This window comes from Pinus tabuliformis, chromosome 8 (assembly GCF_031772625.1).
Source record: "Pinus tabuliformis cultivar Carrire ecotype Pingquan chromosome 8, CPIR1, whole genome shotgun sequence".
Lineage (NCBI taxonomy): Eukaryota > Viridiplantae > Streptophyta > Pinopsida > Pinales > Pinaceae > Pinus > Pinus tabuliformis.
Window position 1 is genome coordinate 1,093,399,552 of NC_142294.1, and position 67,787 is coordinate 1,093,467,338.

Sequence of the window (67,787 nt, forward strand, 5' to 3'; positions counted from 1 at the left end):
GTTGAAGACATCAGAACTTTAGAATGGTTAGAGATTGGAAAAGTTGCGATAAAGGAGGGCTTCTGATATTCGGATGGTACATGGTCATGAGAGGTCAAAACCAAGGGAACATAGAATTTAACAAAGGGAGAATGGCCCCTGATAAGAGCCTGAAGGCTTAAGCACGATAATGATAAGAGGCAGGTCACAAGTAGCAATCCTATGGTGAGACGTACGTTGTGAGGGCTAAGTAGAATGAGTTCCACAATTGAAGGATTAGGATATCTTAACTTCAAAACAGTTGGTTATTAAAAAAGTTTCAATAGGGGGAGATTCTGAGATTGGGTAGGCTCTTACTCATGTAAATCCATAGAGCCAAGCATGTAGAGAATTAAAAAAAGAAGATTGGAACTGGTAAGAACATTGCATTACTCTGAAGATGTGATGTGGAGTTTCTTCGATATCGCAGTACATAGAGTTAAAGGTTTATGGATCAGTAGCTACGAGTTGAATGCAGAAAGATAGGATTTGGTCTCAGAAGCAATGGAAATTGTGAGAAATCATTGGGTCAAGGAAGAAAGGACCAAGATCATTGGGAAGGAGTGTTGGGTCTCCCTTAAGGTCATTTGAGAACTAATTTTTGAGGATGGAGCTCCATGTAGTCAAGTGATGAAGGAATGCAAGGTCAATCAATAATTTTGCATTGTGACAAGAAATAGACATGAGATGCAATAGGGGCAAGTATTTCCATGCCTGAGTATAGGTGAGAAGCCACGCCGAAGGTCAACCAAGCCATGCAAAACCATGAATAAGCATGGAGAGACTCGGTGACGAGAATGCTGTTCATAGAGAGGATTTTTCCTAGTTAGAGTATGTAGGTGGACTAATAATTCATTATTAGTATGGAGAAAATCACAATTTCCCATTCTCATGGGTAATGCAATGGCAGAGACCAAGGTAGATGAAGAAGTGGAATGGAAGATCCATGTCGAGGTACACTCGCACCATGTGAATGTAGGACATAGTGGAAACATCGATCGAGGGGCATCAGATGAACAAAACCTGAGAGCTCAGATGAGCAATGTGGGAAAAGAAACATAGTGGCTAGAGAGTTAAGAGGAAAAGGTTCGAGTGTGTGCACTATTATGTGAGGATGAGTGAGATTATGTTTTGTAGAGAGAGGCCAAGGGTGCCTATATAGAGGTAAGAGGCCCCATGAGCTACACTACTGTGAGAAAGATAGAAGCTTCCTATGTGTTGTGTATTAGCTGAAAGTTGTATGTGTTGTGTGAGCAAGGCCGAAGTATCATATGCTATGTGAGAAAACAAGAAAGTGCCTCTGCTGTGAGAAATGTTGAAGGTTACCATGTAGAGAAAGATGACCGAGAGATGTGTGTGTGTTGTGGAGAGAAAGAGGCTAAGAGCTGAGTGCATGCTGATGAAGAAAATATATCAGAAAACAACATGGACAGTGATGAGTGACTATTGTTGAGTAGATTAGTGGGCTGCTGGAGAGTTAGTAGAGTGAGTAGAGAACAAATCTAAGATCAAACAGAGTGGCAATCCATTATAGAGAACATAGACTTCCTATTTGAGTGTGGGTTGCTGCCTCCATCTCTAATGGGTGCTTGAGAAGGCTTCCAAGTTGGTGCCTCCTTCGAGTTGGCTTGCACAAATCCAAGGAGGTGAAAGCTAGTTCTTGGACAACATCTGTGAGGTTGGTGCTTCACATCATGGTTTTGGTAATCTAGACAGGTGTCTACAAATAGAGGGAGTTTGTGCTTACTCCTAGTTGGTGGTAAAAAAAAAATCAAAGGGAGTTGGTGCTTCCTGGGAGTGGTTGCACACAAAATAGATTAATGTAATAGAGTAGGTGCTCTTATTTACATCAATAACAACAATAAGATTTGGTGGTTTTTTCCTGAAAGGGCTTCCATGTAAAACCTTGTGTACCATTTGTATGATGCTTATGGTGTGTGCTTATTTGTTGATTTCATATTACTGCTCATTATAGGGATGGTTTCCATGCTTGAATCAGAAAATTAAAATGGCATAAAATTCCTAAAATTACCATTAATACTGATTCACCCCCCTCTTAGTATTATCATTATTACCAACAAGATCCCTAACTTCATCATCAAAATTTACCCCTACAAAATTTAACTGGCTAGTACTATGTTAAATTCATTTAAATGATCAAAAATAAATATGCCTTCTGACATCTTCATACCAAATAGATCCTGGTAGGAAATGCCTTATTTGAGGTCGAGAGTTTTTCATATAGTTTGGCCAATTTCATTATTAAACCTTATGTTGTCATTTCCTTTGACATGTTAGAAGCCACTAACAGTGTGAGACACACTCATATTTCCCTAGTGACTTTCTGCTAAGAATATCCCATTTTGCGTTTGTGATACTCATCATTTTTTTTTTGGCTCAATGGTAGGTACATATTTTCTGATATAGATAATATTCCATCTCCAGTTTCCACAACTGGTACTTTTGTGTGTTAAATTTCCCGACCCTAAACCTACCATTTTCTTCCATTACACCCACTCGCACCAGGAACCCTTCTATCCTATGAGTTTATCATCCAAATAGACGTTCGAATTTGATACCATTTGTTAGAAATTAATTAATAGAGCAATGAAAGACAAAAAATGTTGCAGAAACACACAAAATAAGAGAGACAAATATATTTAGTTCACCCATTTTGGGCTATGTCCATGGAGAAATAGCTAGTCCTTTTTTTTATATTTTCCAATAAAATGAAGAGATACAGCCTACAACAAATTCTATGTAATTTCCCTTTCGCTCTCACACAGTTTCCTCTCTCTCCCTTATCCAGAATAATAATCCACAACCATAATACAATTCCCTCATATAGAGAGATGGGTGTCTTCTATGGGAAAAATGATAAATTAACATAACTTCTACAGTTATATAATCTCCCTAATGAATGACCCATATTCAATACAGAATTACAAAATTTTACATGGAAAATTTTCATCTATTTTTAGCTTCGGGGGCGCTTCCCCCCAAATCCCCACTATTGAGGAACTCATAAAATTCATCATTCCCCCTAGACCCCCATGGTGATGATTAAATTAGTGGTGTTTCTACCCCATTAGGAGTAGGGATCGAACACGACTGAAAGTCATCCCGATCTTCGTCATTCCTAGTCAAATTTAGTCATTAGACAATATTATAGCCATTGTATGTTCTAATCTAACTATTTAAGATGCTAAGTTAGATCTTATTCTTCAACCTGTCCTGACGATCAACCACACTGGTTGGTTTGAAATGCGTTGACAAATGAAATTTCTCGTGATTTACGCCAAAAAATCTCTCTTAAACTTGATGTGGACCACAGAAGCCTCAATTCAACAATCAAATCCCTGCACAGAAAAACCATTGCTACCAAAGCTCATCAATTTGATTGTGCACGCTTGGAGGTTTTAAAGTTGAAGATAGATCTGGCTTTCCTTAAATGATGCAGAGACTCCTTTTTCATCTCGGTCTTCGCCATTCCCGGTCAAATTTAGCCGTTAGACAATATTATAGCCGTTGGATGTTCTAATCTAACTATTTAAGATGCTAAGATAGATCTAATTCTTCAACTTGTCCTGACGATGAACCACACTGGTTGGTTCGAAACACATCGAAAAACGAAATTTCTTTTGATTTATGCCGAAAAATATCTCTTAAACTTGATATGGATCACAGAAGCCTCAATTCAACAATCAGGAAGATAATTGGGATCCACACTCAACAACATCTACATACATAGATATACATATATAGATACTTCATTTACAGAACATTATTATGTTTTTTCCATTATTTCTTTTGTAGCACATAAAACATTTTAAAATCATAATAACAATAAATTACTTTTGTCCTAAACTAAAACATCCATCAAAGAAATAATCAAACGTTCACACACACACACACACACACACACAGATATATATATATATATATATCTAAAGTATTTGAGGAAATTTTCTAAAGGATTCCATGTTCCTCCCAACCATGAACTAAGTTTCTTATTTAGTTACCGAGCTCTGCTCCTCCTTGTGAAGAAAGAAACACATGAATTCTTTTTCAATTTTACATCCTTAACCATTAAGTAGTGTTCTACTAGTTTTGTCTTGGTTTAGGTCTAGTATTTCTCTCCCACTGGCATTTCTTAAAAGAAAAATTCATTATCTCTCACACTTCCCTTTTCAGACGGTCCAATCCCATGAAATCTATCTCTAGTCATGCATTTTTTTGGTGGTTTATCTTTTCCAATAGTTTTCCTTGAATGGAAAAAATGAGTATTTTTTCTTCCTTTTTTTCCTACCCCTTCTTAGGCATAAATGATTCCAACTATTTTCCTATAAGTTAGGAGTATAATCTCACATGATAGCCTTTAACATATTTCTAAGAATAATAACACAAAAAATAGCTTGTCCTTTTATTTAATCAAAATAAATATTTACATTATCACATCATGTCACTTCTCCTACCTGAACTGTATTTCATAGGTTTAATATAATGTCATAAAAATAAATTTACCAAAGGTATTACAAAAGGTGTTGGTATATGATATCCCTTGTCATAACCACTTCCACAAATTCAAGGGGGTTAAAATGCTAGTGAGCAACGAAAGTGGAACTCAAATATTTTCCTAGAATGGAAATAAGTCAATGAATAAACATTCACCATCAAATAAAAGGATATTATAGTGATGTATTTCATCCATGGAGTCTAGTTCCCCTATCGTAATTATTTTTTGTCATAATTTATCATTTTATATTACTTTTAGATATTTAAATTAGAATATTGTCCATTGGTCTAAAACTAAATTTGGACATTCTTAATGACAAATGTAAGTATCATTATGTTATTATGAATAAAATATGTCTATTTGAAAATATACTAGAAGCTTACATGCGAGAAATTAGGATACCCTACTACTCTGTTAGGAGATTAGTGAAATCAGTAGGAGTCCAAGTAGTGGATATATTTTGAAGTGATAGTTGTCACAATTTCAACCTCCATAATTAACCAAAATTCCTAACCACGAAGGAATAAATTGAAGGGAGAAAATGGTCGTGCAAGGTGGAAGAAAAGGAATATTGCAAGATGTAAGCGAAAGTATTTAGGAATAGGGAAAAGGGGATTCTAGTGGAAAATTACTCGAGTGAAAGAAAATTAAGAAATTTAGACAGTAAGCTAGCAAGACATTGCTAGGCTCTAAGGAGAAACAATATTAAATATCAGTTATAATTTATGATAGAAGGGATGCCTTAGTCTTGTGTGGAATTATTGTAACAACAATTCATTTGGTTGGGAGGAACACGCTTTCTCTTGTTGTATTTTCTTTTATTCGGATAAGTGACTACATTGTTTTGTTTGAAATCATTTAAGTATTTTTTTTCAAATTATATGCTAGACATGAATTAGTAGAATATAATTGTATGCATGGGAAATAATAATAAGTACTTAAGAGTGTGATGTTAAAATTATTAAAAGGCTCTTGTAAATATCTTAATCTCTCATATGAATTTTTCTTATGTTTAATTTTTTTAAACAGGGTAAAGAGCTATCTCTGGATGATTTTCACTTGTAGACATTATATAACTATATGAAAGGAAGTGAGTAGCCTTAGCCTAGTTGTAGTTTAGTGAAAAAGGATAACTTATGTACTAACCTTTATCATATGCAATACCTATCCATTGTGTGAATGCCTTTTTAAAGAGTTGTTGCAGAAAGTTTTAGTATACGTATCTTATCGCTAACCCTTCTTCGCAAAAAATTACTCAGAAGAATCATGAGTTTAACTTGGCTAAGGGTTAATAAGAAGAAATTGAGAACAAAACTTGATGTAGGTTAGATAAACATAGGCTGATTGTAAATGTTGGGTAATACACCTTCATCTTGCAAAAGAGAACACGATTTGTTTCCTATGTAACCATTCAATGATATAAGAAAAAATATCATACAATGAAAATTATGACTAAGTGACTCACATGAGAGAAAGGATGAGAAGTTATATATGAATAAATAAATAACTAAACATGAGAATAGACCCAATTCTATGGTAGAAAGGTTAGAAATGAGTAAGTTTCATAAATTAGAAAGAATCGTTTAAGTAAAAAGAGTAGATAAAAAGAAGTATATATACATTGCTTGCAGGTAATTAAACAATTTTAATTACAGAATTGAAGAAGTAGAAAACAAACCAATCTAGTGTTTTTCTTTATCTACCTACAATCAAGTTCTCTTAACAGGGTGAAAAGTGAAATAAAGTATAGGTGGTCTTATGTATTAGTGTGAGGAAAACTAAACAAATACAAGTATATATATGTATGTCCAATCTAAGTATCAAAAACATAGCATAAGCATTGTTTCTTCCATAATTATAGCTTAGTGTCAAGAACTTAGTCTAAAGAATAAAATTTAACAAAATATAAAACTATGACAAAATATGGCTAGTGTCATAATAGGCTAGTGAACATATTTAGGCTAGACACACGCCCTGTAGTATAAAGACAAGAGTTCAATAGGCATCCTAGTACCTAGAATGCATTTGGATTATATACAAAAATATGTTCACTTCACATTAACTCGACAAGAGTAAGTCTAAACACAAAAAACAGGAGAAAGCCTCTATTAGTAGTCCATACCCAATCTTTAGAGACCCTAAAATTAAATAAGGAATTTATTCCAAATTATTACTTGATGAGAATTTTCTTGATTGCCAAGACTTCCAACACCTATTGGAATATATTTTCCATTAGTACTTTGGAAATGGTAAGGCTTCAAATATTTAATCCTAGTTTGTAAATAATAATTTATTGTTTTCTTTTTTCCTTTTTAAAACAACCTCTATTTCTATCTCTCGCTCAAGGCAACCCTAAGGGTAGTTTGTCGTAGAGCTAGCCATATGAAAACCTATAGGAAAGAAAGTGAAACTTAGTAAAAATTGAGGTGGGGTTTGGTGGCCCAAATGGAGATTAGTATCCTTCTAGCATAATAAGAAATAGAGATGGTTCAGTTGATAGTGCTAAGTAAATCAAGCAATATAGAAGAATAAAATCCTAGCACTAACTATTACCTAAAGGTCTTAGTAAACCCTCTCTCCCAAGACTCTTAATAGTAATTATGAAAAAGATATTGATAGTAAAACTCCACCTATATCTCTATAAGGAGAACTAGGGAAAAGTTAAAAATAAAATAAAACTAAATGAAGATCCCAGAAAGTAAATCATACAAAAGTTTAAATAAAATAAGGGGACAAGTAAAAACCTCATTGTATAACCTAGACTAACATTCTTGCACAACAAATATTTGTTCCAGACCACAAAGAATGAGTCAAATAGTTATCTCTAAATGGAATGAAACATTAAATTATTTGGAGCTTAGTACAAGATATGGCAAAACCTTGAATCAAAAGTTGGAAGGCTAAAGTTCCTTTAGAGTTCATAGTACCTTAATAGGAGATCTTAAACCCTATTGGTTCACAAATTTATTATATGTCCTAAGAAATTGAAATAAAAGGACAAGTATTCAACAATTTAGTGTAATTGGAAGGGATGGTTGTTACCTGTTATCGTGTCTGTAATTGTATCAAATGATTAATTGAGTAAGCCATTGAGAACCACTACATTATCTAACATAACCAACGTACCACACAATTAATAAGTAAAATAATATGGGGAGGGAAACATATATTGAATTCGAAGGGTATGAGAACTAAAGAGTAAAATGAATTGGTTTGCCTTGATGGTGAATTCCAATAGAGTGAATGACTAAGGAAATGGGGATGGAAGCCCTAACCAAATCCCAAAGAAATCTCTCCATTGCGAGATCATTTGGATTAATATAAACTATACTTTGTTAACACATCATGTGGGAAAGTCAGTGCCAAACATTGTAGGAGAAACCACATAGCCATAGTTGTGATGGCACACGAGAACATGATTAAGGCATGCTAGTGTCAAAACTTTAATATGAAGAAATAGTGTGATCGGAAGGTATAGATCAATTTCCAATGATAGGGTCATGGGTTCCAAATATTATTACAAACACTTATAATAAAGAAACCAATGGTTTAATATGATTTTAGAATAGATAAATATTCCCCAATAGCATAAAAACATCAGCCAAAAAATAACATAGGATGGCATGGCATGGTGTATCATGGTAAAGCCACCTTCTTACTCTTATGTATTATGCTTTTAGAAAAGAACAAGTATTTTCTTCAGCAAAATAAAAATATGGCATTCGGATAAATTCTCCTTTTATAAGGTGAAAGTAAAGATGATCATGGCATAGTAATATAAAGTTAGGTTAAACTAGAATGCTAGAAATTTAACTATATATGAAAAACAGAAGTATGTAAATACACACATTTGTAATAATAATTCATGTAAGAGTTTAAAGTAGCATACTATTTTTTTTTGTATAACTTTGGGATACATTACATGTGGTATCAAAGATGTAGGTTACAGCACTATAGTCTATGATGCATATTGTAGCCTTAAGTTAACAAAATAAATATTTTTTCTTCCATAATATGGAGTAAGAGTAAGATACATGATCGCAGAACCATTGGGAAGGTCTCCTTATGGAGAAGAACAAATCTAGTACAATTAAGAGGTGAAACATCACCTCATACAATGGAACAATTACATATGGTAAATGGGATGAAACAATAAATAACTAGTATTAGAGAAGACAATGAAAAGTTGTTGAAAGCTAGTGATGAGCATGAAAGTCTCATAAACAATTTAACTGATAGGTAAAATTTGAAAATAGTAGGACCAAATGCATAGTAGAAGGATAGGTAGGATTCCTATAAATAATAAAATATATACAACATGGATGAGAGTGACACTATTAGACCTAAGGATGAAGAGGAAAATAAACACAATTCAGTCAAACTATTCTCAACAATCCTAGTTAAGGGAAAAAAAAAAGTATATAATTGCAAGGGGTATTTAAAAGTATTGGACATTCAATATTTGGTGATGATTCAAAGGAAGTAGTAGAGGCATGGATACTAAACATAAAAAATATATTTAAGTGTATGAGTATCCTAGAAATATAAAAGTTAGAATAGAAACTTATTAGTTGTAAGGAAAGGCATCTTTGTGGTGGGAAGATAAAAATAATGTGTTTAATATAGAGGACAATATTGTGAACTGGGAAGCTTTTTAAAAATACTTTAAAAAGAAGTATCTGATAGAGAGAAATATTATGATGATAAATAAAAGTAATTTCATGAGAAAAATCTTTGTCATATGACCATGGATTAACTTCTTGGAAATTTACCAATTTCTTCTCATATGTATGCTACATATGATAGGTAAAACCTAAATTCTAGTGATTTATCAGTTGTGACAATCCACTTTCATTTAAATAAAAAATTGAGTATGACAATCAATCTTTGGATGAAGCAATCCAAAAAGTAAAAAATTGCTATCAACAATATAATCGAAGGAGTGAAAATTTAAAATCTTGTCCAAAGAGGAAAAACATATATATTTATGATAGGTAGCAAAGGGTTTAAATTGTATTCCTTTAAAAATTATTATAAAAATCACTAGAACTAAAATTTTAATAAGACTCGCAATAAATAGCAAAAGATTAAATCTTAATCACGATTTAGATGAATTGATTTGAATAGTAAAGGAGTTAATGGAAAATAAAGTGAACCAATAAATTTTTGGGGATGTTGAAAGTCTCATCTACTTTGGAATTGTTCATACAATGTAAAATAAGTTCAACCCCTGCATAATGTATAAGAACCATCCATACTGAATTACATGGACAAAAACATTCCTAAAATCAATGTATCCCTATATGAGCATCAAGCCAAGCATGACTCAACTATGATTTAAATAGAATGTAATGCAATAGCATTATACATTCGAAGTGTTGAAGGCCAGAACTTGACTGGCTCAACATAGGGGAACACCACCCAATTGGGAGCTTAAAGCAACTCTGTTTCCACTGGAATTGGTGGGTCCAACTTGGTATAAAGCGACTAGTTTCCCATTTTAAAGAGATTTAATATAGTAAGAGAATGAAAATTGATGAAATGATTTTATAGCTAATGATAAAATTACTAAACCAACATATTCCACTTAATTCCCAGGATATTACAACTTTTTATGTGATTCAAAGAAATATTTCACAAAGTATATAACAAATAGATCATTCAGTGCATTGATGAAAAGAAAGCATATCTGATAAACTAAATTAATTAAATAGTTAATTAATTTAGTTGGTCAAAACTCAATCACATAAAATATCTCTCTATCTCATACATAATCACAAATCATTCAATTGTCCACATTAATAGTGATAATGAATGATTATTTTCAAAGCATTTATATAACAAAGTAAAGCATAAGAGTTTAACTATCTAATTCAGTAATACATAATGATAACATAAAGATAATAGTTCCTGATGCATTACTGTTATGCTTATGAAAAAGATAGATTCCAAGCTTAGCTTCTCACTTAGATAACTTTGCATCAAACAATAGTGCAAGTTCAAAGTTGTCGTCTCAAAATTCTGGACCCCTTTCTAAATGCATGAAAGGTTTTTAAATAGCCTATTAAAATAATAAACTTAAAATAAATGTCTTCAAAAAATATTCAAAAAACTAAGCTAAGATAAAGGACAACTAAACTAGTGAAATGTTGTAACAAGAAACTATGATTGTGCCCCAGATTGATTCTTCGTCTTCTCTCTGAGATTGTATATGTCTGTGAGCGGCTTTAGCTCGAGGGGATGCACTAGTTGCATGTGCATTTGTCCCATAATCACTGCATAATTAAGTGTTCGAAGAAACTATACTGTTGCATTTGAGGGACACGTCAGCACAAACCACTGATTGTGGGGCTTCACAAGAAAATATCAATAACTTTCAAGGTTTTCTTGTGATAAACTTTGAATGTCTTGAACCTTCTTTTTTAGATGTTTAATACCAAGATTGTTTTAAAGCTTTTAAATCTTGTAAGGTTTCCTTTGGGCATTCATGAATTAGATTGGCTTGCAATAAGGTATCTATAATGTATTCGGTGAAATTTGAGGTAAGATTTCTGGCTTTGATAATAACCAGTTCTACCCACTTAATTTTGATGTCCCAGCCACCGAAAATGATATCCTTTTGTGATTCTTCAATTCAAGGAATCTCAGATGATCTTCTCCGATCACGTTCTTACCAATCTATATACTCAGAAATTTTCTCGTCAATATATTCATAAAACATTCTCAAATCGAACAGTGGGTTTACTAAATAATCGTTGGTATTTGACAACTCATGAATTAAAGCGAATTTGTGATAGAAGATTGCCTATTGCTTTGTTAGGTGTATGTTTAAATCTAATGCATCCTTATGGACTTCATTTATTTCTGGATTTTCCCTCACCTGGTTTATCCTTTGTTGAAATTGTAGTATCTATTCATCATTGTCCTTTACTTCAGATTAAAATTGTAGCTTTAAATCATTAAATTTTTTCTGTAACTCGGTAAGCTTGTCTTGCTATTGTTGCTCAATCACTTGCTTTTCAATATAGAAAATTTATTCTAATTGAACAATATTTTGATCTTCTTCTTTCATTAGTAGCTGTATTTCTGTAGCAATATCAATGGTAGCAGTAGCGTAAGCTCCTGAGAACTAAGATAATATGTTCAATTTCTTGTTACAGGTTGTTTGAGCTCCTTTCCAAAGAACCTGAAAAGTAGTCTCATTTGTAACTAGCACTTGCGATTGCTCTAACTTTCTTTTCTTCCTTGAACTTCTCATTACTGCTTTATGATTTGGACTGTAAAATACGTTCAAAAGTGATATTTCTTCTATCTTGAGGACTATCTCAGTAGTAGGGAATGCAGGAATTATTTCCATGTCATCGACAATAGTTGATTGATTGGAAATCTCTATATTAATCTTATTATTGGACATTTTAGGATTAGTATTCAATCAGGAAGCCTCAATAGTAAACGAGGTTGTTCGAACCTATTTTATCTCTCTGCTAACCGTAACCTGTTCTATCCGTATATCAGCCGAGATACCTCTAACCCGAGTTTCCTCTATTATGAAAACATGGTTGAAAGTCTCCCATACTTCATGCAATTTTTTCCTTCTTTAATTTCTCTTGTTTTCCCAGCAAGTATAGTAGTTGTTTCACATACTTGGGAAATAATTAGAGCTTTTGAAGAGGAATTTGATGCATTTGAATATTCTGAGTTCTGTCAACACTATTTTAATCAATTTTTTAGGACTTATATGGCCTCCTTCCAATTTTTGTACCATGTAATACTCTGGAACCATTTCTAACAAATCATCAAACTTGTGGGGCTCGCTTGAAAACAATTTGAGCTTAGCCTGCATTGTAACATATTTCGCTACACCATGAGGGTCATGTGGAATATCTATTATGATTGTAAAAATAAATGTTTTTAATAATTCAATTTAAGTTAAGAAATGCTTGAAATTATCTAAGGAATAGGCACCACAGGGGATAAGAAAACATGGGCAGGCACATTTCTTGGCATCTTTAAGTACTTTAGGTAATCCATTACCAACTGTTTGATAAGATACTTCCTTGTCCAATAATTTATCTAGTTAAAAAAGGCACAAAACATGAGGATGGGAAAGGCTACCAAAAACCCGAATGTAAGTAAATAACTCTTCCCAAACCCTTTTCCTATAGGATTTAGGTCTTTATTAACATCTACAATAAGTCTAGGGGCTTTTCTACCAAAGACCTCTTGGTTGATAGGGAGCATGACCTAATGACAAATTTTGTGTAAATGAGCATGGTATTTGGTTTTCCAAAGGATATCGAGATAAACAGATATAGGACTAGCAAATTGGTTTGTCCATTTCCATCCAAGAGATGGAAAATCATAAGAAAAACAAAATGTGTCCATGACATTTACACTCATAAATGAAGGAGGAGTCGTTCTTTCAAGAAAATTGTGCTTTTGCCTGTAATTGCATATTTCAGTGGCCAAAATGTTGCATAAAATAGTCACCCAATCCATGATATAGCCATCGGTAGAGGCTTCTATCAATGGCACCCATTCTTCCGATAATTTCTACGTATTTGGATAACCATAGAGGCGACATAACACATAACAAATTTGAGAGAAAGGTCCAACAATAGAGGAAAATGAATACATACCACTTTCCTCTCACTTGTGTTTGTTCGAGGTCCTTCTCCATTCTCTAATTAGCTCTGCAGGGTTCTGATTCTCTTACATGAATTTATGGGCAAATTGCATATCATATTTCTTCTAAGCTTGAGGTTGATGATGCAATTTCCTTAAATCCTAAACTTTGGAAAACCAAATAATTGTCTTCTTCGAACTTATAAACATTTTGTCTGTAATGTTGACATGGAAAACAACCCATCTTACCATATCTGTATATGGTATAATTTTGGGGCGGGCAACAACTCTATGGAGAAATGAATTGACCACATCATTCAATGGGCACTGTTACTTGGAGGAGAATCATCAACAACATAAACATGTTTCATAATTATTATTAGATTTTCATCCTCAAATAGTTTGTATATCGCATCCCAATTGGTGTTACTTGCATCCGGAGTGCATGTAGCATCTGTAGACAATGAAGACATCTCAAATACTTTGTTAGGGGGAAATACTAGTTCTTGCTGTATTACAAACTTCCTCCTCCCCTTGATTATTCTTGACATATCCTTTAACTTCTCTTTATTAGAATTTACCTATAAAGAAACAAACCAAGATAAGTAGCAACACCTTTGAAGGATGTAAAGCATCATACCAATTAAATGCGATTTTTATGGAAAATCCTTTCACGTTAACTCAAAATTAGTACAAATCATCAAAAAACCTCGAAATTAGAACTACACATAGTGGTCATTTAATTTCCAAATGTTTGTTCACATGATGCTGACACTTGTCATTATATGGGAAAATATTTTATCGACATTTGCTATCTAGTGATATTAACATAACTCACTGATCTGTAATTTCCCAAAAGCATATAGGGGTTGCATGTATATTACTGAAATACTAGAATTTTAACAGAATGCAATATCGACATATGTCAATTAACAAAATGCAATATCAACCTTTAACGCATTACGATATTGGTTTCAAAATTTCGCATATCGGATTTTTTCTATTCCTCTTTTTGCTATGTCATCTTTTTGGCATTCTTCACATCAGCTTTTCACAATCCACTTTTCCTTATTTTAGCTTTTCAGCTTTCCGCAATTAGCTTTTTGTTGTTTCAGTTTTCGACTATGCTTTGAAACCGTCGAAACCATGTGTACCTTTGAGTAATACCAAAACCACTAAACAAATACAAGTATATGTATGTATGTCCAATCTAAGTATCAAAAACTTAGCATAAGCATTGTTTCTTCCATAATTATAGCTTAGTGTCAAGAACTTAGTCTAAAGAATAAAATTTAACAAAATATAAAACTATGACAAACTATGGCTAGAGTCATAATAGGCTAGTGAACATATTTACGCTAGACACACACCCTGTAGTATAAAGACAAGAGTTCAATAGGCATCCTAGTACCTAGAATGCATTTGGATTATATACAAAAATATGTTCACTTCACATTAACTCGACAAGAGTAAGTCTAACCACGAAAAAATAGGAGGAAGCCTATATTAGTACTCCATACCCAATTTTTAGAGACCCTAAAATTAAATAAGGAATTTATTCCAAATTATTACTTCATGAGAATATTCTTGATTGGCGAGACTTGCAAAACCTATTGGAATATATTTTCCATTATTACTTTGGAAATGGTAAGACTTCAAATAGTTAATCCTAATTTGTAAATAATAATTTATTGTTTTCTTTTTTCCTTTTTAAAACAACCTCTATTTCCATCTCTCGCTGAAGGCAACCGTAAGGGTAGTTTGTGTTAGAGCTAGCCATATGAAAACCTATAGGAAAGAAAGTGAAACTTAGTAAAAATTGAGGTGGGGTTTGGTGGCCCAAATGGAGATTAGTATCCTTCTAGCATAATAAGAAATAGAGATGGTTCAGTCGATAGTGCTAAGTAAATCAAGCAATATAGAAGAATAAAATCCTAGCACTGACTATTACCTAAAGGTCTTAGTAAACCCTCTCTCTCAAGACTCTTAATAGTAATTATGAAAAAGATATTGATAGTAAAACTCCACCTATACCTCTATAAGGAGAACTAGGGAAAAGTTAAAAATAAAATAAAACTAGATGAAGATCCGAGAAAGTAAATCATACAAAAGTTTTAATAAAATAAGGGGACGAGTAAAAACCTCATTGTATAACCTAGACTAACATTCTTGCACAACAAATATTTGTTCCAGACCACAAAGAATGAGTCAAATAGTTATCTCTAAATGGGATGAAACATTAAATTATTTGGAGCTTAGTACAAGAGATGGGAAAACCTTGAATCAAAAGTTGGAAGGCTAAAGTTCCTTTAGAGTCCATAGTACCTTCATAGGAGATCTTAAACCCTATTAGTTCACAAATTTATTCTATGTCCTAAGAAATTAAAATAAAAGGAAAAGTATTCAACAATTTAGTGTAATTGGAAGGGATGGTTGTTAACTGTTATCGTGTCGATAATTGTATCAAATGATTAATTGAGTAAGCCATTGAGAACAACCACATTATCTAACATAAACAACGTACCACACAATTAATAAGTAAAATAATATGGGGAGGGAAACATATATTGAATTCGAAGGATATGAGAACTAAAGAGTAAAATGAATTGTTGTGCCTTGATGGTGAAGCCCAATAGAGTGAATGGCTAAGGAAATGGGGATGGAAACCCTAACCAAATCCCAAGGAAATCTCTCCATTGCGAGATCATTTGGATTAATATGAACTATACTTTGTTAACACATCATGTGGGAAAGTCAGTGCCAAACATTGTAGGAGAAACCACATAGCCATAGTTGTGATGGCACACGAGAACATGATTCAGGCATGCTAGTGTCAAAACTTTAATATGAAGAAATATTGTGATCGGAAGGTATAGATCAATTTCCAAAGATAGGGTCATGGGTTCCAAATATTCTTACAAACCATTCTAAGAAAGCAACCAATGGTTTAATATGATTTTGGAATAGATAAATATTCCCTAATAGCATAAAAACATCGGCCAAAAAATAACATAGGATGGCATGGCATGGTGTATGATGGTAAAGCCACCTTATTACTCTTATGTATTATGCTTTTACAAAAGAACAAGTATTTTCTTCAGCAAAAGAAAAATATGGCATTCGGATAAATTCTCCTTGTATAAGGTGAAAGTAAAGATCATCATGACATAGTAATATAAAGTTAGGTTAAACTAGCATGCTAGAAAGTTAACTATATATGAAAAACAGAAGTATGTAAATACGCACATTTGTAATAATAATTCATGTAAGAGTTTAAAGTAGCATACTATTTTTTTTTTTGTATAACTTTGGGATACATTACATGTGGTATCAAAGATGTAGGTTACAACACTATAGTCTCTGATGCATATCGTAGCCTTAATTTAACAAAATAAATATTTTTTATTCCATAATATGGATTAAGAGTAAGAAACATGATCGCAGAACCATTGAGAAGGTCTCCTTATGGAGAAGAACAAATCTAGTACAATTAAGAGGTGAAACATCACCTCATACAATGGAACAGTTACATATGGTGAATGGGATGAAACAAGAAATAACTAGTATTAGAGAAGACAATGAGAAGTTGTTGAAAGCTAGTGATGAGCATGAATGTCTCATAAACAATTTAACTGATAGGTCAAATTTGAAAATAGTAGGACCAAATGCATAGTAGAAGGATAGGTAGGATTCATATAAATAATAAAATATATACAACATGGATGAGAGTGACACTATTAGACCTAAGGATGAAGAGGAAAATAAACACAATTCAGTCAAAATATTCTCAACAATCCTAGTTAATGGAAGAAAGAAAATATAGAATAGCAAGGGGTATTTAAAAGTATTTGACATTCAATATTTGGTGATGATTCAAAGGAAGTAGCAGAGGCATGGATACTAAACATTAAAAATATATTTAAGTGTATGAGTATCCTAAAAATATAAAAGTTAGAATAGAAACTTATTAGTTGTAAGGAAAGGCATCTTTGTGGTGGGAAGATAAAAATAATGTGTTTAATATAGAGGACAATATTGTGAACTGGGAAGCTTTTTAAAAATACTTTAAAAAGAAGTATCTGATAGAGAGAAATATTATGATGATAAATAAAAGTAATTTCATGAGAAAAAACTTTGTCATATGACCATGGATTAACTTCTTGGAAATTTTACCAATTTCTTCTCATACGTATGCTACATATGATAGGTAAAACCTAAATTCTAGTGATTTATCAGTTGTGACAATCTACTTTAATTTAAATAAAAAATTGAGTATGACAATCAAACTTTGGATGAAGCAATCCAAAAAGTAAAAAATTGTTATCAACAATATAATCGAAGGAGTGAAAATTTAAAATCTTGTCCAAAGAGGAAAAACATATATATTTATGCTAGGTAGCAAAGGGTTTAAATTGTATTCCTTTAAAAATTATTATAAAACTCACTAGAACTAAAATTTTAATAAGACTCGCAATAAATAGCAAAAGATTAAATCTTAATGAGGATTTAGATGAATTGATTTGAATAGTAAAGCAGTTAATGGAAAATAAAGTGAACCAATAAATTTTTGGGGATGTTGAAAGTCTCATCTACTTTGGAATTGTTCATACAATGTAAAATAAGTTCAACCCCTGCATAATGTATAAGAACCATCCATACTGAATTACATGGACAAAAACATTCCTAAAATCAATGTATCCATATATGAGCATCAAGCCAAGCATGAATCAACTATGATTTAAATAGAATGTAATGCAATAGCATTATACATTCGAAGTGTTGAAGGCTAGAACTTGACTGGCTCAACATCAGGGAACACCACCCAATTGGGAGCTTAAAGCAACTCTGTTTCCATTGAAATTGGTGGTTCCAACTTGGTATAAAGGGACTAGTTTCCCATTTTAAAGAGATTTAATATAGTAAGAGAATGAAAATTGATGAAATGATTTTATAGCTAATGATAAAATTACTAAACCAACACATTCCACTTATTTCCCAGGATAGTACAACTTTTTATGTGATTCAAAGAAATATTTCACAAAGTATATAACAAATAGATCATTCAGTGCATTGATGAAAAGAAAGCATATCTGATAAACTAAATTAATTAAATAGTTAATTAATTTAGTTGGTCAAAACTCAATCACATAAAAGATCTCGCTATCTCGTACATAATCACAAATCATTCAATTCTCCACATTAATAGTGATAATGAATGATTATTTTCAAAGCGTTTATATAACAAAGTAAAGCATAAGAGTTTAACTATCTAATTCAGTAATACATAACGATAACATAAAGATAATAGTTCCTGATGCATTACCACTATGCTTATGAAAAAGATAGATTCCAGGCTTAGCTTCTCACTTAGATAACTTTGCATCAAACAATAGTGCAAGTTCAAAGTTGTCATCTCAAAATTCTGGACCCCTTTTCTAAATGCATTAAAGGGGTTTAAATAGCCTATTAAAATAATAAACTTAAAACAAATGTCTTCAAAAAATATTAAAAAAACTAAGCTAAGATAAAGGACAACTAAATTAGTGAAATGTTGTAACAAGAACCTATGATTTTGCCCTTGATTGATTCTTCATCTTCTCTCTGAGATTGTATATGTCTGTGAGCGGCTTCAGCTCGAGGGGATGCAATGGTTGCATGTGCATTTTTCCAATAAACAATGCATCATTAAGCATTCGAAGAAACTGTACTGTTGCATTCAATGGACACGTCAGCACAAACCACTGATTATGAGGTTTCCCAAGAAAATATCAATAGCTTTCAAGGTTTGCTTGTGATAAACTTTGAATGTCTTGAACCTTCTTTTTTAGATGTTTAATACCAAGATTGTTTTAAAGCTTTTAAATCTTGTAAGGTTTCCTTTGGGCATTCATGAATTAGATTGGCTTGCAATAAGGTATCTATAATGTATTCGGTGAAATTTGAGGCAAGATTTCTGGCTTTGATAATAACGAGTTCTACCCACTTAATTTTGATGTCCCAGCCACCGAAAATGATATCCTTTTGTGATTCTTCAATTCAAGGAATCTCAGATGATCTTCTCCGATCACGTTCTTACCAATCTATATACTCAGAAATTTTCTCGTCAATATATTCATAAAACATTCTCAAATCGAACAGTGGGTTTACTAAATAATCGTTGGTATTTGACAACTCATGAATTAAAGCGAATTTGTGATAGAAGATTGCCTATTGCTTTGTTAGGTGTATGTCCAAATCTAATGCATCCTTATGGACTTCATTTATTTCTGGATTTTCCCTCACCTGGTTTATCCTTTGCTGAAATTGTAGTATCTATTCATCATTGTCCTTTACTTCAGATTAAAATTGTAGCTTTAAATCATTAAATTTTTTCTGTAACTCGGTAAGCTTGTCTTGCTATTGTTGCTCAATCACTTGCTTTTCAATCTAGAAAATTTATTCTAATTGAACAATCTTTTGATCTTCTTCTTTCATTAGTATATGTATTTCTGTAGCAATATCAATGGTAGCAGTAGCGTAAGCTCCTGAGAACTAAGATAATATGTTCAATTTCTTGTTACAGGTTGTTTGAGCTCCTTTCCAAAGAACTTGAAAAGTAGTCTCATTTGTAACTAGCACTTGTGATTGCTCTAACTTTCTTTTCCTCCTTGAAATTCTCATTACTGCTTTATGATTTGGACTGCAAAATACGTTCAAAAGTGATATTTCTTCTATCTTGAGGACTATCTCAGTAGTAGGGAATGCAGGAATTATTTCCATGTCATTGGCAATAGTTGATTGATTCGAAATCTCTATATTAATGTTATTATTGGAAATTTTAGGATCAATATTCAATCGGGAAGCCTCAATAGTAAACGAGGTTGTTCGAACCTATTTTCTCTCTCTGCTGACCGTAACCTATTCTGTTCGTATATTAGCTGAGATACCTGTAACCTGAGTTTCCTCTATTATGAAAATATGGTTGAAATTCTCCCATACTTCATGCAATTTTTTCCCTCTTTAATTTCTCTTGTTTTCCTAGCAAGTATAGTAGTTGTTTCACATACTTGGGAAATAATTAGAGCTTTTGAAGAGGAATTTGATTCATTTGAAGCTTCTGAGTTCTGTCAAAACTATTTTAACAAGGATTCCAACAAATGGGCTATTATTCATTGATGATACTGATTGAATCTAATCAATTTTTCAGGACTATATGGCCTCCTTCAAATTTTTGTACCATGTAATACTCTGGAACCATTTCTAACAAATCATCAAACTTGTGGGGCTCGCTTGAAAACAGTTTGAGCTTAGCCTGCGTTGTAACATATTTCGCTACACCATGAGGGTCATGTGGAATATCTATTATGATTGTAAAAAAAAAGGTTTTTAATTGTTCAATTTAAGTTAAGAAATGCTTGAAATTATCTAAGGCATAGGCACCACAGGGGATAAGAAAACATGGGCAGGCACATTTCTTGGCATCTTTAAGTACTTTAGGTAATCTATTACCAACTGTTTGATAAGAGACTTCCTTGTCCAGTAATTTATCTGGGTAAAAAAGGCACAAAACATGAGGATGGGAAAGGCTACCAAAAACCTGAATGTAAGTAAATAACTCTTCCCAAACCCTTTTCCTATAGGATTTAGGTCCTTATTAACATCTACAATAAGTCTAGGGGCTTTTCTACCAAAGACCTCTTGGTGGATACGGAGCATGACCTAATGACAAATTTTGTATAAATGAGCATGGTATTTGGTTTTCCAAAGGATATCGAGATAAACAGATATAGGACTAGCAAATTGGTTTGTCCATTTCCATCCAAGAGATGGAAAATCATAAGAAAAACAAAATGTGTCCATGACATTTACACTCATAAATGAAGGAGGAGTCGTTCTTTCAAGAAAATTGTGCTTTTGCCTGTAATTGCAGATTTGAGTGGCCAAAATGTTGCATAAAAAAGTCACCCAATCCATGATATAACCATCAGTAGAGGCTTCCATCAATGGCACCCATTCTTCCGATAATTTCTACGTATTTTGATAACCATAGAGGCGACATAACACATAATAAATTTGAGAGAAAGGTCCAACAATAGAGGAAAATGAATACATACCACTTTCCTCTCACTTGTGTTTGTTCGAGGCCCTTCTCCATTCTCTAATTAGCTCTGCAGGGTTCCGATTCTCTTACATGAATTTATGGGCAAATTGCATATCACATTTCTTCTGAGCTTGAGGTTGATGATGCAATTTCCTTAAATCCTAAGCTTTGAAAAACCAAATAATTGTCTTCTTCGAACTTATAAACATTTTGTCTGTAATGTTGACATGGAAAACAACCCATCTTACCATATCTGTATATGGTATAATTTTGGGGCAGGCAGCAACTCTATGGAGAAATGAATTGACCACATCATTCAATGGGCACTGTTACTTGGAGGAGAATCATCAACAGCAGAAACATGTTTCACAATTATTATTAGATTTTCATCCTCAAATAGTTTGTATATCGCATCCCAGTTGGTGGAACCTGCATCCGGAGTGCATGTAGCATCTGTAGACAATGAAGACATCTCAAACACTTTGTTAGGGGGAAATACTAGTTCTTGTTGTATTACAAACTTCCTCCTCCCCTTGATTATTCTTGACATAACCTTTAACTTCTCTTTATTAGAATTTACCTGTAAAGAAACAAACCAAGATAAGTAGCAACACCTTTGAAGGATGTAAAGCATCATACCAATTAAATGCGATTTTTATGGAAAATCCTTTCACGTTAACTCAAAATTATTACAAATCATCAAAAAACCTCGAAATTAGAACTACACATAGTGGTCATTTAATTTCCAAATGTTTGTTCACATGATGCTGACACTTGTCATTATATGGGAAAATATTTTATCGACATTTGGTATCTAGTGATATTAACATAACTCATTGATTTGTAATTTCCCAAAAGCATATATGGGTTGCATGTATATTACTGAAATACTTGAGTTTTAACAACAATGTGATATCGACATATGTCAATTGATGAAATGCGATATCAACCTTTAACGAATTATGATATTGGTTTCAAAATTTCGCATATCAGATTTTTTTTGTTCCACTTTTTGCTATGTCAGCTTTTTGGCATTCCGCACATCGGCTTTTCACAATCCACTTTTCCTTATTTTTTCTTTTCAGCTTTCTGCAATCAGCTTTTTGTTGTTTCAGTTTTCGACTATGCTTTGAAACCGTCGAAACCACGTGTACCTTTTAGTAATACCAAAACCACTAAACAAATACAAGTATATATATGTATGTCCAATCTAAGTATCAAAAAATTAGCATAAGCATTGTTTCTTCCATAATTATAGCTTAGTTTCAAGAACTTAGTCTATAGAATAAAATTTAACAAAATATAAAACTATGACAAACTATGGCTAGAGTCATAATAGGCTAGTGAACATATTTAGGCTAGACACACGCCCTGTAGTATAAAGACAAGAGTTAAATAGGCATCCTAGTACCTAGAATGCATTTGGATTATATACAAAAATATGTTCACTTCACATTAACTCGACAAGAGTAGGTCTAACCACGAAAAAACAGGAGGAAGCCTCTATTAGTAGTCCATACCCAATTTTTAGAGACCCTAAAATTATATAAGGAATTTATTCCAAATTATTACTTGATGAGAATATTCTTGATTGCCAAGACTTCCAATACCTATTGGAATATATTTTCCATTAGTACTTTGGAAATGGTAAGGCTTCAAATAGTTAATCCTAGTTTGTAAATAATAATTTATTGTTTTCTTTTTTCCTTTTTAAAACAACCTCTATTTCTATCTCTCGCTCAAGGCAACCCTAAGGGTAGTTTGTCTTAGAGCTAGCCATATGAAAACCTATAGGAACGAAAGTGAAATTTAGTAAAAATTGAGGTGGGGTTTGGTGGCCCAAATGGATATTAGTATCCTTCTAGCATAGTAGGAAATAGAGATGGTTCAGTCGTAGTGCTAAGTAAATCAAGCAATATAGAAGAATAAAATCCTAGCACTGACTATTACCTAAAGGTCTTAGTAAACCCTCTCTCCCAAGACTCTTAATAGTAATTATGAAAAAGATATTGATAGTAAAACTCCACCTATATCTCTATAAGGAGAACTAGGGAAAAGTTAAAAATAAAATAAAACTAAATGAAGATCCAAGAAAGTAAATCATACAAAAGTTTAAATAAAATAAGGGGACGAGTAAAAACCTCATTGTATAACCTAGACTAACATTATTGCACAACAAATATTTTTTCTAGACCACAAAGAATGAGTCAAATAGTTATCTCTAAATGGAATGAAACATTAAATTATTTGGAGCTTAGTACAAGAGATGGGAAAACCTTGAATCAAAAGTTGGAAGGCTAAAGTTCCTTTAGAGTCCATAGTACCTTCATAGGAGATCTTAAACCCTATTAGTACAAATTTATTCTATGTCCTAAGAAATTCAAATAAAAGGACAAGTATTCAACAATTTAGTGTAATTGGAAGGGATGGTTGTTACCTATTATCATGTCCATAATTGTATCAAATGATTAATTGAGTAAGCCATTGAGAACCACTACATTATCTAACATAACCATCGTACCACACAATTAATAAGTAAAATAATATGGGGAGGGAAACACATATTGAATTTGAAGGGTATTATAACTAAAGAGTAAAATGAATTGGTGTGCCTTGATGGTGAAGCCCAATAGAGTGAATGACTAAGGAAATGGGGATGGAAACCCTAACCAAATCCCAAAGAAATCTCTCCATTGCGAGATCATTTGGATTAATATAAACTATACTTTGTTAACACATGATGTGGGAAAGTCAGTGCCAAACATTGTAGGAGAAACCACATAGCCATAGTTGAGATGGCACACGAGAACATGTTTAAGGCATGCTAGTGTCAAAACTTTAATATGAAGAAAGAGTGTGATTGGAAGGTATAGATCAATTTCCAAATATAGGGTCATGGGTTCCAAATATTCTTACAAACCCTTCTAATAAAGCAACCAATGGTTTAATATGATTTTAGAATAGATAAATATTCCCCAATAGCGTAAAACATCGGCCAAAAAATAACATAGGATGGCATGGCATGGTGTATGATGGTAAAGCCACCTTATTACTCTTATGTATTATGATTTTACAAAAGAACAAGTATTTTCTTCAGCAAAAGAAAAATATGGCATTCGGATAAATTCTCCTTGTATAAGGTGAAAGAAAAGATGAACATGACATAGTAATATAAAGTTAGGTTAAAATAGCATGCTAGAAATTTAACTATATATGAAAAACAGAAGTATGTAAATACGCACATTTGTAATAATAATTCATGTAAGAGTTTAAAGTAGCATACTATTTTTTTTTTTGTATAACTTTGGGATACATTACATGTGGTATCAAAGATGTAGGTTACAGCACTATAGTCTATGATGCATATCGTAGCCTTAATTTAACAAAATAAATATTTTTTCTTCCATAATATGGAGTAAGAGTAGGAAACATGATCGCAGAACCATTGAGAAGGTCTACTTATGGAGAAGAACAAATCTAGTACAATTAAGAGGTGAAACATCACCTCATACAATGGAACAATTACATATGGTGAATCGGATGAAACAAGAAATAACTAGTATTAGAGAAGACAATGAAAAGTTGTTGAAAGCTAGTGATGAGCATGAAAGTCTCATAAACAATTTAACTGATAGGTCAAATTTGAAAATAGTAGGACCAAATGCATAGTAGAAGGATAGGTAGGATTCCTATAAATAATAAAATATATACAACATGGATGAGAGTGACACTATTAGACCTAAGGATGAAGAGGAAAATAAACACAATTCAGTCAAAATATTCTCAACAATCCTAGTTAATGGAAGAAAGAAAATATAGAATTGCAAGGGGTATTTAAAAGTATTGGAAATTCAATATTTGGTGATGATTCAAAGGAAGTAGCAGAGGCATGGATACTAAACATAAAAAATATATTTAAGTGTATGAGTGTAGAAAAGGTAAAGGATTGCGGTTCATATTTACGCTATTGATGGTTTCTTCGGGAAGTAGAGAAATGGAGGTTGACAATAGCTAATGATATTTGGGACAATGGAGGCTAGAAATAGAGGTGTGTGTCGTGAGAGGAGTGTTGGAGGCACTTTCGAAGAATGTTAATAGATGGTAACATAGTTGGAGTACTTTTCGGGGTCTCCATCGATTGTGTTTTAATATGTGTTTTTTGACTGTTTTATTTATTTTAAACACTACTTATATCAGTTGGTTGTTGTTATTAACACATTGTTGTCCTAGATTGGCAACATGGATTAGATTCACCTGAAGGATTGTTAAAAAATGCAGCAAGAAATTCTCAATTTGATTTTTCCTTGATTAAATTGAGAAAATTTGAATTTCCACATTAGAAGACAACTTGGATGCAATTAGCTACAAATCTACATCATAATTTCTACATTGTATCATAGCAGGATTCACATTAGAGCAGGAATTTGGAATTTGTTTCTCAGGAGGTTCGAATTTCCAATTCAGTGTAGCAAGATCTCTTAAGAACTAAAAATATGACCTTCAATGGGCTAAGGTTAGAGTATGCCTTGGAAGGAAACTCTAATTTCATTGACTGGAAGGGTCACATGGAGGAGGTATTCGATGAAAATGGATTGCTAGAGAGATGTTAAAAAACCAACAGAATCTTATGCCCAAAACCTTGCTCAGTGGAAGAATGTTGTAACCAAGGTGTGGATAATAATATTGGAGGGAGTACGATACCACATTGTCAGCACTCTCCATGGGAAAAAAAAATCCTTATGGAATGTGGTGGGCACTCACAAATCTATTCTAGAATGGTATTTTCCACAAAAAGTTAGTGCTCAAGGATAAACCTTGAAATATCAAGATGTAGAAGAATGGATTTATCCTACAACACGTGAGGAGGTTCACACAAGTTCGTGATGATCTTGCAGGAGTTGGTGTTACTCTTTCAAAGGATGACTTGGTAAGAATATCCCTCCTGGGCCTTCCCAAGATTTGGCATAGCTATCAAGATTAAGTGAATGGGAGGGAGAAGCTACCAAATTGGGAACACTTATGGTATGATTTGGTATAAGAGGAAATAAGGCAGAATACCAGGGATGGGACCTCATCCAAGGGCAAGGATGAAGAGAACTTTGCATTGGTTGAAAAGGGAAAGAAGGGAAAAGGGGAATAAATCCCAAACCAAACCAATATCCAACCAAGGAAAAAAGAAGAAAGATTTGTCAAAAATTAAATGCTTCCATTGTCATGAATACGGGCATTATGCCACGAAGTGCCCACAGAAAAATGAAATCAAGAAGACCTTGGGAGGAGCAGTGGGTGAAGCCTTGGATTTATAGTTTGACCTTGACTTTACCCTTATCGCATGCATGTCCAAAATAGTGATGGGGAGTGTGTGGTACTAGGACTTAGGTGCATTGTTCCACATGACAGGGTGTAGAGACATTTTTAGTGACTTGGAGGAGAAAGATCTCAAGATGTTCATTAAGCTAGGGGATGACGGAAGGTACAACATGACCAGTATTGGTATAGTCACCTTTCAGAGCGAGTCAGGTTCCCCTCTTGGGCTCAACGATGTCATGTTGGTTCTAGGCCTAAAGAAAAATATCATCTCTATTGCAGTTTTGGAAGACCGTGGTTATGACATGATCTTCAACAAAGGAAAAACATTCCTAATACACATAGCCGTGAGACAGGTGAAGAAGATCGAGGTTTGTGTGAAGAATGTATATAAGTTAGATGTGGAAGATTGTGTTGCATTAAAAACTAAGGAAGAGAAAGTGCAGGGACATGATGTACGTGAACTTTAGCACATAAGCCTTGGCCATTTGCATCATGGCACCTCGAATATCATACAACAAATATCCACTAGCCTCCCTAAAGGAGCACTTGAGCAGCAGGATGTATGCAAAGGATGTACCTTGGGGAAGCACATAAAATACTCATTTCATGATCAGGACAACAAAGTGCATGCATTCCAGGAAAGGATCCACTTTGATGTCTATGGACCTTTCTTGATAGCCTTCACTGCCCAACACAAATATTTTGTCCTTTTTATTGATGACTTCTCACATAAGTGTTGGATCTCTTCATGAGGAAGAAAGATGAGACATTCTCCAAGTTCATAGAATTCAAGGCACTAGTTGAGAAAGAAACCAACAAGAAGGTGAAGGCTCCCAGGAGCAATAATGGAGGTGAGTATGTGTTGAATGAATTTAAAAATTTATGTGAGGAAGAAGGCATTCGATGAGAGTTGACAACACCCCACAACCCACATCAAAATGGGATGGTTGAAAGAAATATCCATAGCATTTTGGAGCAACGAGGGTGATGTTGCATAACCAAGGCCTACCTTTGCATTTGTGGGCTGAGGCATGCAATACAACAGTCTGTTTGTAGAATTGAAGTTCTCATCAGATTCTTGGCATGATTACACCGGAGGAGGATTTCTAAGGAAGAAATCCGGATGTGTCGCACTTCAAGATTTTTGGAGCCTTTGTTTACTGCCATGTCTCCAAAGACTCAAGGAATAGGATTTAGTTGGCCGCATAATTCGGGGTATTTTTGGGTTACACAGAAACTCCCCACAACTAACATGTGTACTTTCCATCACTCATAATGATAGTTGTGTGAACGGATGTAAATTTTGATGAGGAGAAATCTATGTGGTGCTCTCTTGAGAGGGAGATTTAGATGCCACCAAAAGATGAGATTTTAGCTCATAAAGAGGAACCTCGGGAAAATGTAGACCAACCACAAATTATGGAGTAGAGAGTGGAGACATGCACTAAAACATAACCTCTAGAGAAGGTAGAAAAATAACTAAGGAAGTTGATATACTTGTGCACGATGTGAGGGAGAATGTGGGATATCCTTCAAATTTACGTAAGTAAAGGAGGTCACCTGAGAGGTACACTAGCTACATGGCTCTTATGACTGAGCTTATAGAGATTGAGCAATCCTATTTTGAGGAAGAAATAGAGCAACCTGTATGGTTTGATGAAATGTTGGAGGAATATGAATCCATTGCAAAGAACCGTGTTTGGGAAAAGGTCCCAAGAACAACATATAAACCAATAGTGGGTTTGAGATGGATCTTCAGGGTGAAGCAGGCAACAAACGGAAGCATAGGGAAGTATAAGGCCAGATTTGTGGCGAAGGGGTACTCTCAAGTTGAGGGAATTGACTATCAGGAGACATTTTCTCTTGTAGTAAGGTACTCATCCATTAAATCAATTCTTGGTCTAGCTACGTAGATGGGGTGGAATATCCACCATATGGGTGGAAAAACAACATTTCTGAATGGGTTTATTAAGGAGGAGGTGTAGATAGAGTAACAAAAAGGTTTTGAGAAATTTTATCGAGAGTCTCATGTGTGCAGACTCAAGTGAGTGTTGTACGATCTCAAACAAGCACCTTGTGCTTGGTACACCAAGATCGATAGCTATCTCACCGATTTGGGCTTCAGCATAAGTGAAGCAGATGTGAACCTCATCACATATGGATAGAAGGAAAATTTCTTATTATTATCTTATATGTTGATAATTTTATTTTAACTAGTGATGAGCCATTGACCATATCTTACAAGGAGGACCTTGCAAGGGAATTTGAAATGAAGGACATGGGTCTCATGCACTAATTTATCGGGTTGGAAGTATGACAAGCTGATGGGGAATTATTTGTCTCTCAAGGCAAGTATGAAAATGAGATACTGTAGAGATTCTACATGGAGAGTTGTAAACCCATGGAAACACCTCTAACGAACAACTAGAGGAAGGAGGATGCCACTTCAGGTGAAGTGAATGCTACCATTTATCGACACCTAGTGGGTCCACTCATGTATCTTGTGAAAATATGACTAGATATGTGATTTTCAGTCAACGAGCTAAGCCAAGATATGGTTAGGTCAACCAAACTATTTTGGAAGGGAACTAAGCATGTTTTACGGTATTTCATAGGCACTACCTAGTTTGGACTATGGTACAGACGAGAAAAGGGAGTGAAGTTGTGTGGCTTCACAGATGCAGATTGGAAACAAAGTCCATTAGAATGAAAGAGTACATCAAGTGTAATTTTTAGTGTTGGGTCCGTAGTTGTTTCTTGGTACGACAGGAAGCAAAGATTTGTGGTGCTCAGCTAGACAGAAGCATAATACATGGCTGCAAGTCAAGAAACATGTGAGGCGATATCGATGAGAAAGATACTTGCTAGACTATTTGATCAGATGATGGATCCAATTGTGATAATCAGAGTTGCATCAATCTCTCTGAGAATCCTATATTTCACTATCAATCCAAGAATATAGATATCCAATATCACCATTTACGAGACTGTGTCTAGAGGTAAATGATATTGCTACGCTCCATTCTAATAAAGGATTAAGATGTTGACATTTTGACAAAATATTTGTCAAGAGGGAAGCTCAAATTTCGTAGGTGTAGGATAGGTGTGGTTGATAATCCCTTTCTTGCATAGAGGGAGTCTTGAAAGTTGTAGCAAGAAATTCTCAATTTGATTTTTCCTTGATTAAATTGAGAAAATTTGAATTTCCACATCAACTAACAGCTTGGATGTAGTTAACTTGTGTGACATGGCTTGTGTCACCTGGTTTACTCAGTAAATTCGAGTTGGAGGAGTTAGAGTTCAGTTAAGCATGTATTATTTCTAATTTGTAGCAATCAAAGTTAGATATCTCAAGTTGTTTTCAGTTAAACTAGTTCCAACTACTTAAGGAACTAGTGGAAGGCCAATTATGCACTAGGACTTCAGTCAAACTCGATGATCATCCAATTAACTAATCAATCAACATAAAATATCTAATGCATGGAGAATTCTAGTTCCCCAGCTGTGGTGGAGATTCCAAGGTAGTGTATCATCAATTGTAGACTAGCCTTGAGTGTACAGGTGTTGCATGCAGTTAGATGATCAACCCTTGGAATTTCACAATCCATTTTGTAAAAATTCCTAAATAATAGGGGCCTAATTTCTCAATGAATTTCACAAGGAAATATGGGCTCAAGCAGAGGTAGAAATTTACTAAGTCTGGGTTAGAGCTTCTCAGTGAGTAGAGAGACAGGTTATTCACTTGTAGGTTGTGCTCAATTGAGCAAATAAATTACAATACATTTCTATTGATCATATTAATGCAAGCATACATTGGGGTTTTTAGCATATTGTTTTCCCTAGGAAAAATTTTGTGTGCATGTGTGTTATTTCTTATTGCATGTATGAAATTTTTGTTCTAAATTGTGAATTACCTTCTAGAGAGCATTAGAGTAGGTTTGTGTCCTATGATTTTGATTATAACTTCATGAGTAGTTGCAACTCTACACCATAATTTCTACAAGGATGGTGGAGGGAAATTATCTATGACAACTTTTGCGAGAAGAAGACGTTAAGGATAAAAGATTGGATTTTGGAAGAATGAGTCACAAAATTCACAAGGGTGGTAATTTTGGTTGTGGGTCTGGAGGTAGATGGATTAAAGGTAATTTTGGTTGCAAGTCTGTAGGTAGACAAGTCATAGTTACTCCTTTGATTTTTGTCAATGATGTGTTACTATTTGGTAGATTGACCTCTTTTGATCGGTCTCTAGACTCCTTATGAATAATATTAAATCTCATATGATTTTTTCTTACCCAGATGGTGCATTGGTACTGGAGATTTATCATATTTTTGGTGTTATCTCCACTACACTGGATGCAGATTTTAAATATATTAGATTTATACTCCAACCTAATTGTTATGGAATTAAGGATTGGAGCTGACTTATAGAGAAAATCCAATGTAAACTTTTATGATGTGTACACAGGTGGCTCTCCCTAGGAGGCAAGTTGACTCTAGTTCAAGTAGTCCTTCAGAGCATCTCTGTATATTGGCTTCATATTTTTGCTCTACCTAAGAATATCACTAAATGTATCTTTTTGGCTTCATCTTGGCATGGGACAATTTGTGTCGTAAAGGACAAAGTGGGCCTGATTGTTGTTTACTCTGTATGGAGGCGATGGATGACCATACTCATCTATTTCTTTGATTCTCCTTAGTAAAATCAATTTGGAATGGTGTATTTAATATGTTGCATTTACAGGAACATTAGAACTACTCTTTTGTGGTTTATTGTATTAAGGACTTGATTATTGAATATAAAACATTTGGATAACTTCCAATACACATTGGGGTTTCGACCCAAAGAATGCATTACTGTCCCAAGCTCCTTTTTTGTGATACATCCACCTCCATCCTTGTAAAAAAATCTAAAAGCCTCCCTGAACTTAGACATAAGCTCCATCCCATATTCCTTTAGTAGATAAAACCCTTCTCTCATTTTCTGACCATGCCAATCTACCCTCCATCCCATATTCTCTCATGAGCCCTATGTAAACCACCATTTCATTCAAGGATGGGGATTTAGATGCCTACTCTAAACATATTTGTTAGACAGCTTCCCCCTTTTCTTGCTTATGGTTTCTTGAGTTGGCCTCCTCTAAATATTCCCTACTCTCCTTAAATTATTTGGAAGGTAGTCTTTGGCTACTAACCCCATTTTACTAGACATCCTTGAAATGTCCCTTGAAATTTTGATTCAGCCCCACGATCTATTTTATGCCAGTGAGTTGAAAGCTTTAGATTTATTTTACACATACTCATTCATGACCAAGCAATATACCACTAGTTCTATGAATCTTGTGGTTACTATCACCACAATAAATGTATATTGGATTTTAAAGGATATAAGAATTGTATATTTCCCTTTGGGACACTCAAAAAATATTTTGATGCACCCTATTTCTCTAACACTCTAGTCTACTTTATTACCTTAATTCCCATTCCATGTTCATCCATGTGGATTCACTTTATGATGTTATAGGACAACCTAATGTCCTTGTCAACTCCCTCTCATCTTCCTTGCCATGTTTTCTAGGACTTGTGTAGCCAACAAGAAATTTGGGAGATGAATGACATCAAGGTAGAAAATCAAGGGGTTTTCAAGGCATTTATTTAGGGTTCCCACTGGAATAGTCCCACCATATGATGTACCCAATCCCTAAATTGGGGTTTAATTCTATTTCAATTAATTACTAGATGATCATTGTTGGCCATGATTCCAAGTTAAATGTTATGACTCTTCATAGGATATTAATGGAGATACTTTAGGAGACACCTCTTTGGCTAAAGGGTTAAGGAAGGATTTTGACTTCAATATCAAGACATCAACCATATCCTCAACATTTCTCCCATCAACCATACCCTCAACATATTGAACCAACAATCGAGAAGACAACTGAGGTGAAGCATGGGCATCCTCTCTTGCCCATGTTGTTCAGGATATATATCAATATATGAATGCCTCTACACTCCACCAATTGTGCATCAATAAAAATTTTGGTTTCCCCACTGTCCACCAAGATGGATACACGTTGTCCCTGCATTGTGCCTCTGATTGCCAAAATTTCAAAATTGGGATTTTCCATGTCAAAATTTTAATTGAACATTTACCATGCATTGGAAGGCAATTAACACAATATTAGGACATCAAAAATGAATAATTGACATAATACCAAATACAATGCATACATTTAGTTTTATCTCACAAGGTATCTAGATGTTAATTGAGAAAGTTCACACGAAGAGAGAAAGGCAATGTCATGATACATTGTTCAATTTGTAATCAAGAGCATTATCTTCGATAAGGGAGAAGTAACATTTAGTTTCTTTCTCATATACAAAGGAAAAATTATGAATCAATGTCAAATGCCTTTCGTGAAGCAATGTTGTTGTAAAGGGTGTTAGAAAGCTTGCATTGTAGGCAAGACCTTCACACCATACTAGATTGTGTTAACCATGTCTAGTGATCTCAAATTTCATGAGCATGTTCAATGAGTGACAATAAATGAGGGGTGTCAGAGTGGCTAATAATCATAGCTTATAGTGGATGACTTTCATCATACATAACATCCATGGTCGAAGTCATTTTTTTGGTGCCCAATGTTCATGAATCATTGCATTGCATCATGGTAGCAAATCTTTCCTTTTTTAAAGAAAAAATATATTGAAAATAAATTAAGTTATGTCTCATGCAAATGTTCAATATTGTTGTGTTGTGAGTGGTTTTCATATTATATGTATCATATATCTATAATCACTTATTTCAAGCATACTTTAAGAAATAAAGGAAGAGGTGTAGGGCCTTTCCATAAGAAGGACTCCCACCAACTCCTCTCCTCATAGCAATTTTTCAAATGTTAGCCCATAAATCAAACACATGCCCTTCTTTCTCTTGTTTGAAAACCCTTGGATGGATACGACAATGAACTCGTCCCAACCAATGCTTTAAACATTTATTGAATGCCTTTGATTGGTATGTATAAATGATTTTGATTGATTCCTGGAGAGGTGTGAAATCTAATTTTGCATTGACATAATGCACATACCAAATTTAACCCGTGGTAGCCAAAATTTCATCCTTACAACTCTCTCATCCAATATTAAATACGTCACTAATTAGTCAAGGGGTAATCTCCTTAATGATATATTAAATATTATAAGAATTCATATATTAAGTCAATAGAAATATTTTTGCAGTACTGCCACTGTTTTCTCAACCCCAAAATTCCCAGCAACGTGACTGTAGTGCACTTCCCAAATCATCTTCGCATGCTCGCTTGAAGGAACACAAAGGTGTCCCATATGGCATAGCAATGCATCCTAAAGGTGAAAATCTAGAACTTGCTGACCCCCCAAGAGCATATGGTATGCGTGTTTGAATTCTGGGTTGCTTTTGTAGAGAAGTGGCCAATCAGAAATCTCATTCCCACAAGAGTTGAGCACGGTAATTAACACCATGATCAGAGGTCGACTGAGGAAGTCTGCAACATTATTTGTGCTACCCTTCTTGTACTTGATATTCAAATGGAACTATTGTAGGTATGTGGACCACTTCTGATGGAAATCATTTTGCAACTTCCCTTGTGTCTGTATGAATTGCAAAGGATCATTGGTCGGTGTGGATGACTGTTTCCTTCCCCAAAATCTAATGCTTCCATTGTCCACAAGCCTGCACAATGGAATACATCTCTTTATCGTAAGTGGGATACTTCTGTACTGTGTCTGAAAGTGTCTCACTATGATATGTCATCGGATGCCCCTGTTGAGTAAGGACTACTCCAATAGCATAGTCAGAGGCATCTATCTCAATCTCAAATGGTTGTTGCAAGTTTGGTAATGTGAGCACTCGTGCAGAGCAGAGGTGATGTTTCAACACTGTGAATGCCTTCTATTGAGATTCAAACCAAAAGAATTTTTCTTTCACTCCTCCTTTGGTGACTTGACTCAAGGTCCAAGTGATATGAGAGAACCCCAACATGAACCTACAGTAGAAATTAGCAAGAACCAGAAGGCTGCGGAGCTTTGTTAGAGTGGTTGGGGTTGGCCAATCTTGAATGACTTGAATCTTGGCTGGATCCACCTGCACCCTCCGTTCATCAATAATGTATCCCAAATATTGAACCTGGGTCTTGCGGAAAGTACATCTCTCCAAATTGGCACACAACTTGTGTTGCCACACTATTTGGAGAACCTGTTCGATGTGGTGAAAGTGCTCTTACTAACTCTGGCTAAAGATCAGGATGTCATTGATGAGCCTCATCATTAGGTAATTATATGGGCCTTAATTCACCTCCTAGCTTAGTCAAACCAACTATTCTCACAACTTATTGCATACTTTTGATTATATTTTGTTTATGAGATGAATTAGAGTTGGATATTTTTCTTTGTGGTCTAATGTGCATTTAATGTAGGATTAAAGGATAAAACCAAGGAATTTTGGCAAAAACCTTGGTCAAAAATCGAATGGGACAAGGGAGAGGAATTATAGGAGGTAAATCCTCCTCATTTACTACCCTCCATTCGAATATTCCTCCATCAACTCAAAGTGCAAACAGCCAAATCATGAGGACTAGAAGGCAACGGAGTAAGTGAAAGTAAAAACACATGTTTATCTTGAGTTTGGGAGCTGAGCCTCCCGAATTTTAAGGAAGTCATTGGAGACTTCAGATGTATAAGTAGAGAGGCCTAGGACCTTAGTAGGATTCAGACTTTTTATTGTAAAACTTTACTCTATTTTCGAGCTACAAGACTTGTGACATTTTTTGATGTAATCCATTGTTTTGATAATAAGAATGAGCTTTGTTTTGAGCCAGCACTGAGTTAACTCAGAGGGCTGAAGCTCCTGGTTTAGGGCCCAACCCTAGCAGCTAAGGCTCCTCTTTATTGTACATGTATGCTAGCGTAGATTCATGGTTTAATCATTCATTTGCTTAAGTAGCTGCATTTCCATTACAACAGTGTAGCGTAGATTGGTTGTGTTTTAGTTTGCTTCCATTTCTGCCTTCTTTCAATTCGCAGGTTAGAAAGGAGAAAAATATCCCCATAAGGTTTTCAGGAGGTGTCTCAGCCTCACCTCCTCCCTTCGGGACCATGAATTGAGGAAGAGACCCTTCAGAAACCCCAAAAACACAAATTTCTAGTTATCGCACGAGCTTTGGAGTTTGTTGTCTTGATTCAGTACTTGGTTCATTTCATCGTCATCTCTTTCCATCACTCTCTTTCTGTAATACGATCTCATGCATATTCTCATTTCCTTCAGCACGAAATTCTTAAGCGGAAGCTAATAAATCACGTCTTAATCAGATTATACCCGTAGATTTCCTTATCGTCTGATCCACAACAAACCTGACCAATCACCATTAAATTGTGTGTCGCATAGCTGACATATTCATTTCAATGTTTGACTTTATGCGCTCCAAATCTCCACCGCCGATCTGCCTCACTTGATCCAACAGCTATCACGTCACCCACTCACCCACTAACTTGGTTGATCTCCACCGTCGATCTAGCTCGCCTGATCCAACGAATATCATGTCACCTGATCGTCAACTAGCTTGGACGATCTCCATCATTGATCAATCCCACATGATCTAACGGTTATCATGCAATCTCGCATGAATTCTTGCACGACCGATATCCGATTGAGAGCACATGAGAAAAGTGGTTTTCTCTTGCTACGTGTCACTCACATAGGCTAATCGCGTAAAATTTAGGAATTTCACTTATACCTTTGAGGTCACGTGAGAAACTGCTTACCACCTACAAAGACCACTCCATCATTCTGCACATTTTCCACCCTTCTGCTGACACGTGACTTGATGTGATCCATCCATCTATTCACTTAATCTCCACGATAAGATCTCCGCTGCTCATCTTTCATAATCCTACTTGTTGATTAATCCATCCATCTATTCACTTAGTCTTTGCGATAAGATCTCCACCGCTCATCTTTCATCAATCCTGTTTGTTGATCGATCCATCCATCTATTCACTTAATTCCCTATGATAAGATCTCTTCCATTCATCTCCCCTTAATCCTATTCATCCATCTATTCACTTAATCCCCTGTGATAAGATCTCCACTGCTCATCTCCCATTAATCTTGTTCGTCCATATATTCACTTAATCCCCTACGATAAGATCTTTGCCGCTCATCTTTCATTAACCCTGATCATCAATATATTCACATAATCTCCTGCGATAAGATCTCGACCGCTCATCTCCCATTAATATTGTTCCCGACTGATCCAACAGTTCCTATGCACTGCTGCTTCATTACATCTTCCTTTCACTGATTTCAATCTTCGATTGCTCTTCTTTTTGACTCCTTCCCGCACATTGCTCTGTGTATCATTTAAATGCTACCACTCCTCAACTTTGATTTGGTTAATCAATTAGACTCCAACACTGTCCGATCATCGCAAACACCAAAAAAACCAAATAAAGTGAAAACAAATTCAGTTTAGTTTCCTTGCTTACACATTAGTATGGTTTGATGCTCTTTATTTTTGTAACTTAAATAGTAGCATTAGGTTAGTGTTGATTTAGAAATTTTGCTTAGCATAGCTATTTAAATGGTTAATTAGGATATGGTGTGATTTAGCATTACATGTTTTTGTCTTCATTTCTGCAGTAGAGTAGCTCTCTTAGAATAGATTTGCTCTTCTTCCATCAAAGAATTATTCTTCTTCTAACTCTATAGAAGTCTGTCTTGGCACCCCTGGGGTCTCTCGCCAAGTGAACAATGACAACACGTAGGACCTTCAATTTTACTTGTGCATATAGCACTGTCACCTCCAATTTTGTCTGAACCCAGGGTTGATAAGTAAAGCTAGTAGCCCAAGAGTTGCAGCATCCTTGCTGCAATACTAGTGCTCATCAGTAATCCAATTATACCACTACAAATGAGTTGGTGAATGGTCATAAGATGTCATCCATGAGACTCATGAAGGTTGTAGGAGAATTCGTCAACCCAAAAGGCATAACCAACCATTTGAGAAGGCCCTGCTTGGCTTTGAAGCCAGTCTTCCACACATCGGAGGCTTCGATTGGTACCTAATGATATCTAGACTTCAAGTCAATATTGTTGAAATATTTTTATCCTGTGAGTTGGTCCACAAGGTCATCAATCCATTGGATCGGGTACCTATTCTGGACAATGATCTTTTTCAGTGCCCGATAGTCAATACAGAGTCTCCAAGTCTGATCCTTCTTCTGTACCAACATGATTGGGCTCCCACAGGGTGATGAACTTGGCCGAATGTGACCTTTCTATATCAGCTCTTGAATTTGCCTCTTGATTTCATCGTTCTCCAAAATGGAGCATCGATAGATTGGTCCATGGGTTAATGATGCACCTGTGGTTAGATTGATAGAGTGCCTGACCTGACAGTGCAGAGGCATCGATATGGGGGGAAATGAAGATGTCCTCGTACTCCTCCATGACCTTTTCCATCTGTTGTTGTCGTGTGGAGGGTCCTTGTCTCGAGGTCGTGACCACTATCTTCTTCTTTACTGGAGGGCATATCATTAGGAAAATAAATTCCTGGTTTTTGAAATTATTTTATTGCATTGTTTTGTAGTAACCAAAGAGATGGCAGTAGGCAGGTGTGGTGAAGTAAAATTCTAAGCGTGGACACAAATAATTCCTCTAGCCCGATTGTGGGTCTAGCCACTAATAAGACATTCTATGGAATATTTCCTTATGTTAGAACCAATTAAGAGGGCCTACCTCTTAGTATTCTTATCTCGTTTAGTGATGACCTTACTTTCTCGCTCCAGCTATCTCCCGTTTCCTTCTTCGAACACCTGAAGAAGGTAAAAAACAAAAAACAACAATCATGAAATAGACAAATTGTAATTCAACCTAGTTAACAAGTCAACAAGTATTAATTCATAAACATGTGAGATGACACATTATGTAGGAAATCAATCAAGAGTTTCTTATATATTAAATGAAGAAGAGATTACAACCATTGTCTTGGCGTTGTTTTTCTCCTTCGACAAATCCAGGTTACCAAAAACTTCCGTTAGCATTCCATGATGGCCTCAACAATGAGAGTTTTAAGGCTCTTCCCTTTATTCTTCATACTAAATCAAATTCAAACTTTTCCCTCACACACAAATATAGAGCTATAACTATGAAAAACTTGTTCATTACTCCAAAAAAGTTAATGCACATCAAATGACTTGCGACGATCGGAGAATGGTGAGAGGAGCGGAACGAGGGTTTCTGAAACACTGAAATTGCTTCAGACCTGGAAGTGCACAGATCTCGGATAGCAGCACTGTTCAGAAAGGGTCAAGAGCTGACCGTCCGGATGGGTGCAGAGGGGTCCATTGGGACCCCTACGTATAAACAAATAATAATGCAGAAACAGAGGAAGAACGTGAAGGAAGGAGTCAGGATCTCGGGGTATGACGATTTCAAGCAGAGTGGCGGGACAAACAAGAAGAAAAAACAAGTGGAAGACAATGAACTAGACAGCAATACAAAGGTCAAAGGAACAGAGGATGAGGGTCTGGAAAATAGTGAAAATAAAAACACTTCAGGACAAAAACTGACAGAAAACAAGGAAACACAATCAGAAGAAGGTAGGGGGAACAAAGAAAATAGGCGGGAGAATAAAGATAAGAAAGGGGACACAAGCTCGAGACCCAATAGACAACCAACAACGAACGGGATCTGCAAACCAATAAAAACTGACAATCTCTGGGTTGTAATCACGGATCCAGAGATTTAAGCTTACCGAGAGCACATGACAGAACATGCAGTCATATGCAAGTTTATGGGTATGTGGCCAACTGAAAGGGCCTTATGTCAATGGATTAGACAACATTGGAAGCCCAGAGGGGATGTCAAACTGCACTTGGGAGCTAAAGGTTTCTTCACACTTGTGTTTACCAACCTGGAAGATAAGGATAGGATTTTTGATGGAGGCCCATATTTCATGGCTTCTGCTGGTTTGTACATGCGACCATGGAAATCAAACTTCGCTCCACAAAAAGAATCCTTTACTCAAGTTCCAGTGTGGATTCGTTTATTCTCTCTCCCAATAGATTATTGGGGTCTGAATGCTCTAAAACAAATTGGAGATCAGCTGGGAACTTTTATCAAAGCCTCGGAGGCAACTTTGCAAAAGAAATACACCTGATGCGCAAGAATATGTGTATAAATGGATGTATCGGGGGCACTGCATGAGGGGCTATGGCTCGAATACAGGGATGAAGACTACTTTCAGGCAATAGACTATGAGCAGATCCCATTTCGATGCCATAAATGTCATGAACATGGACATTTGATAAGGGAATGTCCAATGAACAGGAAGGAAGAAGACACTAAAACAGAGCAGGTAAACAAAGGCAAAGATAACTTCATAACACCAAAGTCAAGGTAGAGAGCCAATAGAAGAAGAATAAACAAAGCAGGAACAGACAGAAACAACTACAGTAATACCTTTGAAATCTTGGATCTAGAAACAGACTCAGAGGATGGGTACAGAACCCTAACATCAAATAAGGGGCGTAAGGAAGAGGAAGAACGAACCAAGAAAGAAGCGGAAGAGGACAAGAACACCAAGGAAGTCCAAATGCAGGAGCGACTAGAAGAGCCGGAGGAGGATGAAGACATGCTAACCAGCGATGGAGGCAGCGAGAATTTCGAGCTGGAGGAGGTACTAGCCAAGGAAGGGATGAATCTACCAGTTATAGTTGAGAACTGGAAAACTCAAGGCATAGAAAATGTACCTGAGGAAGAAATCTAGAAGGTCAATGATTTGTTCATAGCACGACAGAAAGCATATTTAGAAAGGCAGAACAGGAAGCTAGGTATAGCAAGAGGTAATGGCATCCATTCAAAGAGTCTTCTATGGAACTCATCCAGCTCCAAACAAAAGAAAAGAAGAGGCCGAAGGACAAGTGGTGAAGCTTTGCAGGAGCTAGGTATGATAATGATAAACTCAGGGAAGATGAAGGCGCTCAGCGCCTTCCCGACTACCAATAAAATCAAAAGTTAGTCATGAAGATCACATCATGGAATGCAAGAGCGCTTAACAGCCAAGCAAAGCACAAAATATTGAAGCGCAAATTTCAGAAATACAAACCAGAAATCATGTTCTTAGAAGAAACCAAATGCAGCAGCTCCAGCATGGCCACGATAAGCAAGAAGATCGGAAGGAACATAAACTATCTAGAAGTTGAAAGTCAGGGCCGGAAGGTGGCCGAGCAATGCTGTGGGACACAAGAGATATTCAGGTGATCTCTGCAGAAGCGAACAAACACTTCATCGCTGTGGAAGTTCAACCCACAGGTAATTCTGAATCATTCTTATGTGTTAATGTATATGGACCACAAAGAACAGAAGATAAAATAAGTTTCTTAAATTCCTTATATAGACTTATTGCTAGATATCCAATGTCCAAATGTATTCTGGGGGGAGATTTCAACATGATAACAACCCTTCTGGAGAAGAGAGGGGGTCTAAGGAAACTTAATAGGGATGCGGAGGCTTTCACAAGTTTCATTGATAATGTCAAAATGGTAGACATTCTCCCCAAGAGTGGCAACTTCACTTGGAATAATAGGAGAGGGGGAGAAAGGATGATTGCCTCTCGCTTGGATAGATTTTTGATTTCTGAAAATATCATAATGGATGGCATCACCGTAGAGTCAGACATCCTTCCAAGTGGAGGATCGGACCATTGGCCAATTTCGATCACAGTTGCGGTTCAGGGTACACCAAGGAATAAACCATTCAGATTTGAAAAATTTTGGCTGGATCACCCTAACTTCCTCAAGCTGGTGGAGAAATGGTGGTCAGAACCCCTGGAAGGCAAAGGTTCCAAAATGTTTAATCTGCAGAAGAAGTTAAGAATTATCAAAGATAAGATAAAGGAGTGGAACCGAATGGTATTTGGGGACATCTTTAAGGAGAAAACCATAATAGAAGAGAAATTGGAACAGATTCACAAAGACTGGGCAGCTGGGAACAATAATGAGGAATCTGCGGAGCAGGAGAAATTTCTAACTCAACAGTGGCACAATAGATGTAGGCAAGAAGAAACTCTCTGGAAACAAAAATCAAGAATTCAATGGCTAAAAGAAGGAGAGCAGAATACCAAATTTTTTCACAGATCTGCTCTAGACTACAGAAGTGCAAACAAAATTCTTGAGATAAAAAATAAAGATGGGGAGCCACTGAAGAACCACCCTGATATATCAGCGCTGCTCCAAGAACATTTCAACTCCATAGCACAGGAACCGCAGATAAATAGAGAGGAAGCCATCAAGGAACTTCTAAAAGCCATACCCAAATCTATCAACTCTGATCAGAACTGGGCCCTCTGTAGGGAAATCACATTGGAAGAGGCGGAGGAAGCTGTGAAAAGCATGCCAAACGACAAAACCCCAGGACCGGATGGGTTCACCATCAACTTTTACAAGGCTTGTTGGCACATTGTGAAGCAGGAAGTATGGGATGTTATTGATGACTCTAGATGCTCCGGAACAATTCTAAAATCCATTAATTCAACCTTTATAGCGCTCATACCTAAGGTTGAGGAAGCCAATACCCCTGAAAAGTTCAGTGCTATTGCCCTCTGCAATGTCATTTATAAAATAATATCAAAAGTCATAGCCAATAGATTGAAGCCGATTCTTCCGGGCATCATTTCAGCAGAGCAATCGGGCTATGTCAAGGGAAGGAAAATATTAGACAATATCCTCCTTGCTCAGGAGATGATCCATACCCTCCACTCAAGGAAAGAAGCAGGGATGTTAATGCAGCTCGATCTTTCAAAAGCATATGACAAGGTGAGCTGGAGGTACCTAGAAGCTATATTGGATGCTTTCGGTTTCTGCAGGCAATGGATCAGCTGGATTCTAGCCCTCATCAAATCCACAAGGTTCTCGATCCTTGTTAATGGAGCTCCCTCTGAACCCTTCTCACCCTCACGTGGAATAAGACAGGGTGATCCTTTGTCCCCTTTCCTTTTCGTCATCCTCATGGAGGGTCTCAGCAGAATCATAGCCAAGAAGAAAGCTGAAGGAACTATTAAGGGTCTTCAACCAATACGTTCCTTACCTGCCACCACTCATCAACAGTTTGTGGATGACACCATGTTACACGGAATCCCCACAGTAAAAGAGGCCTTGGCATTCAGAAATATCTTAGATCTTTTTAGCAAAGCATCAGGAATGGAAATAAATTTCTCCAAATCAACGATCTTCTTCTTCCATACTCATCTGAATATTCAGGCTCATCTGTCTCGACTTCTTGGATTTAGGATAGGCAATCTACCATCGAAGTATCTAGGGGCTCCCCTAACTCTCAAACCTGGGCAGAAAGTGCACTGGGAGAAGATTATAGCCAACATGGAGAAAAAATGTAAACACTGGATGCACATGGCACTTAACTTTGCTGGCAGATTAACCCTAACTAAGGCTATGTTACAGGCTATACCACAGTACTTACTATCTATGCTACCAGCACCCAAGGGGATTCTACAGCAAATTAGAACCATATAGAAATCCTTCCTATGGAATGGTAATGGGGATAAGAAAAAATGGGCACTGGTAGCTTGGAATAAGTTATGCAAGCCGAAATCTATTGGGGGACTAAATCTTGTGGATCCTTCAATCGTGAACATGACCTGTGGTGCAAAATTATGGTGGAGATGGATTAAAGAGCCCAATTTGCCATGGGCTAGACATTGGAAAGAAAAATACATTCCCGACTGCAACAATCAGGATCTTGTAATACTACAAGAGGTCCCGGAGGGCTCACCCATTTGGAACCTCGCGAGAAAAAACCAGAGCTTAGTGCAAGAGAATAGCTTTTGGGAAATACGCAATGGAAGGCTCGCCCTGTTTTGGGAAGATGCCTGGCAGCAACTCCCAAAACTGGGTACCCCAGAACTATCCTCTCTCAAACTATTCAGCCAGAATGAAGGCAGGTACAGAGTCCACCATTACTGGAATCAGAACAGCAGGGATCCAAACTGGAGGGAATGGATAAAACTCAATTGCGGCAACAACATTGAAAGAAATGAAAGCATACAGCAAGTCAATGATCAGTTACTAAAAAGAAAGATTCGGAAGACAGAAGAAGAAGATCAGCTGAGATGGGGTATGAAAGGGAGTGGTAACTTCACATTAAAAGAAGCAAGGGACATAATAGAAAAGGCTGAACAGGAGGAGGCAGTGCCCTGGTGCAACAAGGTATGGGACAACCTATTTTGGCCGAAAATTAAGACTTTCCTCTGGCTTCTGATGCGAAACAAAACCCTAACTTGGGATAACTTACGCAAAAAAGGATTCAATGGACCTTCCAGATGCCCAATGTGCTTAGTCGAAGAAGAAACAATAAACCACTTGTTTAATTCTTGTGAGTGGGCGAATCACCTATGGAATTGGATGGAGGGAATTCTCAGAGATTCCAACAGAGACAGAGGATCAATACCATCCTGAATTGGAAAAGTAACTTCTCCAATAACCAAAGAGTCAACAGCATCTGGAAAACTTTGCCAGGCTTCTTATTGTGGACAATATGGAAAGAACGCAATAGAAGAATATTCCAGGATGAATACAGAAATGCGGAGCATTCCAAAGAAACTATATTAACAAACATCAAACAGTTAATTCAGACAAAATGTAAAGTGGATCCTAAAGAAAAGCCATCAGATCGAGACTTACTTATCCTGAAGAGCTTTCAATTGGAAGCTATCCACAGCATTACGATGCCGAGACACCAGCAGCAACCAAATCTGGAGGCCAATAGATGGAATTGCCCGCTGGAGGGAGGTTTGAAGCTAAATTTTGATGGTGCGTCCAGAGGAAACCCTGGGCTGGCAGGTATAGGAGGTGTTATAAGGAACCAGGTTGGCGAAATTCTTCATATCTATTGCAGAGAGCTGGGAGAAAGCACGAACAACGAGATGGACTTCGCGGCGCTAGAGCAGGGGCTAAGAATCCTAAATAATCTACAGACAAGCAAGGCGATAGTGGAAGGCGATTCGTCTCTGGTTATCTCAGTCGCAAAGAAAATCTATGGAGGTACTAAGGCAAGCAGAGCCACGAAACATTGGAGGCTAGCCAAGGTGATGGAGAATATTGCAGAGTTGATTGTTGGAATGAACGGGTTAGTCTTTCAGGCGGTCAGACGTAAAGCTAATGGGCTGGTGGATTACTTGGCAAACTTTGGTATTGATAACCAAGAAGGGGAATGGGACAGCTATTGGCAACAGGTGGACTGTCCGAGCCTTAAGGAAAAGTGCTTACAGCTGGCCCAGCAGGACCTAGGCAACACAGACCGGCGTGACCGGTAAAGGGCAGGGATTCACAGCAACGCATGATGGGACTGGCCAGAAATGTGATGAGTTTTGATCTTTGGCGTCGGACGAAAGGACCGGTGCAGAGGAAACATTTATGGCAACAAAAGGCGGAGATAGAATGGTTTTATGACAGGTTATGCCGCAGAGTCCATCGCCACCGCATCTTAAGAAGGAGGGACACTTGGCACGAACGCACTCAGGAAGAAAACAACAACATTCATTTTAAAATCTTGAGGCATCACTTGGGATTCATGGCTCTCCTCAAAATTTATGGTGATAGTACTACCACTTCGCTTCGAAAGGACAAGCATATCATGAGCAACCTAATGGAGAAAGGTTATTTATTAGCCAGCCAAGGCACTGGATCCATTACATTTTCTCCGGGCATCTCTCTCGGTTGCTGTATTTCTTGGTTGCGATCTGGTCATCAAGAGAAGGACAGGGCGAGCATTATGGAGACGGGAAGCTGCAGAAGTTTAACTACAAACCTGGAGCTTCAAACAGCGAAGAAGATGTATGAGACCCGAACTGCGGCGAAGAATAAGCAAAAGATTGCTGATATGGAATCTTCGGTTAAGGAGGAGGAATTTCCACGCACAGAGGAAGACATTGCAGGGGAGGTCGACTGGCTGAAGGACCCGGGCAGAGCCTCCAAGCGAGCAACACAGTTCGTGCGTACGCAGGCGGAAAGCTGAAGGATTAAAACCCTGCTAGCGAGAGCCTCAGACTCTAGGGAAGAAAAGAAGCAGCATTCTAAAAGGGAGGACTCCCTCTCTGAGGCTCAACTGAATAGTCTGTACGAGATCTATAAGACATTGGATCTCAAAATCTCGGCAGTGCATGAGGTGGTGGAGTCTGTAAACAAAAAGTTGACTCTGCTCATTAAACTTCTAAGGTAGACGCTAAGCCCGGATCCTCCGCTCTATGATGGTCAGCAGCAGGCAACTTCGAAGGAAGTTCATGACTATCATTCCATGCAGGCAAGAGTAGATAAGCATGTCTTGGAGCAAGGTCTGGACACGGTCAGCCAGTTTGGGATGCCACCACAGTAATTTGCCACTATTTAATCTACCGCATTCAGTCAAATGCAGTATTTTTCTGAAATCCTTTTTTAATGTAACTATGTCGCAGTCTAAGTTTTTGTTGGTGTCTTTGTAATATGTAATCGCTATTTAGTCTGGCCACCCCGCGTGGTGTGTGGGTAGTTTTTGTTATCTAAACGGTCAGGGCCTGCATCTTGTATCTGTGAACTTGTCTTTCTCAGGCCTCGATCTGCAATGGCAGATTTTTTGTAACATATTTTGTATTATAATATATACTTCTGACTTACAAAAAAAAAACTTGTTGATTACTCCAGACTTAATTAACACTAACACACCCACATTAACCCTTCCACACTAGCCTGTGCTTGGGAGAAAGGGAGGTTTATATAGCATGAATGGATGGGAGATGGTTCCTCTTCTCATGGGACAAGGTATTATCTCTTGAGGTAGTTCCATCCTATTAGGGGAAAGGAGCCCAAACTGACATCCTCAACTCCATCTGTCCCAACCATTTACCAGACTTCTGTTATGAAGTTTCTAGAGCTGAAAGCTTCGGCTCCTTCTTTAAAAAACTTTCCAAAAGAGGATCAGTGCAACCAGTGTTAACATTCGGTTAATCCAAGACCAGAGTTAAGAGGGTATGGTTAATATGCGTAGAGGTGAAAAATAACCAAAGTCTAAACTTGGCATAGTTAGATTAAATATTTCCACTTAGGCACTTAACCTTGCATAAGGTGAGTTTTCATTAAATGTTATATTTCCGTTGGGTAAAACCTTGATCTAAGAGAACTTTTCCAAAAGTATGGAATACATGTAATTCCTGGGACATGTACATGATAGGTACATAGTAGACCTGCAATTTTTGTTTGCATAATGTGGGTATTAGCGGCTAAGGCTGCATCATATATGTTCCTTTTCTTTATAGTATCGTCTATGATACCACTTAGCATACATGTATACGAGAGCACTCCCCACAAACATGTGACTGTGTAACCCAATTTTCATTATGTCTACATGAACCTCTCTGCCATTTTCTTTCCATTATAAAGGTAAATTTAGTTGGTTGGATAACTATTTGTTGCATCTAGTGAAATAGGTTCAAGCCTCCAAGAAAATCCCCTATCTCGCATAACCTGCAATCATTGTATTGCATGAGACAACATGTTCTTGAGGAATTTTGTAAAATACATGGCATGAATCCTTAAATCTTCCACCATACATAAATGCATATGAGGCTAAACACTAAGAATATGTTGAATTCAAACCCACTTTGGATCATTTTCTTATGAACTTTCTTTCCATGTTTGAAAGTAGCCAAGAAAACACAGGCTTGGAGAACACTAGAAAAAGTGAATTGATTTAGGGAAATGTTTGATTCTCACATCTCATGATACAGAGTCAAGGTCTTGTCACTATGGCCATGCTAGCCTAGGCCACTATCAAACTTGATCATGGAACCATATTTCTATTGGAAACTTCCTTCAATAGCAGGAGGGCATCAACTAAACTGTTGCACTTAGCATGCATGATAACTAGTTTCATATCTAAGGAAGTGCTTTCCTTGAAACTAGTCTGAACAATATGAGCATGGACTAGCTTGGCCTCTAGTATATATATTTGTGATGAAATAGTTGACAACAATCATAGGATGGAGGTTTTATAAATCATGGTTTATAAATGACAGATATTACTTTGCAAGTTAAATTTTTAATTTAATGAATATATACAAATTATTTATTGCTTATTTTTTCTTTTTAATTAAAAAATTGAGTTAAAACACACATTTTGAAAATATCTTTTTTCTCAGTATTGTTCTTAGATAGACAAAATGTTAAGTAGTGTTCCATTGAACGATAAATGTTGAAGGAATATTCAACTAAACATATCATTTTTGGCTTGGTAGTTAATAATAGAGATAATGAATTTTTTTTTCCAAATTAATTAATTGATAATTTTAGAATTGATGATTTTCTCAATAAAAATCAAAATAAAATAAAATAAGTCAAATTGATATATTTTTTTTCAAATTATTTGAAAACTAAATAAAAATTGCTCTATTAAACTAATTTAATTATTTAATCAAATCATTTTTTAAATTTTATTAAAATCATGTTAAACTCAAGACAAATATATTTAATTAAATTTCTATTTTTATTCTTATAAATGGACTTACTTTAAGTGGTTGGTTTCTTTTTGTAATTTAGACAGACCCATCCTGAAAGAAAAAATTAATGATCACTCAAGTTGACCAATAAATGGCTTGTAAAAGTACATAGTAAATTGAATTCTTTGAGGTTCCTTTTTCCAAAGAATCATTTTGCATGCTTTCTTACTAAGGATATTATTCTATACACATTCATCACTTATTTTTTCAATGAATATTGTTTCCATAGATTGATGATACCCACTCATGACTACGTTCGAAGTATATAGTTCCCATATTTTTTCTTTACACACCTCATATATGTATAGCTCTTAGAGGGTGACGTTATGTTAATATTTAATAATTACGTGCACAGCTTGGGAATACATTACTGTTAGATATTTGTTCAATGCACTAATGCCATAACTGTGTCCGCGGTCTTAACCAAGTTCAACCATAGTTAAACCATAGGTTGCAATCTTGAGATTTGCTTAAAAAACTAAGAGGCTTCCCACTCACCTAGACGAAAGTTCTTCAGGGAGCTGATCTATCACCAGGTGGTAGCTCTTATCTCGAGACTCCTGAATAGATGAATGGTTATAGAATTTTTGGCACAGATCAATGGTGGATAGAGAGAGACGATTAGGGTAACCATACAATCATTCTGAGCTGGGCAATTGTGTCTCATTTTGTTGGTTCCGTTGAGATGTGAAAGCTCTGCAATTTTTAGTAAGGGTTTAAGCCCAAAAATGACACAATATTTGATTTTGGAGAGGAGTAAACTTTGTTTAATTATTCCACTGAGAATAGCAGACTTCATCAAGGGTTTGATTAATTATTCCACTGAGAATAGCAGACTTCGCCGAGGGTTTGAATACAACATCACAGTTATGGGTTTCCACTATTTAGTAAACAACCAATGCGGCTCCAGGTATCTCATAACCTTGCTCGATACCTTCTGCTTCTATGAGCCAGTAATCATCAAGGTTAATAACTCTGTTACTGCTACCATGAATAGGGGTTTTAGTTATAGGAATGGTCTCAGCACTCAGGTAACTGAACCCATCTTAAATTTTCTTTTGGTATCTTTGATTAATATGATATTGTGAATTTTAATGTGCGACTAACCCTTGACTTGTAATTTTTTTGTTGGTATGAAATGGGGTTTTAGTTTCAATTCCTTTTAATCTTGTTTCTTCCCAGCAGTCGTCGTCATCTTCTCATAGTTGTCGTTGCTTCATTTATCAAGTTCTTACTCAATCCCTTCTAAGAGGCCTACTCGTGCTTGATAGCTCATTTTTTTTGGTTCTAGGGTTCGAATTATATTGGAACTATTTTCTTTGTTCTCTTTAAATGATTACTAAGTCTTATGAGTCAAGAAATATTTACCAACTAGAGTTTAGGGTTGAATATTGAGCAAAAGAAAGTATAATTTTCATTGGTGTTTTCCAAATTAAATTAGCACTAGACGGACTCGACCTTGCAGTCGACAGTGTAGGTTTTGTTTTGAACTATCCACAAGTCAAAGGAATCATTGACAACACCTATTGACACGAGTATAGACCCAACCGGGACACGAGTCTCATCCTAGGGGGGCAAACGCTTTCAATGAGTGTGGAGATGGAGCACTCTTTATCTTAGTTAGGCATAAACTCTCTATATTTGATATTGTCACGTTCTTACCTCAATAATTCTTGATTAAGTTGTTCATTTTCGAATGGGGTTTATTTATAAATTCAATACTACACCTTTGGTTCCTCCCTTGCATAGTGTTCATGAATATTAGTATAATATAATTTTTTTTGTAATGAAGAAGCAATAATTCTTGAATGGTTCAGTTAATGTTTATATAATTTCTTCCCTGATTTACAGTTAAGAATTTATCATTACCCTGAGATAGTTCTTACGCTATTTGCATAGATTATTTATGAAATTAATTAGGAGTTGAAACATTTTCTGCAAAAGAAAGTTTAAATACATATTTTTGGTAGTTTCAGATTGTCTCTTCATTTATTCATTAAACATAATGTTTTCATTTAATCGAATTTGTTTGTTTAACCAGAAGATTCTTTAAGAAACTAATCAGGAGTTGAAACATTTTCTGCAAAAGAAAGTTTAAATACTTATTTTGGGTAGCTTCAAATTGCCTGTTCATTTATTGATTAAACATAATGTTTTAATTTAATTATTTCTTTTTGTTCAACTAACTTGTTACCAAGTACTATTTTCCAAAGTCACAGTTAAATAAACAAAAGAGCTTAAAGTAATAATTATTTACATTACTAGGGATTTTACACCCTTTTATTTTCCTTTAAGTATGTAATTTGAGATAGAGTGTGATGAAATTTTTCTTAAACTGGTTTGAAAAATCCTCTAATATGATATTCATGTAATCTGATTAGCTGAGCTCTATGAAAAATGGGAAAAAGAAAATGGTGCAGAGTTGATTATCATCAAGGTAAAACTCTCTACTCTTTTGGATTGCAATGTTTTGTTGCCAAATTTTTTATAATGTACCACTTTCAAACATTAGTTGACATATTTTTATATCCTTCAGGGGTTTGGCAAGCATTTTGTGTTGGGGGAGACTTGCGGGCATTGTATTATGTAAAGGCAGGTTAATGTCCAATATTTTTTAAAATGATAGCTTTACATCTTGGGTATAGTTTCAGAGGAGTTGACCATTAGATTGCAAGCTTAAGTAGTAGAATATGTTCATTTATGTCTCATTTTAATCTTGTTGTTAGCTATTTTCTAATTCGTCTTTCTGTTTTAAAGTTTACCAGTGTTAAAGATATATATGAAAGGCAGTTAGTACAACCACATTGGTAAATGTGGTTGATGTAGGTAGATCAACGTTATTTGTTATTTAATAATGTATTATTTGGTTAATCTCATGAGATAATTCGCATAATAATTTTATAATTGTATTAGGTAAATGTGAAAAAGTAAATATGGATTTAGAAATATAGAATAGTTAATATTTAAAATTTTATTCATTGATGTGAAAATGACCACCAAAATATGTCATCATTTCTTATATATAACCAAAAGATAATTATTTGGATTAAAAGAATACTTATAAAAGTAAATATCAACACTATTTCTTCAAAACAAATATTCAACTGCACATGGACATAACTAATTTATCTTATTTTGTTCATGAGTGATTTTATGTTATCAATCATGACCCGTAAACATTTTTGCACACAAACATATTATCAATCTTATGTACAAAATCTATTGGCTGTACTATCACATCCATACATACAAGAAAAATCTGGTGAGGACTGCCACTTTTTTGTTTACACCATTTTTAATTTCTCATATTTTAAAATTGACTACAATTTGTCATTCAAGACTCGTGCTAGTGTTTTGGGAAGAATAATGTCTCTTAGATTTTATATGGATCTTTTCAATATAATTGAAGTTTATTAGATTATGTATATGCTTTCTTTGCCATCTAAAACTATAATAGATAGTATACATAGCAGAGTTCTCCATAATTCTCATTTATAACATAGTTAAGATATCATCGCTAGTTGTTTTCCCTCCAACACTTTTTATAAAAATAGAAGAGGAGGATTTCTCCTCCAATTATTATGTTCCTATTTCATTAATTTAAAAGAAAAAATTTCATGTTTGATTCACGTAGCATTTGTTAATGGACTTGCAATGGGAGAAGGTGCAAGTCTAGCAATATTATCTGCATTTAGAATAGTCACGGAGAAAATTGAGAGTCTTTTCAATTTTAATCAAAGATTTCCTATTTTCATATAGAGGATTAGAATATCCTCTTCAATTATATGTCCTCATCATAAACAAAATATTTAGGCATTTTATTTAGAAATCTATGTTACTGAAATTTTGTGTAGGTATTTTATTTTGAAATGTATATTACTAAAATTAGTAAAGGATTAATTAGCAACCATTTAATATTTAATATTTATAGAATGTCATGAAAATTATTTCCTTTAAAGTATACAGTAAAATAAATTATTTTAAGATTTCTAATTTATTAATATTTTTCCTTCAATGATCACAGTTCACTTTCTCTCTACTTTTGTTGACGGATCAATAGATTAAAACTTGATGTATCCCCCCAAGTAAAGGAAACAACTTGTTTCATGGTCATTGTGAAAAATCATTTGAGAGACGTTCCTTTTGATAGTTTTCTCTAAAGTTACTTCTTGACATTCTAAATTTTTTCTTGGTTCTAAAAGCTCTGGGCCTTTTTGCAACAGTAACAACAGGTAGACATGAAGCTATTGAAGCAAGTGTCTTTGGATATTCCACAAAATATCTTCTGGAATACCATTTTTGAGTTTGTACCAGACACCGTTGGGGAAAGGCAAATCAAGTGATAATGAAGAAATACTATATCATGTTGCAAGCACGTGTGTCAATTTTCCATCTTTTGTAAAACAAACTTTCATGAAGACACTTTCATGAACGCAGGATTGCCAATCAATTGTAAATTAGAATGAATATACATTTTACAATTTTTGTAAATTAAAATGAATATACATTTTATAATTTATTTATTTTTTCTTATCAAGGAAGCCAATTCCAATTATATACGGCTATTGAAATTGTGGAGCTAACCACTACATACAAATTTAATTTTCCACCATCTAATGTGATTTAAGCTTTTGGTTTTATATGTGAGAAAGTAAACTCTCTTGTAGGATGGAGAAATGTTGAACACTTTTATTTTTCCTCATAATATATCATGAAATGAAATTCCAACGGAGGATCTTGCATGTTCAAATTCAATGAAATTCGATAACATGAATATATTCTCAGCAAATATAAGTCATTCAGCAAATCTAAGTGTGTTGCCTTATTATTTTCAAGGTTGCTTTCGAGAATTGTTAAGTTTTGGAAATTGTTTTTCTTTTACATTTAAAATGACCTTGTTGTTAACTTCAAAAAAATTGTATATTTTCTTTACCATAAAGAACATATATTTAAGCTAATTAGAATCATTATTTGGGAACTCTAAATGTTGAAACCACCTTAAAAAATCATTTAAAATGATTTTGTTTATTTTTTTTTACATATTTTTTTCATATTCTCTTTAAAGAGATAATAGTTGAAATTATGGGCCTATAGTCTCTATAGACAATATTTTTTTAATCTCAGCTAATGTATCCGAAGAGACAAAAATGTAATTGTAGAACATTTAAAAATATTTTATTTAATTTTTTTAAATATATTTTTTCATATTGTTTCTAGAGAGACAATAGTTGAATCTATGGACCTATAATGTAATTGTAGAACATTTAAAAAGATTTTATTAATTTTTTTTTAATATATTTTTCATGTTGTCTGTAGAGAGACAGTAGTTGAAATTATGGACCTATAATCTCTATAGACTATGTTTTTAATCTCAATTATTGTCTCTAAAGAGAAAAAAATGTAATTGTCTCTAAAAAGACAAAAGAAATTGTCTCTAGAAAGACAAAAGAAATTGTCTCTTAAGAAACAATAATTCATGTGTATCTATAGAGACAATAATAATATGTGTTCAATATTGTCTTTATAGAGACAAATTTTTAAGACAATAAAATTTTGAGACACACAATTTTTCCACACCTGCTTAGAGACAATATTTAAGACAATACACAACTTTCTTTTTGTCTCAAGCTAAGAAAATTGACTTGAAAAATGTCTTAAATATTGTCTTGAAAACCCCCTACATGTAGTACTGATAAGTGGTTCACCAAGCTTTTATAGTATCCACACCATGTGGACTGTCACACCAGTATGACAACTTTAGCCTATGTTAGACCCCTTCCTTCAGGGTTTATACTAGTCCTCACCTTTCATGCATATAGAAGACACCAAATTTCATCTACACAAGCAAAACACGGGAAAGACAAAATTATATTCATGCACCAAATATACTCCATCAACTTGCTATGCCCTCCATTGTTGCTCTCTTCTTCTTGATCATGGTTTGGCCCCACCCGTGCTTCCATGTGCGCTTTCACTAAAATTAATGAAATTGTAGACCTACTCAAGGATTCCTTTGACATCATTGACACTATAGTTGAAATTAATGACACTTAATTCCAAATTCCTAAATGGAGCAAAAATTTCATTAGATCAAAATCTAGAGTTAGTGGTTAACAAATCCATCTTCAGATTTAAGGAACCATAGGAGGCATTTAAAGCATATTGCGATACACTAGGGAGTGTTGACTTGTATCTTGTAATGATGTACCCCCAACACAGGCTTTGTGTGAATTGAGCTTGTGACCTATACTTTAGTACCACTTTAAGTAGAGCATGATTACCATTAGACCAATACTTGTAGGCATATGTCAATGAATGCGTCACCATATTTAAGGATCCATGAGAGGTGGTTATACAATGTCACGATACACCATGGAGTTATGACTTGTTTTGTGTAACATGAAGAATTAAATAGAGTATTTGATTTGTGATTTGGGTTTTTTAAATCATTCTCTCTCGGATGTAAAAAAAATTTGGGTGCAACAACACCATATTTTCTTCACACACTCCATTTTATAGTAAAAGTAATACTCAAAATTGGAATTCCACTATGGCTTGCAATAACATGAAGGACATACTCCCACATACTAGGATGGACTATGGAGTTACATAGCATAAGAAATCTTTTGGAATGATTTGAGGCCTAAATTATGGAATTTTAGAATTGACTAGAGGCCCGAGATGTTAAATTCCAAACCAAGGATAAGAAAATTCATTTTAAAAATTTAAAAATCATGAAAAATGAAGTTGTGGGATATTCAAGTTTGCAAAATATCAACTCCAAATAATGAAATTAGAGCAATTATACCTTACTTGATTTCACTTTTCCAAAATCTTAGCTCCAAATAATGAAATTAGAGCAATTCTACCTCAATTGGTTTCACTTTGAACCTCCAACGCTCGTGCTTCTCCTATTCAAAGGATGTCTTTGAGCCTCCCAAAGGAAAACATGGAGGCAACCCTCATAAAGAACATTGATCAACCACAAGAGCCTTCTCCCTTGCCACATTGGAACGACATGGCCAACAATTAGGTCAAGAGTAAAAACATTGGATGAGTGACTTCTCTTCTTTTTTTGGCTTTTAAATGTTCCATAAAATTCATCTATTTTTAAAACTATTTTGCAAGATAAATATACCTAAGATATCGAGAACTATAATATTCTAAAATTTCATAGACAAAATTATATTATGTATTATTATACGTTATTATACCGTGGCCATCAGACTAAGTGTAACCATCTATATTCATTGTTGCATTAAATCTTTCATTATTTTCCTTTTCAGATTTGATTATCCTTGTGAATATTTGTCATGTGTATGGCTGAATTTGTAATTTTTTTAATGACATGCATATTTTATGATTAATATATGTATTTTTTTATGCAAACAACAATAAAGAGAAAACAAAAGGTTTTATTGAGTTTCTGCAACATTTTTGTTGGGTTGGATGGCTCGTCCACGTATCAATCAAACACCAATGCTATGCGCAGAGCGTGGAATTAATAAATTAAAAATACATTTTATTAATGTACTGAGAAATTATTTTAATTTGTCAATGATAGGTGAATTGTGTAACCATTTATTGTTGTATTTATTTCTGTATTCACATGTAGAATTTGAAGGAACAATCAGGTGGAGCTTAATGGCCTGAACCAGATGTAATATGTAGCCAAAATGCCCTAAATTTGGTAGCTAATTTTCAATGGAAAGAATATGAAGACAACAGCTTGAGTCTACACACCACATATCATTTTGGATGGAGTTCATTATTTCGAACATGCCAAGAGACTGTTTAGTCAAGTGATTTTGAGAGAAAAATACTTTGATCTTAGATTTTCCATTTCAATTCGATTGTAATACCCTTCACTTATCTATGTTAATGATTTACTATTTGTAGAAATGGATCGATAGGAAAACCATTGTTATATTGGTGAACCAATGTGATGAATAGAAATTAGTGTGATTTACTTAATAGATTATTATTAATAAGTAAAATGTTGGAAATTATTGAAGGAAAGAGCTAGAGAGTCAAAATATTTTTAGATTTGTGAACCAACATGATCAATAGAAATTAGTGTGATTACTATGTTAAATGTTGGAAATTTCTCTCATTAGATTTGTGAACCAATGTGATAAATATAAACTAGTGTGATGTACATAATCTATTATTATTAATAAGTCAAATGTTGGAAATTACTCAAAGAAAGAGCACCAAAGTCAAAATATTTCTTACCACTTGGAAACAACAACTATGAGTGCAAAAATCCAAGATGCACTTTCCCTAAAAAAAATATCCTAACAAAATTAAGAGGAGAAAAAATGGAAAATAAAATACATATTATGATGGGAGAGAAATATTATAATAAACATCTTAGATGGAGAAAGATATTAAGTTTGAAGATAAATAAATAAGTGTGGGAAATAAATGCAAGCTTTAAAGAAAAAGAAATTATCTTTGTCAAAAAAAAACAAAACAAACTAAAAGGCACAAGGTTTCCAAAAATCTTCTGGGAATTAAACTTATAAAAGAAAACTACCAAAAAATCGAAGAGATTGTTGGTTCTAGTGGCAAGTCTATCTTAGTTTGGGGGAACTAGAAGATTCTGTTCATGGTTGGAAAAAACTTGGTGAGTTAATTAGAAATTTTCAAGCAAAAATCCTGGTTAGAATTATATTATTTTTTTATATCATATTATATTTTAATATCGAAAAATCTAATTTTCATTCCACATATGCTGCTTATGGACATGTAATGATGATGCTTGACTCACTAAGTAGATAGATGGTCATTTTAAAAGTATTATGTATTTGTGAGAAAAACTGGTGGAACCAGCCTGTAGTTCCACGCAATAATACTAAAAAAAACACAAAAATGCACTAATCAGTAAGTAAATGATCAAATAGTGATTTTGTGACTTAACAATGGTGATTAGTAGTTAAACTTAGGATGATTCTAGATTGCATTTGGTGGAATTTATGACAGTCATTAATTTCTCTGTGTTGGTGGTCCTTGCCTTGGTTGTTGTTTCCCCACTCCTCAGACTATGCCAAAACCCTACCTTCTATTGTTATTCTTTCTTCTTTTTTTTGTTCTGCAACTCTGCTGTGTTGAGGGTTTGATCTGGAAGAAAGTTTTTCGTACCACAAGTGTATGGTGGTAAGCCACCGCTCTACATGCGTTGGCTATGGGCTGTGCTGCTTGTGAGTATTGCACCTGCGTTTGTCCTGGTGACTTATAGGCTCAGTTCCTTGGGAACAAAGTGACAGTTCTACTCGCTTGTGTAAGAAAAATGGCTACTGTATGCTTTGTTCAGTTACTTGAATTCTATTTTCTCTATTGTTCTAATTTTATTGTGGTTCTCCTGTTTATTAAATTTCATAAATGGATGTGCATGCTACAGGTCACAGATGCGGTGGCCTCCTCTTGCTCGCAATTTTTCTCCAGGTAAGCTATCTCTCCATGATTTGTCTTTCTCCTCTGTCTTCCTCCAACTCTAACAAGAATGGCTCCTTAGTCTCAGGATTTCACCATGGACTGTGGCTCAGTGGGTTTGCATTTCTCCCATGCAACTAAACCTCCAGGTAATCGATTCGTTCACTGTGTAGATAATTCCTTATGCTTTGTTTGCTTTTCGCTATCCATTACTCTTCGTTTGGGCTGACAATGTTGCCCTGTTTTGATTGCACAGGTTGGGGGTTCGTTCTTTGGCATGGTTAGTGTAACACTTCGGCTCTCTCCCGGTAGTCTCTGCCATTGTTATCAACTTGTTTTTATTATTAGTCTCTGTCAGTTTTGTTAGACAGAGTCCTAGTTCTTGTTCGCTTATGCTCCTCTATCGTTGCTATGCGACCTAGGTTAATTTGTACAGACCCTTGTTTGTAATCCACAATTGTGTAATTGTAAAAATACTATTTGGAGGCCATCCAGAACCCTCGTCTGGGGTTCTATTGGTTTGGTTGGTTCTTTAGTTGTTCTTTGGGTTATCCCTGGACTCTGTCATATGTATACAAATATTTTTTTTGGAATGAAAGGAAATATAATGTACTCGGTTGTATTTGTTACCTCTGTCCTGGATTTTGTTACTCAGCATTTATATACTCGTTCTTGGTTGCACTATTCGTAATGTGCCTGGTTCTTTCAGTCGTGGATTCTATTTGTTGTTCGCCAGCCTTCGTACTAGAAGTTCTCGTGCAATTTTCGTTCTCCACCTTCTGTTCCTTAGGAGAGAAAAATAAATGAAAAGGTTATGCATGGACAATATCTACTTATTTTGGTTTATTCAATGATTAGGGAAAAGTAGATAAATATTTCAATGACCGTTACAGATGGACTCAAATGAAAGAAAATTATTCTCTGTATTCTATTACTCTTCTCATATGTTGTACCCCTCAGAATGATTTACATTTCATATTTGTACTGTTTGCCCACAGTTACTTGGACTGTGAACAGTTATGCTTTAGTTGTTACTTTTATTAGTTACATAACTGTTAACTCATTCGGTTCTTCTGGAACTGCAAGAATTTTCAATTAATATTAAATGTCTTTTGTTTTCTAAATGGAAGAAATGGTTATACGATAATCACTCACTAAAAAACAGAAAATTGTGACAGTGACCCTAACTAACTATATTGTTCCCTAACTAATCACGAAATTAAAAAAAACAAGTCCCTACATTATGCTTTGACCACTTAAACATAAAGAAACTAAACACTAATAAGTCTTTCCACCATGGTGGAGACCAATACCCAGTCATGGTGCCCTTAAATGGATGCTCCTGCATCAGGCTCCCAGGGTAAGAAAAATTCATGACTCTGGTCCATGAGCTTCTCGACTGAATAACTCCCCTACTCTATCTGCCTGGCATCAAGTCACGAAGTGTCCTCAATAGGATAGTTCTTGCACTTGACCAAATATTATAGATACCCTTCTCGTCGATTTCATTGGGCCACCTGAGTGTCGAGGATCCTCTCGATCTCGGGGGCTCAACGTAAGGCATTTGTCTCATCCAAGTCTCACTTCCATCTTGGGTGTCCCGTGTAGGCCGTGCTGTACTGTCTTTCTCTGGATCAGCAATGTATGGAAACAATTCTGCCACATTAAAGATGGGCGAGATGCCTATTCCTAGTGGCAGCTATATTTCATAAGCATTCGCTGAAAATTTTAGGAGAACTTTGTAGGCACCTATCTTTTTGTACTTTAGCTTGTTCTATGCACCTCTAGGAAAATGCTCCTTGCACAAATGCATGAGGACTTCATCCCCTACATTGAACTGTACCTCTCTCATTTTCAAATCTACTCGCTGCTTATATTTTTTACTGTTGTCCTGCAATTTTATTTTCACCTGCTCGTGCAAATCATTCATCGCTTTAGCAAAATCCTCCCCATCAGCAATCCATCTTTCCTTCTGTCCTAGATCTCACAACTCGTGCACTCTGTGAGGATGCATGCCATAAAAGATCTGGAAAGGACTGTAACCTGTGCTTCGATTGGGCGAGTCGTTGTAAGTGAACTCTGCATGGGAAAGTACTCGATCCAACATCCATGAATTTTCACTAATCAAACATTGTAGCAGGTTTCCTAGACTTCTGTTTACCACCTCTATTTGCTTGTCAGTCTGTGGGTGATAAGCAGAGCTAAAACTTAACTGTGTGTCCATATTTTTCCACAGGGTGCGCCAAAAGTGCCTTATAAACTTAACGTCCCTATAAGAGATAATGGACTTAGGTAGACCATGTAGTCTGACGATCTCTGTAAAGAACAAGTGGGCCACGTGAGTGGCATCGCTGGTTTTTCTGCAAGGAATGAAATGTGCCATCTTCGAAAACTGGTCCACTACTACAACTATCAAATCATAACCCCACTGTGTCCTTCGTAGACCCAAGACAAATTCCAAGCTGAATGAGTCCCATGGTCTACTTGGAATGGGCAATGGCATGTAAAGTCCCATATTTTGACTGTGTTCTTTTTCCAACTAACACACTTTACATCTAGTCACAAATCTTTGCACATCCCTGCGCATTTTTGTCAATAATAAAAGTGGTTGAGCTGCTCTAATTTCTTGTCGATGTTGAAATGTCTGGTTAGACCTCCACTATGCTTCTCCCAAATGATATTCTCTCTCATTGAGCAGTCGGGGATGCATAACCATCCCCCTCTGAACAACAGCTTCTCCTGCAAATTATAGTCCAACCACAGACTATTTTCTCTCACCAAAGGATTCTGACACACTTCGTAAGCCTCCTTGAAATCTGTGTCATTCTGATACAAATCTTTCAAGTTCTCAAAACCCATCACTTGTATAGTACTCTCCTGCAAGAGTAAGGCTCTTCTACTCAATGCATCTGCCACCTTGTTAGCCTGCCCACTGATTTGTTTCAACACAAAGGTGACAATCTGCAAATATTCAACCCATTTATCATGTTTGTGATTCAACTTGTGATGTTTCATCACATACTGCAGTGCGGAATTATCCAAGAATAAAACAAACTTATTCCCCAATAGATAGTGTCTCCAATTCTTTAGTGCTTGGACAACATCATAAAAGTCCTTTTCATAGGATGAATACTTATGCCTGCTTTTGTTCAGCTTCTCGCTGAAAAACACAAAAAGTTTGTCTTCTTAGCTAAGTACAACTCCAATGGTCGTACCACTTGCATCACAGTGAACATGAAAAATCTTTTTAAAATCTGGCAATATTAGGATCAGTCTCTCTGTGATCTTCTTCTTCAGTAGCTGAAACTTCTTTCTTCTACCTCGATCCAACAAAAAGGCTGACTTGCCTTCTTTATAGTATCCAACATAGGTGCGCAAATTTCACTAAAATTTCTTATAAATTTTCGGTAAAAAGTGCCAGCCCATGAAAACTACGTACCTCAAACAGAATTTTCGGGGATGGCCAGTTGACAATTGCTACAATATTCTCTGGGTCCATCTTCAACTCATTTTCTGCAACCACAAAACCCAGAAAAATCAATTCTTTATGCAGAAAAGTACACTTTTTTTAGATTTATCAGCAGCCTATTATGCTGCAATTTTTCGAGGACTTTTCGAACATGTCAAAAGTGTTCCTCTCTCTCATCTTGTTGAAAATTAATATATCGTCCAGGTACACTATTACAAACTTCACAATGTATCCTTTCAGTATTCTGTTCATTAATGGCATAAAGGTACTGGCTGCATTGCTCAGTCTTAATGGAATTACCAGCCACTCATACAGTCCCTCATTAGTTTTGAAGGTTGTCTTCCACTCATCCCCTTCTCGGATTCGAATCTGATGATACCCACTCTTTAAATCAATGTTTGAAAAATATGCTACCATGCTCAGGCAGTCCATCATGTTGTCCATTCGTGCCGATGTTAACATGTACCAGATGGTAATCTTGTTGATGGCCCTTGAATCTGTGCACATCCGCCATTCTTTTCCTTTCTTGGGAGCGAGAACTGTTGGAACTGCACAAGGGCTCAAACTCTCCCTGATCATCCCTTTATCTAGCAATTCTTGCACCTGTTTTTTGATCTCCTCATTGTCTTTGGGGCTGATCTGATATGCTGCCTTATTTGGAAAACTTGCTCCAGGTATAAAGTCAATGTGATGACATATACTTCTTAGGGGGCAGTTTATCTGCAAGTCATCCACTACTATATTGTTGAACTCCTGTAGCATCTGCTGAATTTCCGCAGGTAAATTTGACACCTTTGTCTGTAGCAGCACTGTCTTCGCTCCTCTGACAACAACATAGCTCACTTCACTGTCTTCAATCTACTTCAAAAACTATTTTCCGCCCATTAACAACACTCTCATCTCACTTGTTTACAATGTCTCTTCTTCCTTGATGGGCATAAGTGTGTGCTTGATCCCATCTTTGACAAACTTATAAGAGTTTGTCTTCCCATCATGTACTACCTTCCTGTCATACTGCCATGGCCTGCCTAGCAGTATGTGACATACATCCATAGGCATTATGTCACAAATGACCGTATCCTTATACTTGCCAATATGAAACTCCACTTCGCATTGCTCATCCACTAACAGCTGATGGCCTTTTTACAGCCATGATACCTTGTAAGTAGTGGGGTGTTTCAACAGATTCAACCCCAACTTCTCCACCATTTTCATGGAAACCAAATTATCTGTACTCCCACTATCGATAATTAGCTTACAGCACTTATCATGTGACTTACAAACTCTCTAGAACAAGGCTTTCCTTTGATTTTGTTCAACTGTTTCTTTGGCTGGTTTCCGCAACACTGTTCAAAACTAAGGCTTCCCTTGTTTCCGACACATTTTCTGCTTCTTAGGGAGGTGCATCTGCTTCCTTTGGCTATAAGACATACGCACCCCTCTGTCCAGCTTGTTCTGCCTCACGGAACTCAAAAGATCTGTGCCCCCACTTGTGGAACCTGTAGCACTGATAATTAACTCCTCTCTCTCGGCCATTTCCCCTTCCTCGCTGATATGGCCTACCACCTCTCGTGTTGTCACCTTTCTCCGCTATCCCAGAAGCTTTGGAACTGATGCCTTCCTCATTACTGCTGGCAGTTCACCCTCTACAATAAGACTTTCCCCTACCTCTACCGGTTCCCCGTCCTCTCCTAGCATTTTTTTTCTAGTGATCTTCTTCTCTGCTTTCATAGTACTTTGATATGCTTCTTCTATGTTTTTCGGGGAAAGAATGCCGATTTCATCTAATATTTCTAACCTTAAGCCATTCATGTATCTGGCTGTTTTCTCCGGGGTGTCCTCCATATAACTAGCTCTTAAATTTACCGGGTAGAATTCTTCAGTGTACTCCAATAGAACCTCTATGGACAAGCTGCCATCATAATTTGGGATTTTTGGTTTAGGCTAGCTACTTGCCAATACGACCGACCTCAAGAGTCTCATTTCTGGCCCTTCTTCATCCAATCCATCTGTTGTCACTATAGCCTCTTCTTCGTTGTCATCTCCTACCTCTGGATCCCTTCTCCTTCCTACTTTAACTACCTCCAAATGGGCAGTAAGGATCCTGATCTCCTCTCGCAATCCTTCATTTGCTGCTCTCTGAGCACCTCCTCCACGTCCTCATCTTCCAACTTCCATTTCACAGGAAATACCTAAAATCATGCTTTGATACCACTATGATGGCACCAGCCCATAGTTCCATGCAATAATACTAAACAAAAACACAAAAATGCACTAAGCAATAAGTAAATGATCAAACAGTGATTTTGCGACTTAACAATGGTGATTAGTAGTTAATCTTAGGATGATTCTAGATTGTATTTGGTGCCATTTATGACAGTCATTAATTTCTTTGTGATGGCTCCTTACCTTGGCTGTTGATTCCCGCTCCTCGGTCTATGCCAAAACCCTACCTTCTATTGTTAATCTTTCCTTTTTTTTGTTCTACGACTCTGCTGCACTGAGGGTTTGATATGGAAGCAAGTTTTTCGTGTTGCAACTGTATGGTGGTAAGCCACGGCTCTGCGTACGCCAGCTATGGGCTATGCTGCTTGTGAGTATGGCACCTACGTTTGTCTTGGTGACTTATAGACTCGGTTCCTTGGGAAGAGAGTGATGGTTCTGCTCGCTTGTGTAAGAAAAATGGCTACTGTATGTTCTATTCGGTTACTTGACTTGTATTTTCTTCGTTGTTCTAGTTTTATTGTGGTTCTCCTGTTTATTAAATTTGATAAATGGATGTGCACGTTATAGGTCATAGTTGCGGTGGCCTCCTCCTACTCGCAATTTTGCTCCAGGTAAGCTATCTCTCCATGATTCATCTGTCTCCTCTGTCTTCCTCCGACTCTAACAAGAATGGCTCCTTGGTCTTAGGATTTCACCATGGACTGTGGCTTAGTGGGTTTACATTTCTCCCACATGACTAAACCTCCAGGTAATTGATTCGTTCATTGTGCAGATAATTCCTTATGCTTCGTTTGCTTTTCACTGTCCCTTACTCTTCATTTGGGCTGACAATGTTGCCCTGTTTTGATTGCACAAGTTGGGGGTTCGTTCTTTGGCGTGGTTAGTATAAATGCTTCGGCTCTCTACCGATAGGCTCTGCCACTGTTATCAAATTGTTTTTCATTATTAGCCCTATATTAGTTTTTGTGTAATTGTAAAAATATTGTTTGGAGGTTGTCTGAAACCCTTTCGGTTGGTTCTTTAGTTGTTTTTGTTCGGTTATCCCTGGACTCTGTCATATGTATACAAATATTTTGTTTTTGGAATGAAAGGAAATACAGTGTACTAAGTTGTATTTGTTACCTCTGTCATGGATTTTGTTACTCAACATTTATATACTCGTTCTTGGTTGCACTGTTTGTAATGTGCCTGGTTCTTTCAGTCGTGGACTCTGTTTGTTGTTCACCAGCCTTCGTACTAGAAGTTCTTGTGCAACTTTCCTTGTCTGCCTTCTGTTCCTTAAGAGAGAAAAATAAATGAAAAGGTTATGCATGCACAATATCTGCTTATTTTGGTTTATTCAATGATTAGGGAAAAGTAGATAAATATTTCAATTACTGTTACAGATGGACTCAAATGAAAGAAAATTATTCTCTATATTCTACTACTCTTCTCATATTCTGAACCCCTCAAAATGATTTACATTTCATATTTGTATTGTTTGCCCACAGTTACCTAGACTATGCACAGTTACGCTTCAGTTGTTTCTTTTATTAGTTACATAATTGTTAATTCATTTGGTTCTTCTTGCACAACAAATTTTTTTAGTTAATCATAGATGTCTTTTTTTTCTAAATGGAAGAAACAGTTATACAATAATCACTCACTAAAAGACAGACAATTGTGACAGTGACCCTAACTAATTATATTGTTCCCTAACTAATCATGAAATTAAAAAGAAACAACAAGTCCCTACATTATGCTTTGACCAATTAAATATAAAGAAACTAAACACTAATAAACACTAATACATCAAAAGCTTGTTTAGACATATGCATAATCAGAATAAAATTTAGATATAAGTGTAGGTATGTATAAAATTATTTGAAGAAAATTAACTATATTCGCCAAATGGGAATATACAAGCTTAAGCTAGTGCCTATCTTTATCATTAATAGGCCTAAAAATGAGTGAATCTAGTTTGTTGTTTTATTTCCTAAAATTAAAACTAGCTCCATAGCTTCTTGTAGGAGGAAAAGAACTAACATAATACCAAAAATCTGGAAGTGCCGAAGTACCATAGGGGATACATATCTAGGAAAGAAAATACTATATAAGAGAAAGAGGGATTTCAATCTTATTGTAACTGTTTTATTCTTACTCTTCGCTATTAATCTTAGAAGAGGAAAAAAATGCACAGGGTTTCGAGATGATATACTTGAAAGGAATTAACAACTGTGCATTGTAATCTCCTCTCATTTTGAAACATGCATACCATCTTCCTTATAGACCATTACAGCTTATCTCACATTTCATTTATGGTTTTCACAATAAATCATTTTACTATAATTTTATTTTCATAGCCCATAAAATATCGAAATCAAGGATTTTATATTATATGTGTGTGTGTGTGTGTGTGTGTGTGTGTGTGTGTGTGTGTGTGTGTGTGTTGTGTGTGTGTGTTGTGTGTGTGTGCGCGCGCGCGCGCGCGCTAAAGATTTCCATACATCTAAATCAACATCCATTAGATAATACTTAATTCTTACTTTCCATATTGCATAATTTGATCCACGAAATAATGATACTTTATCTTTTTTGAAATCTATTTTGATTAACCATGGTTCCTTTGAGGTCTTCCATCCAATGGTTAGACTAATACATCTAAATCAACATCCATTAGGTAATACTTAATTCTTACTTTCTATATTGAATAATTTGATCCATTAAATAATGATATTTTATCTTTTTGAAATCCATCTTGATTAACCATGGTTCCTTTGAGATCATCCATTGAGATGTGAAACTACTTCTGAAGGAACCTACTCTAATACCATTTATTACAATTATGATTATACTGTGAGGGTGGGAACACCGGGTTGATTTAGTATAATCAGATATTTACTATCTTAATAATATAAGAACATTAAAACCATTCAACATATCAATCACATAAGAAGAAAAAATGTTCATGGAAACCATTAGTGGGAAAAAACCACAAAACTTAATTTTCTAAAAATTATTTCAGGAACCAACCTACCTTTACATTAATTTACTATCACCAACCAAAATGCAACACTCAACCCTTATGATTTAGATGCATGAAGCTAAGGGAGATATTGATCCAGTGTAATTTATAAAAACCAACCTAAGGGACAAATCAACCCCCACTAATTTATAGGCCCAACCTAAATAACACACTTATCTCCTCTAATGTACATGAAGCAACCTGAAGGAGAATTTTATCCGTCGAATTTACAAGCACCAACTTGAAGGTGACACATACCACCTTTGATTTACAAACATTAACATGACGGAGACACCTATATCTTCTCATTTATATACACCAATTTGATTTTCCTATGAAATCATTTTTTCTTCACATGTTTAAACCACATCCAAAGGAATCACATTCAATTTTAAACATTCAGATTCATTAATCTCAATTATTATTTTGCTACCTTAGATCTTGTACTTTTCATGCCTCACTCATGCTCTCTTCATATCTTAGCGTAAATTGATATTCAAATGCAACATAGATCTACATTCTAATCTATTTCTTCTTTGTTTATGCAGACTCAACATTATCATCATGCTTCACTCTACAGTACAATCTACTCAACATTCTTACACTTAATTTCACTTACCCTTCTTCACTTGGTCTGTTATAGGTTTTTGATATTTTCTTGAGTAATTCTCACTTCACATATGCATAGATTCAACCTTTGTTTCAATTTATTTTCATTGTTTTTTATATTTTATGGACCTTCTTTGCCATGGGTGTCGATCCATGCTATTGAAACATGGTATTGTGGATCCTATGAAAATTTAGGCACGGCTCGTTTCCTTGTAACAACAATTCCACCTAGGTCAAATTTAGCGATGCATATCATGTTCTAACTACGGTGCCTTCCTCAATCCACTTTTCTTCTTCCATAGCACCATTTAGAGTTGCATGTTTTTTTATTACCTCTATATTATTTATTTACTTTTTAGATCCCTTTCATCAATCCTTAGACCACAAGAACTTTAACCTTTTAATGCTAAACAACCATAACTTGCATGACCAAATTCCTTTGGTAGATCCTCGATGAGTTGGAACAATGTCCTTTACATAATAGATTGCACTATACCAGATGTTTATCTACACTCACAACCATTTGGTGCTTGATTTTAGCAGATTATGGCCTAGTGCTCTGACTTAGCACTTAGATACGAGATACTAAAGACCATTCAAAAACTTCAGCGCCAAGTGCTAGCCCAATTATCTCCCAAGACCATTCGTTATGAACTCCTCCTAACATATTTCTCTAGTATGATCCATTTGCAACCATCCAAGTACCACTATGATCCCTGAAGCTAGTAGAAAAAGCCATAAGTGATGGACCTTTTCTTCATTGGCTACAATTGTTGGTAGTTCTAGTCACACTTACCTATGCCATACGAGACTACTCCAACATTTATCCATTTTGGTTGTACACCAATATGGGCACCAAAAGGCAGAGAGCCTTTAGATGTGCTAGTTTTTGGCACACTTGTTTTTTTCGACATTTT

The 67,787-nt window shown here is 35.6% G+C and overlaps 1 protein-coding gene across 1 annotated transcript; it reads left to right on the forward strand.

Annotated features, from left to right (window-relative positions):
* Window positions 1-43,235: 43,235 nt before the first annotated feature.
* Window positions 43,236-44,057, forward strand: LOC149239158 (uncharacterized). Its single transcript, XM_089369773.1, has one exon. It carries the CDS (start codon window positions 43,236-43,238, stop codon window positions 44,055-44,057), a length of 822 nt encoding a protein of 273 aa, XP_089225899.1.
* Window positions 44,058-67,787: the final 23,730 nt, after the last annotated feature.

What these genes read in the sequence shown, in the direction of transcription:
- LOC149239158 (XM_089369773.1), top strand. Translation starts at nt 43,236, where the DNA reads ATGACCTGTGGTGCAAAATTATGGTGGAGATGGATTAAAGAGCCCAAT.